This window comes from Lutra lutra, chromosome 11, assembly GCF_902655055.1.
Source record: "Lutra lutra chromosome 11, mLutLut1.2, whole genome shotgun sequence".
Classification (NCBI taxonomy): domain Eukaryota; kingdom Metazoa; phylum Chordata; class Mammalia; order Carnivora; family Mustelidae; genus Lutra; species Lutra lutra.
The window spans coordinates 86,657,261-86,729,349 of record NC_062288.1 but is presented as its reverse complement, the minus strand read 5'-3'; the positions used below and the strand labels follow the sequence as shown (position 1 = coordinate 86,729,349).

At 41.0% G+C, this 72,089-nt stretch overlaps 1 protein-coding gene across 2 annotated transcripts; it reads left to right on the top strand.

Moving 5' to 3' along the window:
• The first annotated feature begins 15,177 nt into the window (after window positions 1-15,177).
• CEP41 (centrosomal protein 41) lies at window positions 15,178-69,107 on the top strand. Of its 2 annotated transcripts, XM_047695712.1 has the most exons (11): window positions 15,178-15,462; window positions 29,993-30,056; window positions 50,738-50,785; window positions 55,461-55,522; window positions 56,430-56,499; window positions 61,869-62,019; window positions 64,118-64,269; window positions 64,677-64,744; window positions 66,059-66,173; window positions 66,637-66,852; window positions 67,544-69,107. In XM_047695712.1, the coding sequence occupies exons 1-11, from the start codon at window positions 15,430-15,432 to the stop codon at window positions 67,690-67,692; spliced, it is 1,128 nt and encodes a 375-aa protein (XP_047551668.1). In that variant the 5' UTR covers window positions 15,178-15,429; the 3' UTR covers window positions 67,693-69,107. The 2 variants fall into 2 exon arrangements, with proteins under 2 accessions (XP_047551668.1, XP_047551669.1); XM_047695713.1 differs by lacking the exons at window positions 15,178-15,462; window positions 29,993-30,056 and adding an exon at window positions 46,345-46,746.
• Window positions 69,108-72,089: the final 2,982 nt, after the last annotated feature.

Sequence of the window (72,089 nt, the reverse complement as noted above, 5' to 3'; positions counted from 1 at the left end):
AATTTTTTAACTATTTCTATTTGTGGATGACATAACTCCTAATAGCAAATCCTAAAGAATACATACACACACACACACACGCAAATAAACACATACACAAAATTAGCACTAATAAATGACTTTAGGAAGAATACAGGATACAAGATTTTAAAACCAATTGTATTTTTATACGCTGGCAAAAAAATACAACTAAGAAAATATTTCCATTTATAATAGTATCAAAAAAATATTCAGGAATGAATCTAACAAAGAAGTGTAAGACTTAAACAGTGAAAACCACAAAAATATTGTTGAAACAAAGACCCAAATTAAAGGAAAGACATCCTGTGTTCATGGGTTAGAAGATTTATTAGGGTTAAGATGGCAATAATTCCCACATTGATCTACAGACTCAGGGCAATCCCTATCAAAATCCCAAATGCCTTTTTTGCACAGATTGACAAGGTGATCCTAAAATTCAAATGGAAATTCAAGGGGCCCAGAAGATCCAAACAATCTTGAAAAAGAACAAAATTGGAAGACTTACATTCCTCCATTTCAAAATTTACCCAAATAGCTATAATATTCAAGATTCTGCATGGTTCTGCCATAGAGACATACAGATGAATTAAATGGAATTGAGAGTTCAGAAATAAACTCATATATTTACAGTAAATTGATTTTTTAAAAAAGATTTTATTTATTTATTTGACAGAGAGAGACACAGCGAGAGAGGAAACCAAGCAGTTGGAGAGGGAGAAGCAGGCTTCTCACTGAGCAGGGAGCCCAATGCGGGGCTTGATCCCAGGACTCTGGGATCATGACCTGAGCTGAAGGCAGATGCTTAATGACTGAGCCACCCAGGCACCCCAGTCAATTGATTTTTGATAAGGGTGCCAAGATGATTCAGTGGGGGAAAAAATCGTCCTTTCAACCAATGTTTCTGGGGAAACTGGATACCCACGTGTAAGAGTGAAGTTGGGCACCTATCTCATACTGTATACCAAAACTCTCAACATGAGTCAAAGACCTAAGTGTAACAGCTAAAACTCTAAGACTCTTGGGAGAAAACATAGGGATAAATCTTCATGAATTTATATTAGACACGGTTTTTAAGATATGACACCAAAGGCATAAGGAGCAAAAGAAAAAATAGTTAAGTTGGACTTTATCAAAATTTTGTGCTTCAAAACACACCCATTAAGAAAGTGAAAAAACAACCCAGAGAACGTAAGAAAATACTTGCAAATCATACATATGATAAGAGTCTAGTATCCAGAATCAGCTCAACAATAAAGAGACAACCTAATTTTTAAATTGGCAACCAACTTAGACACTTCTACAAAGATATACAAATTGCAAATAAGCCCATGAAAAGGTGCTCAACACCATTAGCTAGCAGGGAAATAAATGGCAAAACCATAATGAGATAGCCCCTCATGCAGAGTACGGCAGCTGTAATAGAAAAGTTGCACAGTGACTCATGTTGTAGAGGATGTGGGGAAATTGGATTCCTCATACACTAGTGGTGGGAATGTAAAATGGCGCAGCCCTTTGAGAAACAGTTTGGCATTTCCTCCAAATGTAAGCCGTGTGACCAACAAGTCTACTCTCAGGTTTATATTCAAAGAATTGAAAACGTATGTTCACACAAAAACTTGTATACGAATGTTCATAGCAGCATTATTCCTAATAGCCAAAATGTTAACACAACCCAAAGGTCCATCCAACGACGAACAGATAAATAAAATGGGGTATATCCATATAATGTAATATTACTCAGCCATAAAAAGGAATAAAGTACTACTCATATATGCTACAATGTGAATGAACTTTGAAAACATTACAAGTGAATGAAGCCAGACACAAAAGACCACATATTGTATGATTCCATGTATTCGCAATATTCATAATAAGCAAATCCATAGAGACAGAAAGTAGACTGTTGCTTGCTAGAGGCAGGGAAAAGGGGTTAAGGGGCTGATTACTCATAGGTATGGGGCTTTTCTGGGAGGTGATAGAGCTGTTTTGGAACAATACAGTGATGATAGTAGCAAGACCCTATGAATACAGCAAAATCCTCTGAATTGTATACCCTGAAAGGACAAGTTTTATGGTATATGAATTATACCTCAATAAAAAATATCTCAGAAAAACAATTGTATTTCAATACCAACATTACCATCTTTGTGGATCTTTCTCTATGCTTAGATGTAGTATGTAAGATTTTAGCCAAAATGGCATATCGCTAACTATACCCTTGGAAACCTTCTTTTCAGTCACCTTATGATTTCTGAAAGTTTCATTTCATCTAACACTGAATCCATATTAAAATGTCCCCATTTGTTTAAAAAATGTTCTTTCCAGCCAGTTTGCCCAAATCTGTATCAAGCCCAAGGCCATATAACACATCTTGTGATATCCCTTAAGTCCCTTTTCCAGGACACTCTGTTGAAGATGCCAGGTCAGGTGTCTTACAGAATACCCTACCCCCCCCCCAGATTTGTCTGACTGCTTCCTTATAATATTGTTCAGCTTGTTCTTCCATCTTCTGCTTTTCATATAAAATAAAAGTTATATCTAAACTATATATTCCAGTTAATTGTATTTGTCTAGAACAGATCATAGGTTATATTGTATGCTCCATATTGAGTCACAGCAGAGGACACATAATATCTGGTTGAGTGTCTATTAGTAACACTAAGTCTGATCCCAGGATATGAGAGTGATGACAGCCTGACTCCTTCATTGCACGTTTTTTTTTTTTTTTTCCACCTTGCCACTGGAAAGCTTTCTGTGATATATTGCTTCCACACTACACATGTCTCAGCTCCCCAAATAACCATTCACCAAACGCTTTTTTTTTAACACCAATTGAAGCTCCTTGCCTGAATCTGTATTTTCATTAGAGTTTCCAAAATATTGTTTTCCATATTGTGTAATTCCTTCTTACCTTCTATGCAGAATGCTTCTGGTGGGGCTTTTCCTTATCAGCTAGGGTTAACTGGTACCTTGAAATATAGCTCCTACTAGAAAGGAAGGCTTAATTCCTTCCATCTAATTACAAATTTTCAGGGTTTCTTTTTTTCTTACAGTAGCGCCCACCCATCCCATCTTCCTTCCTTTTACTTTCCGTGGCTCCTCTTTCAGCCTGAAAATGTATTCAAGGCCTCTCTCCAGGCCAGCCTTGATCTATTAGGCACTTCCTACAAGGGTTCCATTCACTCAGCCCCTAACTTTTCCCAAAACTCAAATCAGCCCATTGAGACAAAGCCCCCCAAGAACACCCACAGAACTACCAAAATCATGAGTTGAGGACTTAGGGTTTCCAGAAATTGTCCAGGCATGCATTTCAACAAGACTAACCAAACCAGGTAGAGGCTGGTCTCCTTATTCCTCTTCCATTTTTATTGTACCTGAGCCCTTGTCAGGGCAAGCACTTGCCAGACTCAGCTCAACTCTGTGTTCTCTGAAAGTATTCCTCCTAATCCTCAGCCTTTGGAAATGATTACTAAGGTAAATAAACACATGGGCTAGGAATTGTGGTATGGGGAGATAAGAACTGTATCCTCAGCAGAGGCCGTATTTCTGAAGAAGAGAATCCTGAGGAAAGATCCTGCACATCAGCACAGATTGTGGGTCCGAAGCCCTTTTCTTTTTTTCCTATGAGGAAGACTAAGTCTGAAGCAAGATGGGCTCGAATCTGGAGGAGATAAGGCCGATTTGAGATACTTTGTCCTCAGCCTGGGCTGAGTGAAGGTGCAAACAAAGGGGAACAGGACCTCACTGGCAGCCTCAGTGAGAGCTGGGAGAATGAGCACCTCTCTAGCCCCTGGGGTATATGAACTGACTGATGTATAAACCAGAACACCAATGCATTCATATACAAAAAGGACAGTCCTTGCCAAATGGACCAGATGTCCATGTTGACTGGTCAGCGCATTCTCTCCTGTTGGAAACTCTACATGGGAAGCCAAATTATAATCCAGAGGTTGTTTGTGAGCATGAAATCAGAACAAAGCGGGGGGAATTGGATGAGTTCTGTGGCATCCATAGGGATAGAGGGTGGATTGCATATTTGTGTCTAACGGTCAAAAAACAACTCTTTCCCTTGACAGGGCTGGAGACATAATGACAAATGTTTGTTCCTTGGCTCTGCTTTTCAGCACTCCCTACAGACCACCCCCCTTCTGCTCACATATTCTTTCTTCAGCTGTTAAGCCCATTGATTATGTTACAGCTTTCCTCCACATTCCGTCATGCCTTGATTAAATTTCCAGGCGCTGCTACATCCTGTTTCTTAGGATGACATTTGCAGACATGTATTCACATCCATTGTGTGTGGATTTCACTAGTTTAACAATCACAGAATAATATTTATTATCAGTTTGGGGAACGCTTCACGATTATTCCCTACATATTGATGCACTAGACAGCAGAAAAAAAGGAAAAAATGACCAGTGTGATGAAGGAGAAGACGTCCTGTGTTTTGGTCTCCCATATATCTCCACGACCACTGTCAGAGAATTTGATTCATTTGACAAATGCTTATTGTGTGCCCACCATATGCTAGTCACCATAGCCGGCGCTAGGAATTTAAAAAGTAGGATATGGTATCCCTGCCTTCAAGGAGCTGACAAGGTAGTAAAGGAGGCAGGCAAGGAAATCACCCATCATAGCACAGTGTGATAGATACTGTGTGCCATTTAGAAAGAGCACCTCTCGAAGTCTGGGATGGGGTAGGGGTTAAGAGAAGGCTCTCAGCAAGGGACAGTTTCGGGGAACCTTGGTGGCTCAGTTGGTTAAGTAACTGCCTTCGGCTGAAGTCATGATCCTGGAGTTCCAGGATTGAGCCTCACGTCGGGCTCCCTGCTCAGCGGGGAGTCTGTTTCTCCCTCTGACCTCTCCCCTCTTATTCTCTCTCTCTCAAATAAATAAAAAAAATCCAAAGAAAGAAAGAAAGAAAAAGAAAGGAAGGAAGGAAGGAAGGAAAAAAAAGGGATGCTTTCCATCTTGATCCCAAAGGAAGAGTGAAGGGTGAGAAAAAGACTTTCCAAACAGGCACAAAGACTCAGAGGCAAGAGACAATGAGGCATATTTGAAGCTATTCTGTACTTCAGAATGGCTAAAGCACTTACTATGGTAAGAGACTGGGATGAAATGGTAGGCAGAGGACAGAATTTCTAAGGTCTTGCATGTCATCTAAAGGATATGGACTTTGACCATAAACTGTGGAGACTCACTGAAAGGTTTTAAAGTCTACTTTGTCTAAAATTAATGTAGCCAGTCCAGCTTTTGCTTTGTGTTGTTTTTACTGTGAAAAAATATACATAACGGGAAGTATATAATTTTAAACATTTTTAAGTATGTATATAGCATATTTTGTTTATCTACTCATTAGCTGATGGACACTTGGGTTGTTTCCACCTTTTGGCTAGTGTGAATTACACTAGACAGATTACACGGATAATCTGTCTGAGTCCCTGTTTTCAATCCTTCGGGTATATATCTAGGAATGGAATTGATGAGTCATATGTAACTCTATGTTTACATTTTTGAAGAACCATCACACTGTTTTCCCACAGCCAACTGCACCAGTTTACACTCCCACCAGCACAAGACTTCCAATTTCTCCATGTCCTCACCAAGATGTTTTCTTTCCTTCCTTCCTTTTTTCTTCTTTCTTTCTTTCTTCTTTCTTTCTTTCTTTCTTTCTTTCTTTTTCTCTAATAGCCCTTGTACTGGGTATGAAGTGGTAACTCACTGTAGTTTTGATTTGTATTTCTCTAATGACTAATGATGTTGAGCATCTTTTCAGATGTTTATTGGCCATTTGTAGATCTTCTTTGGAGAAATGTCTATTCAAGTCTTTGCCCTTAAAATTGAGTTGTTTGTTTTGTTGTTGTTGAGTTAGAGGAATTCTTTATGTATTCTGGATATTACTTCCTTATTGGATATAGGATTTGCAAATATTTCCTCCCATTCTGGAGGTTATCTTTTCACTCTCTTGACAGTGATCTTCAAAGCACATTTTTAATTTTGAAGTCCAACTTACTATTTTTTATTTCATTGTCTGAGCTTCTGGTGGCATATTTAAGAAATCACTGCCAACTCCAATGTCATGAAGATATCCCCCCATGTTTTCTTCTAAGAGTTTTATAGTTTCAGCTCTTCCATTTACGTCTTGATTTTTAGTTCATTTTTGTATATGGTGTAAGGTTCAACTTCATTCTTTTGTATATAGACACCACATTTCCATAGCACCATTTGTTCAAATTTGTTGAATTTCCCTAGACCAGCTTTGTTTTTTTTAATTTTTTTTATTTTTTATTTTTTAAAGATTTTATTTATCTGACAGAGAGAGATCACAAGTGGGCAGACAGGCAAGCAGAGAGAGAGAGAGGAGGAAGCAGGCTCCCTGCAGAGCAGAGAGCCCGATGTGGGACTCGATCCCAGGACCCTGAGATCATGACCTGAGCTGAAGGCAGAGGCTTAACCACTGAGCCACCCAGGTGCCCCTAGACCAGCTTTGTTTTGATTAGTGTTCGCATGATACCATTTTTTCTATCCATTTACTTTTAACCAAAGGTTATTTTTATATTTAAAGTATATTTCTTGTAGATAAAAAAATAGTTGGTTTTCTTTAGCTAATCTGACAATCTTTCCTTTTAACTGGGGTATGCATACTAAGGGCTGGCAAACTTTTCCAGTTAGTAAATATTTCAGGCCTCTAAGCCATCCAGTCTCTTGACTCTGCCATAGTAGAAGGAAAGAAGCCAGAACAATACCTAGATTAGTGAATGAGACTGTGATTCTATAAAACTTATTTTACAGGGGCGCCTGGGTGGCTCAGTGGGTTAAAGCCTCTGCCTTCGGCTCAGGTCATGATCTCAGGGTCCTGGGATCGAGTCCCACATCAGGCTCTCTGCTCAGCAGGGAGCCTGCCTCCCCCCTCTCTCTGCCTGTCTCTCTGCCTACTTGTGATCTCTCTCTGTCAAATAAATAAATAAAATCTTAAAGAAAAAAAAACTTATTTTACAAAAAAAAGCAACAGGAGATTTGAGTTTGTTGATACCACCCCCCCCCCCCGGTTTAGACCATTTATATTTATTTTAACTATTGATATGGTTGGATTTAAACCGAACATCTTGCTATGCATTTCCTATTTTTTCCATATCATCTGTATTCTTCTTTTTTCTGCTTTCTTTGGGATAATTGTGTATTATTATTATCTATTTTATCTTCACCATTGGTTATTTAGCTACAATTCTTTTTTAAGTGGTTACTCTAGAGTTTACAATATATGCCTTAAACTTATTACAGTCTACCTTGAAATAATGAACCATTTCATGAATAGTTTAAGAACCTTACAACAGTAGACCTCAATTTCCTTTCCCAAGGAAAATAGCTTTGAGCTATTATTGTCATACATTTTAATTTTACATGTTATAAATCTCATAATACATTGCTACTATGTGAACTTAGTAAATTTTCTTTTAAAGAAAACAAAAAGGGAAATATCTCTTATATTTATCCTCATTTTATAATTTCTACTGCTGTTCATTTGTGTATGTCCAAATTTTCACTAGTACTGTACTCTTTCTGCCAGAGAACTTCCTTTAACCTTTTGTGTAATACAGGTTTATTGGCAACGAATTCCTTCAATTTTTGTTTGTGTGAGAACGTCTATATCATCTTCATTTAAAAATATATTTACACTGAGCATAGAATTCCAGAAAAACATTTCTATTTCCCTTTCTGCACTTGATGTCTCTTTATTGTCTTCTACTTTGTATAGTTATTGACAAGAAGTTTGCCATAAACTTATCTTTCTTCTTCTGTATGTAATGTTTTTCTCTGGCTGTCTTTGAGATTTTCTCTCAAAAGAAGAAAAATCTTTGGTTTTCACCAACTTGACTATGATGTATCTGTAAGTGGATTTTATATTGATTTTGGTTTGGTGTATTTATGTTACTTGAGATTCTCTGAGCTTCTTCAAGCTGTAGCGTTGTCCTTCATTAATTAAAAAAAAATACTGGCCATTTTATCTTAAAATATTTCTTTTGCCCTATTGTCTATCATCTTGATATTGTCCACAGTTCTAAACTCTATCTTTGGGGCTCCTGGGTGGCTCAGTGGGTTAAAGCCTCTGCCTTCGGCTCAGGTCATGATCCCGGGGTCCTGGGATCAAGTACTGCATCGGGCTTTCTGCTCAGTGGGGAGCCTGCTTCCCCTTCTCTCTCTGCCTACTTATGATCTCTGTCTGTCAAATAAATAAATTAAAATATTTTTAAAAAATAAATTTTTAAAAAAGCCTCTATCTTCTGTACCCTCCTTCCCATCTTTTTCTCTGTGTTTCATTTTCGATGATTTCTAATGTACTATCTTTAAGTTCATGCTTTTGTCAACAGTATCTAGTCTGCTGGTGAACAGACTACAAGAATTCTTCATCTTTGACATTATATATTTTTATCTCTATTTCTTTTTTATAGTTTCCATTTTTGTGCCCCAGTTCCCCATATGTTCATACATGTTTTCTACTTTTTCCACTAGACCTTTCATATATTAGCCATACTTATGTAGAAGTTCCTTTCTGATGGATCTTTATTGTTGAGCTCTGGTTCTGTTGATTGTTTTCACTTGATAAGTTCTCTCCCCATTTTTCTTATCTTTTTATATCGTTATAACTTGTCACTGAATGTGGAACATTACATGTGAAGCCAGTAGAGACTGAAATCAATAGTGTTTATGCCTGGAAGTGGGCTTGCCTCTTCTGTCAGGCTATTATTGGACCGTGGGGAGGGGGGGTTAGGGTATAAGGGGTTGAGTTAATCTAGCCAGTAGTTGAGCTGATTTGAGTTTAGCTGTTGAGGTCCTTACCCATGGTGCACCTCGTGCTTAGTGTGGTGGGGAATGGGTTGCTAGAGGGGTTTTCTCAATACTCTACCATTGGCTTTCAGCAGTACCTGCATATTTGCACCACTCCGTGGGGTTTCTCTCCACAGTCTTGCCTTCTCCTTGGCAACAGACTGCTTGCTGCTTGTTGCTAGGCTGTGTTGGAAGGCAGGTTGTGGTCCTTGATTCTCCTGCAACAGCCTCAGTCTCAGGCAAGTCCTGTGCCTCTGGGCCTGAGAATAGGACATTTTCAGCGTTACTCCCCTCCTCCCCTCACCTCCCCAATGGTAACCAAACTCTGTCTTGTGTCTTTGGTGGGCCTTGGGCAGGAGAGAGGTACCTGTTTCTCTCCCAGTGGTAGTCTACCTCTGCTTCAGTTGGTGCAGGTTCTTGGACCCAAGAGGTTTTCATGATCACTCTGCCCCACCCCAACCACAGAGCGAGCATACAGCTTTTGCTTCTATCCTTCCCCCCAAAGTAATAGGTATCTTCTGGGTTCCTGAGAGTGAGAAGAGTGAGAAGGTTCCTGCCCTCCCCCAGATGCAGACAGATTTGTTCCTACCCCTCCCCTGGGGACAGGAGGGTCTGCTTTCCCTCCCCCAGTGGCTTAAGACTTTTTGGCTTTAATAAAAGAAAGGTCACAAGATATGGGTGATTTGTGCCTGTCCCCTATATCAGGCAGTCACCTTCTGTAAACCTAGACCACCAAGGGGAGGGGGCTCTCTCTGGTCTCCTGTCTCCCCCACCCCCCACTTTATTTTGAGCACCCAGTGACACTATGTAGAAGACCTTGGAAATGAACATAAACTTCCCTTGTGTCCTTCACTCTGAATCAACATAAATACATAGAGATACAGACATAAATCTATCTACCTACCTACCTATCTGGGAGAGAGGAAAAGATACTTATTTTAAGGAATTGGTTCATGCAATTATGGAAGCTGACAAGTCCAAAATCTGCAGAGTAGAGCAGCAGGCTGGAGACCCAGGGAAGATTGAAGCTACAGTCTAAAGGCAATCTGCTGGCAGAATTCCCTCTCCCTCAGAGAATTTGAGTCTTTTTCCCTTCAAGTCTTCAACTGATTGATAAGACCCACCATATGATGAAGGGTAATATGCTTTATTCAAGTCTACTAATTTAAATGTTAATCTCATCTATTAGGCTCCTTGGTTGGCTCAGTCGCTTAAGAATCTAACTCTTGGGGCGCCTGGGGGGCTCAGTGGGTTAAGCCTCTGTCTTTGGCTCAGGTCATGATCTCAGGGTCCTGGGATCAAGCCCCGCATTGGGCTTTCTGCTCAGCAGGGAGCCTGCTTCCTCCTCTCTGCCTCTCTGCCTACTTGTGATATCTCTTTCTCTCTGTCAAATAAATAAATAAATAAATCTTAAAAAAAAAAAAAAAAAAGAATCTAACTCTTGCTTTTGGCTCAGGTCATGATTTCAAGGTCATGAAATTGAGTCCCACACTGCTCAACACAGAGTCTACTTGAGATTCTCTCTTCCTCAGCCCCCAATCCCAAGCTCACGAGCACACACGTGCTCTCTCTAAATAAATAAATAAATAAAATCTTTTTTTTTTTTTAATGTTAATCGCATCTAAAAAGTACCCCATAGAAACATCTAGAAGAGTGCTTGACCAAATATCTGGGTACTGTGCCTAGCCAAGCTGACACATATAACTAACCATCACAGGCTCCCAGTTGTTCTAAACTGATCTACTAATCCAAATTCAGCCTTTAGGAAGTTGTGAAAATTTTAGCTTGATTTCTCATAGTCAAATCTATCACACTTACCTTTTTGCCGGTGCTCTGCCAAATGAGAAACAGCTTGTGTGTCCCTTTTTCTCCTTAGTCAGGCTTGCCCCTTTTTGGCATTTGGTTATGTGGCTGCCTTGGGATCTCAGTTCATACATTCAAGAAAATGTATGGATTTTGTAGATTATTCACTTTTATGGATAGGAAAGGAATAACGGCCCTACAGGTTTCTACACCTTAAATAAAAGCAAAACTCCCACTAATGTTTGCTTGTCTTTTACCATGGGTACGGTCTTGTTTATTTAAAACCATAACAGATAGGAATGATAGCTTGGTTTTATATGTCATATGTTGGTGGCCTATGGATTTCACATGAAAACCTAGGTTTCTATATTATTCTGAAATTCTATTTTATTCTGAAAAATGGACATCTGACACACTTGATCCACATTTACTGAACTTTCATGGGCAGGGGGTCTCCAGCTGACACAGGTATCTCGTGGCTGACTCCTCCTCCTTCCCCCGAGACAGAACATTCTGAGATTCAGGTTGGCTCCTCAGAGTCCTCTTGGAATGAGAGCTGTGGCTCTATATATATCCTAAGGCAGAAGCAGAATATGGCATGTGACAACTGAATGGCCTGGGTTGGATCACAGTGGGTGAAGGAAGTCTTAGGTCTGCTAGGAAGGGACATTGTACATCCTTGCTACAAACAGCTGGGCATCCTAGGTGGCTCTCAGAGGTGGCTGTAGAACTCCACATGTGGGAACGCCAACCCCCTTATGTAAGCAAAACCAGGATGCCAATATTTTGTATCACCAGAAAGCACTGTCCCCAGTGGTGATCCCTGAGAAATCCTGGGAGGTGGGTATTACTTTCCTGGGAGGGGCCGTAGGGATGGCTGGTGCCTCTGGGCCCAGGCCAAGCACTTCAATTCTGGCCTAAGCTGGACACAGGCAAAGGTCAGCCCTCCACTCAGAGGCCGGTGTGCTACTCCCTTGGGGCACATTCTACCACCAGACAGAGTGACACTAAATTGTTCCCAGGACTTCGGGGACTTTCTCCCAAGGTAGGGTCTGTCTGGGGATTTGTGGGTTCACTGCAGCAAGTACAGTTCCATTTCTTGGGGAAAGGGACAGAACCCCAGAACTGGACTGGATTGGGCAGAATTCCTTCCTTACGCACCTAGAAGTCCTTTATTTAGGGAACAAAAGTAAATGAAGCCAAGGAAGGGATCTGAGGCCCATTTCTGAGAAGCAATGTCATGAGACAGATCTGAGGTGAAGGTGCTGGGCTCCGGTCAGCAAAGGCTGAGAGCTGAGGGTGAGGGGGGATGGAGAGAGAGTTGGATGGCATGAGACCAGATTCAGGCGGAAGATGGGTGCAGAGGGTTTTAGGCTCAGGAGAGAATCGGACTTTAACACCTACATGCCCACATGGTTTCCCAGGAAGGGAGGCTGGGGGGAAGGGATGGACCAAGTACAGCAGACCTAAAACATGAACTACTCTCAAGCCAGCCACACTTAACCTATATGGGGCTCCCACAAACTCTGCAGAGACTGAAAGCTTTTTGGAACACCTACAGGGTTAAAAAAGAAGACATCAAACAAATGGAAGTTCACAAGAGCACTTCCAACTTCATGAAAAATAAGATTAATCAGTGGAAGCAGGAACTTTTAAAGAAAAGAATCAGAACTTCTTCTCTTACAAACAAAGCTTGAACCTCTTAGCAATCACGACTCTGATTGCAAGGATCTCACTCAAGTGCCTGGAGGGTCTTTTACTGCCAAGAACGGGAGAGCTGGAGCACTTCACAGAGCAGAATTACGCAGAATTCGGCTCAGGTCTAAAACCACCCAGACAAAGACCACAGACCATTTTCAGGCTGAAATCAGAATCAGGCTTTTTTGTGTCTTAGAAGGAGAAGGCTTTTTACTAAAGTACAAAATTAATTCACAGTCACTGAAGGATATCTGCAAAATACACAGAAGTGTAAAGAATTTTAAAAATCCACATCCCATCACCCAGAGGCGGCTTACATTTAAATTTCTCTTTTCAGTGTTTTCTGTGGATACCTTTATGTTTCTCCACGCAAATCAGGATTATATTAAGTAAAATATTATTTCCAGCACTTCTCTTTTATATCATTCTCCATTGCCTTAATTATTCCTTGAAACTTACTTTTTAATGGTTCCATAATTTTACTTTTTGTGGATATGCCCTCACTTATTTTAATCATTTTTAACTGATGATCATTTAAGTTGTTACAACTTTTCATCATTTTAAAAAGATCACGGTAAACATCTGTGGGTGTAATCATTGCATCTCTCTCTGATTATTTCCTTAGAAGACATTTTGAGAATATTAAGATTTGAGGGCTTCTTGACACCTACTCTGAAATTACTTTTCAAAATGGTTATACTTCTTTACAGTCACACTAACAATGTATGAGCATGCTTGTTTCATGCACTAACCAATACTGAGCATTATCATTTAAAAAAGAGAGAAGAACACAAACTTTGGCCCATTTGTTAGCTGAAAAATGAGATCTAGCTGCACGGTATTATATTTCTTTCATTATTAGTTGGAAGTTTCTTCATATGTTTATTAAATGCTTTTCTTCTATGAATTATCTTTTTATGGCATTTATCTATTTTTCATATTAGCAGTAAGCACCTTGCTTTAATTACGAGGCAGTTTTCCTACATACCCAAAAGGAATCTTGAAGGGAAATTCATCATGTTAAAAGCCTTTTGATTTATAGCTTTAAGCTTTCTAAGGATTCCACTGAGGCAAAATAAGAAGTTCTTCTACAGCAGAGCCTCTCAAGGTGTGGCCCTTGGACTCCATGCATCAGAATCAAAGAGTAGGAGTGGGAAAACATGTATTTAAAACCCTAAACCCTCACCCTAGACACACAGAATCAGCATCTCTGATGACTGGACCCCAAAACCCACATTTCGATAATCTCTCTGCGTGCTTACAGGCAGCCCAAAATTGACAACCAAAATGAGTATTGAGACGAACCTGATATTCCCATACCCTCTGGGGAAAAAAGGGAAACAACCATATAGAGAAGTGAAGAATGGAAGTTGAGCTTCTTACGCCAAAAGGATTTGGGGTCTTACACTTTCTATTCTTTTGACTTATTGACCTCCATTGTTCTTTAACTTGATTCATGCATTATCACTCATCTACTTGGTCCCAACGTTGGAAAAATTATAGCCATCCTTGATGCCTTCCAATTCTTTGCACTCCTTACTTCCTTGCACGCATATAACTGTTCCTTTAACCTACACGTTTTGAAGAATATTTTTCTCTTTTTACTACCTTTTGGTTTAGTATCTTATTCTCTCTCCTCTCTCTTCTACTTATTCTACCCATAATCTCCATCATCACCCCACCTCCACACCACACCAGTAAGTATTTGTTTTAAGTAGCAAAGTGTCCAGAAGCCTCTGAATAGTAAGATATCCTCCCCACCGCCCCCCTTCCCATTTTTTGCAGCCTCTAAACTCCTCCGCATTCTAGTGGAGGGATGAAAAACTAGTAATTTTAGAGGGATTAAAGGATTGGAGGACATTAGGGAAATTCGGACAATGAACGTGCAAGAGACAGCTGTGGCCAGTTTAGACTCCTAGAGGTTAAGCAACACCATTTAAGATGTGGCCCTCTGGGTGGGAGGCTGAAGTGTCTGAAAGGACAAGGGCATGTGAGGCTACGTTGTTGAATGGGTCACCGGCACAGACCCTGCTATTACAAGCAGAGAGCTAGTGAATATGAACAGTTCAGAGTAACCTTTCTCCATTCCTGGAAAAACAACTTAGAGCAAAGGACAAAGGGTTATTGTGTTGTTCTCCCATGTCAAAATAAATAATTTTGTTGGATTTGGTGGGACATTTTGGAGCCAAAGTCAAACTGTGTGTGTGATAGTCTTGTAAAGGTGCTAGGACTTAATTTTCAGATCTGGAATAAGAACAGGTGGCAGCTGATGGCAGGAGTCACAATGGTTTCCATGACAACGGGACTGGTTCTTAGTCATCCTCCCATCCTCCACAAAACCAACTGCAGCTTTTCTCATAAGGCGCTTATTAAATATTTGTTAAATGAGTGATGAATCACAGAATGGTGTGTGCGCTTTGCAATTAAGGCTGCCGTTCCCTGGCTAGCTAAAAAGCTTTTAAAGCTACAATAATTACTGTATTTACCCATGATATTTTGCATAATTTGCATATTAACTTAACCCGAAAATAATAAACTAGAGATTCCCATTCTTGCTGAACCACTCTGTCTCAGATCTTTTCCCTATTGTAGAAGTAGCCCAGATGTTTGCTTAAGATGGCCTCAGGAGGGGAGGGTGCCCTGTGTCACATATGTGCCTGCACATTACCTAGAAATACTTGTTTCCCCCTTGAAGTCCCCCTCCACCGCCTTCTGCTCTCCCGCCCTTCCCCCTCCCTGGGCTCTGCGCATCCGCTCACGCGCAGGCGCTAGCCTACCCCTCCCCCGCGCCCCTCTTCCCGCGCTCAGACAGCAGCCGGCGGGGACGCGCCGAAAGCACAAAAGGCTTCCGCAGCTGGCGTCCCCCGTTGCCTGTGGCAACCATTGAGCGGTGCTTCGCTCTCCCTTGACCCCTCAATGACAGAGTAAACAGGGCCTCCATTGGCTGGCCGGAGAAAGGAGCCCAATCGGAGTAGAGGTTGTAAGGAGGCGGCCGAGAGAGGTTGTTGGGGGGTGGGTAGGAAGCTAGGGTTAGAGGCTACCGGTGAGGCTAGAATCCCAGCGTGGTCGTTTGGAGCAGATATGTCTGTCCGGAGGCACATTGGGAATCCTGAGGTGAGGGCCAGGTCCGGATCGGAGAGCCGGAGGGGGCGGGCGCACCGGAAAAGGCTCCACGTGGCCAGGGAAGAGCAGCTAGCGACTTCCGCTGGCCGGAAGGCGGGAAGCGGCCGGCGTGAGGAGGGGTCTGGAGAGCGCAGGGAGGCGGGGCGGGCCTGGGGGACTCCGAGCTGAGGCCGGGATGCCGTGGGGGAGAGGCCACTCTCCCGCACATGCTCACAGCGCTGGCGGTTGTCGCCCAGAGCCGCGAAGTGCGCGAGGACACAGCCCCTTCCCTCAAAGGGCTTCCAGTCTAGGCGCGGCAGTTACACAAAATAATGAACACGTGAATGAACGCCCGGAACACTGAAGGAGCAAAATCAGGAGCAGCCATCATTTCTGATTATGGGGATGCAGAAGAGTAGAAATAAGCAGATCAAGCCATTTGGAAAGGACGCAGAATTTGACCTTAGTTTACCCTCTTCCCGATAGGACCTTTAACTTTGTTCCGCCTCTAGTGCCCTGCGGTATTTGTGGTCACTTAGTTTCAACAAATGTTGACTGGACTCTTACGTGGCAGCAGGTGCTAGAAGCACAGAGTAAGACCAGGCATTCGCCCTTTAGTAAGTTCAGTCTGGGTGGGGGGAGACTTGGAAACAATTTGAATACAGCGTGGTTGGGGAACAGGTTGCCAGAGCACAGAGACTGGACTCGAGGGAGTGAGGGAAGCTTCGGTCCTGGACATGGTCTGAAATGGCGAGGTGACTGGGAGTGGACAGTTAGTTCCCTGTAGAGAAGCTGGAGTAAAGTCTGGCAGGGTCTTCTGGGCCTTTATACCGAACAGGAGTTGCAAATTATTTCATTTCATGGTGGTTGGCTATGAGCTATGCAGAGAAAGTTGTGAGGCTCTGCAGGAGAATACCAGGATCAAATATAATCTCTATTATGAAGATGGGGGAGATATTTGGGGAGAGTGGCCGTTTAGCCCATATTTATCTTGCCTGCTGAATTTGAGAAGCTTTTGAGGACTTTTCAGTAACTGAGTGATGTGGTCAGATTTGCATTTTAGGCAGAGGGCTGTTAGCCACATGGTGAAGTTGAGGAGGCCAGGACTGAGGTAGGCAGATGGGTTAGGTGGTATTTACCATATAGACCTAAAGGAAGGTCATGGAACATGGGACAGAAATGAGAAATATTTAGGTAATTAAATCATTAAGACTTCATGATTAGCTTTGAGAAATGAGAGTGGAATGGATGACTTAGTTTCCCAGCTTGGGCTACTTAGCAGTGCCCATGCCATCGATGAGATCAGGAATGTGGGAGAGAGAGGAGTGTAGGGGACCAGAGCTGGGATGCTCTGTGTGGTCATAAATTTGTGTCCTAGAGGAAGACATCCAACTTCCTTGTTTTAGTGGAGCACGTTTTCCAGTAATTTCTTGAAAAAAAGTGCATGAGAAATAACCATTTTTTATTTCTGTCTAAAATGCTAAGCATGTCTGAAAATGTTGTTATTCTGCCTTCACATTTATTTGCTTGCAAGTTTGGTGAAGTATAGAATTCTTGGTTGGAAACCATCAGCATTTTGAAAACATTGCATTATGGTTTTCTAGCATCCACTGTTGCCGTGGAGTCCAGAGCCATGCTATACCTTTGTATTTCACTTGATTTTTACTGTTTAGAAGCTTGTAGAATTTTCTCTATGTTACCAGTGTTGTGTTTCACAAAGATACTCCTTGCTGTGGGTCTCTTCACATGTTTTGGTAGGCACCGGAATTCATGTCTTTCTGTGCTGTGAAATTCTGCTGAATTATTTTGTTGTTGACTTCTCCTTCCTATTTTCTCCATTCTCTCCCTCTCTCTGTTTTTTTTAATTAATTAATTAATTAATTAATTTATTTATTTATTTATTTGACAGAGAGAAAGAGATCACAAGTAGGCAGAGAGGCAGGCAGAGAGAAAGGGGGAAGCAGGCTCCCCGCTGAGCAGAGAGCCCCATGTGGGGCTCGATCCCAGAACCCTGAGATCACCACCCAAGCCGAAGGCAGAGGCCTAACCCATTGAGCCACCCAGGCCTTCCTCCATCCTCTCTTTCTTAAATTCATTATTTTTGGGCGCCTGGGTGGCTCAGTGGGTTAAGCTGCTGCCTTCGGCTCAGGTCATGATCTCAGGGTCCTGGGATCGAGTCCCGCATCGGGCTCTCTGCTCAGCAAGGAGCCTGCTTCCCTCTTTCTCTCTCTCTGCCTGCCTCTCCGTCTACTTGTGATCTCTCTCTGTCAAATAAATAAATAAAATCTTTAAAAAAAAATCATTATTTTCATGTCGCTTCTATAAGATTGGTTCTCTGATTTTCTTAAATTTTATTTCCTGTTTTCCACATCTTTGTCTTTGTCTTTTTGCTCTCTTTGGGAGATTTGTTTATTTAACTTTATCTTCTAATCCTGTTTAGTTTCTGCTGTTGTGTTCTTAATTCTTAAGACCTGTTTTGGGCTCTGATGTCCTTTTACAAAAATTTTATTTTGAAATAACTGTAGATTCATAGGAAGTTGCAAAAATAGTATAGTCCCATGTACCTTCACCCAGTTTCCCCATTGATTATATTTTATGTAAGTATAATACAATATCAAAGCCATAAATTTGTACAATTTGACATTTGTACAATGTGTGTATTATTCTAGGCTATTTTTTCACATGTGTAGGCTTAATATAATCCAGGTTTCACGTGTTTAGATTTATAATCAAAATACAGAACTATTCCGTCACCACAAATAGCTCCCTCATACTGTCCTTTCCTAGTCATTTCCATTTTCTCTACCTCACCATCCTAGCCCCTGGCAACCACTAATGTGTTCTCCATTTCTGTAATTTTGTCATTTGGAATGTTACATAAATGGAATCACATGATATGTGACCTTTTGAGATTGGCTTTTTTTACTCAGAATAATGTCCTTGAGACACACCCAAATTGTGGCCTATAGCAATAGTTCATTCCTTTTGTTGCTGATTAGTATTCTGTGGTATGTATTTATAACAGTTTGTTTAACCATTCAACTATTACAGGATATTTTGGTTGTTTTGAGTTTGGGGCTATTATGAATAAAGATATGAACTTTTGGGTACAGCTGTTTATATGGATGTTAATTTTCATTTCTCTGGGATAGATGCCTAGGAGTATAGTTGCTAGGTTGTATGTGAGCTTACATTTAGTTTTTTAGAAATTACTATTTTCCAGAGTGAACTGTAACATTTTACATTCTCATCACCAGTGAATGAGAGATGAGTTTTTGTACATTCTTGACAACATCTGGTATTGTCAGTATTTTTTATTTTAGTTTAGTTTTTTGTGGGGTTTCTTTTTTGGTTTTTGTTGTTTTTTTTTTGTTTATTTGTTTGTTTGTTTTTAGAGAGGGAGCGAGGAGGAGGGAAGGAGGGACAGAGGTTGAGGGAGAGAGAATCTCAAGCGGGCTCCACACCAAGCACAGAACCCAGTGTGGGACTTGATCTGATAACCCTGAGATCATGATCTAAGCCAGAATCAAGAGTTGGACTGAGCCACCCAGATGCCCCTATTTTAGTTGTTTTTTTTTTTTAAGATTTATTTATTTATTTATTTATTTATTTGACAGAGAGAAAGAGAGAGAGAGAGCATAAGCAAGGGAGCAGCTGGCAGAGGGAGAGAGGAGAAGCAGGCTCCCCAAGGAGCAGGGAGCCTGACACGGGGCTCAGTCCCAGGACCCCGGGATCATGACCTGAGCTGAAGGCAGTTTTTATAAATTTTTTATAAATTTATAAAAAATTTATAAATAAATTTTATATCATTTTTTATCTTATAACAAAATTTATAAATAAATTTTTATAAATAATGTAGGAAAATTTTCCTACATTACTACTTATCATTTGTTTCCAGTTATCTTTTCCAAAATGTTCTGTGTGCATTTGTGTGTGTGTGTATGTGTGTGTATGTAGAGAGTTTTATTTTGCAGTTTTCTTTCTTTTTTTTTTTTTTAAAGATTTATTTACTTGACAGAGACAGAGAGATCACAAGAAGTCAGAGAGGCAGGCAGAGAGAGAGGAGGAAAGCAGGCTCCCTGCTGAGCAGAGAGCCTGATGCGGGGCTCGATCCCGGGACCCCAAGATCATGACCTGAGCTGAAGGCAGAGGCTTTAACCCACTGAGCCACCCAGGTGCCCCTGCAGTTTTCTTTTACCTAAATGTTACAACATCATATATATGGCTTTTTGACGTACTCTTTGCCCTTAACAAAAAGTCTTGGAAATCTTTCCACGTCAGACAAATATAGGTCAACTTAATTTTTTTTAAACAATTTTATTTGTTTGACAGAGAGAGACACCAAGAGAGGGAACACAAGCAGGGGGAGTGAGAGAGGGAGAAGCAGGCTCCCCATTGGGCAAGGAGCCTGACATGGGGCTCATTCCCAGAACCCTGGAATCATGACCTGAGGCAAAGGCAGATACTTCAGGACTGAGCCACCCAGGGGGCCCTCCCCGCAACTTAATTCTTTTCTTGTAACTCTTGCATAAGTACTTGGTCTTGTTGTAGAGCAAAAGTTTTTTTTTTTAATTTGTGTAACTTGTTAAATTTTAATGTTTTTACTAACAGCATTATGAGATATAATGCACCCATTTAAAATATACAATTCAGTAGTTTTAATATATTCACAGAGTTGTGCAATCATCACTGATCAGAATTTTCATTACACCAAACAAATTCTATAGCCTTTAGCTATCCTCAATTTTCCCATTGTCTCCCCCATCCAGTCTTGACTATCACTAATCTAATTTGTCTGTCTATTTGCCTTTTGTCTACATTTCATATAAATGGAGTCATGCAAAATGTAGTCTTGTGTGACTGGTTTCTTTAACTTAGCACAATGTTTTAAGGTTCATCCAGGTTATATCATTGTATTCGTACTTCATTCCTTTCTACTACTGAATGATATTCCTTAACATAGACATACCTATTTTATTTGCCTGTTCTTTCGGGTGGACATTTGGATCGTTTCTGCTTTGGAGCTATTATGAATGATTCTACTATGAATATTCGTGGACAAGTTTTGTGTGTATATGTGTTTTCATTTCTCTGGTTATAGTTTTTGGAAATATTTTTCCCCCTGCATAGTTTATTTCTTTCCTCTTGCTATTTTTCTTTTCATTTTGTTAGAGATTAATATTAGTTAACTCGGGCTGCCATAACAAAACGCCACAGACTAGGTTGCTTAAACAACAGAAATTTATTTCTGGCAGTTTTGGACTACTGGGAAGTTGAAGATCCAGGTGCTGGCCAGTTTAGTTTCTAGTGAGAGGTCTCTCTTGCCTTGCGGATGGCTGCCTTCTCATTGTGTGTTCCTAGATTTCTTTCTGTGTGTACTTGTACAGAGGGGGAAGCTCTTCGGTGTCTCTTCCTACTGCGCTTGTGTCCCACCCTTATGATCTTACTTAACCTTAATTACCTCCTAAAGGCCCTGTCTCCAAATACAGTTACACTGGAGATTAGGGCTTCAACATGACTCAGAAACATAAATTAATAATTTAGGATTAAAAGAAGCCTCAGAACATTGCTATGAAGGGAAGTGAATTGCTGTGAATTTTGAGGGGGCCACAATTCACTTCACTTCATGGAAACTTAAACAGGTGATTGGAATCTGTATATTTGAGAGGAGCTTTTTTTTTTTTTAATTTTATTTATTTACGTGACACACAGAGAGAGAAATCACAAGTAGGCAGAGAAAGAGGGGGAAGCAGGCTCTCCGCTGAGCAGAGAGCCTGATGTGGGGACTCGATCCCAGGACCCTGAGATCATGACCTGAGCCTGAGGCAGAGGCTTAACCCACTGAGCCCTCCAGGCGCCCTGAGAGGAACTTTCTGATGGTGAGCCTAATTACAGGAAGATCTCACTGGGCAACTATCCTCCCAAATCTGTACCTTCAGCTCTTTCCTCTTAGGCTGGTGATTTTCCTCAGAGAATTCCTTCAGTCTCCTGAGAGTAAAAGCCTACCTGAATTCCTGGAGGAATTAGGGCTAGGAGCTAAATCTCAACATTAGTATGCATCATTCACTTAATACCCCTATTTTCGGTAATGATATCTCTGCCTTTCCCTGTCTATAGACCTCCCAGTCCAGAAATCCTTCTCAGGGAATAAATCTATAGAGAGCTACCATGGTGGGGGAGGGGCAGTCACCCAGTAGCGCACAGGGAACAGGGATTTGGAGATCACGTTGCTTCTCAATCAGCCTTCAAACAATCTTCCTTTTTTGAGCCACTCCTTCTGCTCCCCACTTCCGGAGGTGCTTGAGGCTGTCAATTCCTAAGACTTTTAAGAATTGTTCTTGGCTTTCCCTTTGACTTTCTTGAATCAGTCAAGTCATTTTCACTGTTGATCCACTTTCTAGAATTCAAAAATCTATTGCTGTCACTTCTCCCACTCTCTGGTTTTTTGAGCTTTATGTCCTTAAAATAGAAGACAAAATTGAGGTTTTGGAAGGAAGTGAAATTCAATGCATGTGTTCAATATGCTGTCTTCACCCAGTAGTTCATGATCTGTAATTATTTTATTTGTAATCTATAATTACTTATTTGTTTATTTCTGGCATACTTACAAGAACATAAACTAGGGTCCTTGTATGCATTGTCCCACTGCGTGGCATGCAGTAAACATCTGTTGAATGAGTAAATGAATATATGCCTGAGCTGGGAGAAAAAGTCAGGCCATGGTTCCCTATTTGGATATCAAGCATATAAATGGAATTAAACCTAAGTGTTTGGCTCTCAGAGAACCTATAGATTGAGAAGATGGAATCCTGGGGATCACAGTGTTTAAGCAGCTGACAGAAATGATCCATGTGTCATTGGAGAATCAGGGGAGAGCGATATCCCTGAAGCCAAGGGAGTGGAAACTGAAGAAGGTGGGGCTATATACCAGTATATACACTATATACCAGTGTCAAATGGTACTGAAAGGTACCGAAAGGTTGAGTGAGTTAAATAATGGAAAGTTAGCATTATATTCAGCAATTAGGGGCTCTCTGATGCTGGCTAGCTACCAGAGGAACCATAGTAGAATGCCACCAGTAGCCATGTCACAATGGATTGAGGAATAAAGTGCAGATACCCAGAAGACATTCCAGTTATATATTAGAATATGTATCCCGCTTATATATTGACTTATCATGAATCACCCCATGTTTAGTGACTTAAAATAATAGTCATTTTATTATGATCTCTGTGGTTCTGAAGGTTGACCAGGCTCAGCTAGGTGCTTCTTATTTGGGATCTCACGTGGTTTTGCAGGCAGACAGAAGCTAGGGCTAGAGTTTTCTTGAAGGCTTCTTCATGGCTGTTGTTACAGTCTGTTGGCAAGGACCTCAGTTGGGGCTATCAACCGTACCACCTACAAATGGCCTTTTCTATGTGGCATGGCCTTCCTGACAACATTGTAGCTGAGTTCCAAGAACAAGTATCCCAGGAGAACCAGGTGGAAACGTATTGCCTTTTATGATCTCGCCTCAGAAGTCATAAGGCAGCACTTTAATAGTCACAAGCCCATCCAGATTCAGGCATGCGTGTGGGGGGTGCGGGGGAAAAAAGGGGACATTGGCCCACCCCACCATGGGAGGAGTTTCAACATCACAGTATAAGTGAGATGGGAAATTCTGTTGCAAATGTCTTGAAAAATACAATCAGCCATAGGTAGTAGTTGCTAACAAAGTAGGGTTGCTACATATGCATACAGGGGTAAGATTGGTGTTTGAGATCAGTAGAATTGGACCAGATTAAAACTGCCATTAAAAAAAAATGTTCTCTTTTCAAAGACCTGTATTAAATGTGAGATTGCCTTAAATGAGACTCTTTTCAAGACTGAATTCATTTCCTTCATTTTAGGGACCTCCTGTCTATTCAAAGGAGATAAGTAGAGAAATTCTGAACAATAATGGTATTTTTAAAAGTCCTTTAAGTGTAAATCTTATTATATATGTTGCAGTTGAAATACAACCAACCTTGTGAGTTTCATTTTGAGAGAGGTGGGAAGTCAGAAAAGCTCATTCATGTTTAAACAATTTGAGATTCAGACAATCTCACTCATTTTTTAGTGATTTGCTTTCAGAAAAATCCCATTGTTGACTTATTCTTCTCCCCTCTCCAACATCCATGCATTCATAAAGCCCAGTCTTTCTTTGTATGTATTAGTAATTGGCCAAAATACTCTTGCAATGATGTGGCTCACAGCTCAGTATTTTTGGTACCTTCCATTGTTCTCAGGACCTCCTCCAGACCCTCAGTCTACATTCGGGCTTTTCTGCTTAGAGTCTACATGTCCATGTCCCACCATACAGCACAGGATTTCATATACCCATGGTTCTTAACCCTTTTTGGGTTATAAACCTTTTTGAAAATTTAGTGAAAATCTCAGACCCATTCACCAGATGAATGCACATTCACAAAATTTTCGTAGTTTCATAGGACTCATGGGCCATCTAAAACCCACTGGTGGATCTGGTATTCAGAGCCCCTGGAACGAGTGGAAGTGGGCAAGCTCTAGAGGCAGACTACCCAGTTTCATTCCAGGTCCCACCTTTCTCACCAGCTGACTAACCTCGGGAAGTCACTCCCATCTCTGTGTCCCATTTCCCAATATGTAGAATGAAGATAATACTAATATCTACATCAGGAGTGGTTGTGAGGATTAAATGAGATAATGTAGGTAAAATGCTTAGTCAGGTTCCTGATGACATGGTTAAGTGCTCAGTAAATGTTAGCAGGGATTATCTTCATTGTTGTTGTACCTTCTCTAGCAAATTGAACAATATAGGGTTCTTTCAACATGCTTTTAAAGTGGCTTTACTGCTCTAATTTTCTCCACTTGGAATACTTTTTCCATCCTTCCCCCCTGCCTTTATTCATAGAAGTTCAACCCTTAAAACCCAGTTCCAGTGCCATTTCTTCCACAAAGTCTCGCACCCTCAACCCCCCCCCCCCACACCTCCGTATGTGGGTTCCTAGGGCATCCCGCTGTGCTGTTCAGGGCTCAGAGCCAATGCATCCATTAGGCAGTCCTTACTGCTCACACTGGTGGATGGCCCTGCAGCAAGTACAGAGATCCAAGAGGTCAAGCCATGTCCCAAGTGCAGGAAGTGAGGAGTGTGATTCGTACAAAGTGCTGTGACCATCCGGGCAGGGAAGACACTTCCATCTGGCCGGGACCTTCAAAGGAGTCTGCTTGGAAGATACGTCTATGCTGGGTCTTGAAAGACAAGTAGAAGTGATGGATGGCATGGGTAGACAGAAAAGACATTATCTTTGGACCCTTTCTAGGCATCTAAACCCTCAAAGGATCTTTGACATTTTTTATTGCTCACTGATAATACCACAGACATGAACTTTCTTAGCCTCCTCCATCCTCCCGATGAACTTCATCATGATTACCTATCTGATATCTTTACATTAAATACATATCCAAAGCAGAACCTTCCACCTGGGCTCTGGGCCTCATCCTCTCCCGCTCCCTCCTTGTCCATACCTTATTGCTTCATTTCCAACCCCTCCTATCTAGCCTCTAAACATCCTCAAATCTCTCCTTTCTTCCAAAACAAAGCAACAACAAAAACGAATTCCTTAGCAACTCTCAAGGGAAAAAAAAAAGGCCATCTGGCTACTATCTTCTTTCCTCCTTCCTGGTCTCATACAACCTGCTGTTTTTGCTTCTGCTTCTGTCTATTTGCTATAACCTCATCCACCAGGGTCGTCAACAATGTCCTGCTCTGTTCAATCCAAATTTGCTTTGTTATTCTCTTACTTGACCTGCATTCTTGCTCGCTTGTTCATGTTTGACCTCTTGTTCTCGGACTTGACAGCATTGATCACTGTTGATCACTCCCTTCTTCCTGAAACTCTTCTTTAGTTTTCATGACCCACTTTCTTCTGGCCTCCCATGAGTCTCATGCATGGTGCTTTTTTCTACCTGACCTTAAGTGCTGGGGTTTTTCTTCTCCGTCTTACACAATCTCTGATGGTGATTTTGTCTATTCGTATGGCTTCCTCTGCTTCCTATATGCCAACAACCCCCAAATCCTTTTTCTGCAACCCCAGATTTCCCCCCTGATCTCAGACCCAAACAGCCAGCCCACCACTTCCATTTTGAATGACCTACAGACATCGCACACTTAACATGCCTCAATAGGAAAAACATGATGTTTTTTTCAATATATGCTTCCCCCTTAAGTCCCTTTTTTGGGGAATGATAATCACTGTCATCCCCCGTTATACCAGTCGGTTTTCAATCATATGATTTTATGTCTTTAAAAGATTTATTGAAACTGTCTCTTTTTTGTCATCTCTACTGTCACTCCCTTAGCACCGCAGACGTTTCTTAGAACAACTACCCCTTAACTGATCTTCCTGCCTCCATCCTTGATGGTGGCGATCCCATTAGTTCTTCAAATTGCTGCCAGTGTGAGATTTCTAGAATGGAAGGATGATCCCATCACCTCTCCTTAAACTGTCTTCAATGACTCCCCAATCATCTGCACTGGGGTTTCTCAACTTCGGCACCAGTAGCATTTGGGGCCAGCTCCTTCTTTGCTGTAGGGGACTTCCCTGTCATTGTGAGATGTTTGGCAGCCTCCCCGCCCTCTACTCAGTGGATACCAGTAGCATCTCCACCACCACCCCCAGTTCTGACAACCTAGAATATCTGCAGACATTGACAATTGTCCCCAGGAGCAGGGGGAGCAAAATTGCCATTTAAGAACTAGTCAACTACAGGAAAAGAAAAAAAAATCTGGGTTTCTTAGCATGGATACAAGGCCCTTGAGGAACTGCCCTCCCTGCCTCTTCAGTCTCATCTGACCCCATGCTGCCCCCTGTGCCCTGGGTCCACCCAAAACCCCTGCTGCTTCCACCCACGACTCCTTTAGCTTGACTGATTTTCTTGGCCATCAGATTTTGGCCCAGAAGTCACCGCTCAGGACATGCTTCTTGACTCTTTTAGTCAGGATCAGGAACTGATTCTGCAAGCTCCTGTCCCCTGCTTCCCTCTCCTTTTCCTCATGCAAAGTGGGGTTTCTCTTTGTTGGTTTATCTTCCTTCCCAGCACCACTGAGAACTGGATGGCTGTGGTCCTCAGTGCAGGAGCTCACTCCTCCAGTAAATGTTGCCTGAATGGTTAGTGCTCAATAAGGCTTTGTTGAATGAATGAATAGTCCTTGAAACAGCTTCTTTCCTCAGCTCTTTCGCTTTCCACTATTCCATCATGTTTATGTAATTGAAAGAAGTCAGTTGGTCAGTAGGTCAAGAAATAGTCACCCCCCCAAAGCAAGAATTTTAAGGAAAAAAGTATGGCAGTTCCATAAAATCTATGGCAGTCTGCTTAGAGTGAAGCACAGTTGTACGTTGTAGTTGGCACTAGAAAGTCAGGAACAAGAAGTGGGTCCAAAATGGGAAAATGGAAAAGAGACACTACATTTTTCTACTGCAGCATATGGATTTCTCATTAGTCTCTGTAAGGGAAAACCGGGGGCGGGAAGGGCCCAGCGACTGCAGCTGTCCACACTCTCTCCCCCCATCATTCTGCTGCCACCACACCTGGTCCCAGGAGACACCCTCACTTCTTAGCTATGTTGGCTTAGGTATGAACAAATCCCCTTGGTTCAGCACAGATTAGCCTGGAGTTTTTCAAAAGACACTTTGCTAGGAAACTAGTGGAAAACAAAACTAAACAAAAGTAAAAACAGGAAATAGCATATAGAAATTATGAAAGTACAGAGTACCAAACAAAAATAAAATTTTAAAAAATCCCTTAGCCTAAGATAATGGAGCTCTACTATTAGCTTTTCTTGACTCAGTTTACCAGATGCGTGATTTCCCTGGCTTTTTAGTTTGCATTTTTGGGTTTTTTGGTTTGTTTTGCTATGATATTGTTTTCCTATGGGGGGATCTTATTCTAAAGTTCCCCTTTTCAGTCTTTAGATATTTCCCTTCTCTCACTTAAGAATCTTCTGTTTTCATCTAGGAAGGAGTTGGAATCGATGTCAGAGTCTGTTTCTCTTAAAGACAGCAGTTTGCTGGTCAGAGGGAGACTGAAGTTTTCCAGTCTTTTTCTAGAGATAAAATAGCCCAGGGGTTACACGCGTGCACACACACACACACACACACACACACACACACACATCTGAGGCCCAGGGCTAAGTGTTCATTTGCCTGGAGTGAAATGGAAAACACAGACAATGTCATGAGTTTTGTTTTTTTTTTTTTATAATTTTTTTTAAAAGATTTTATTTATTTATTTGACAGAGAGAGATTACAAGTAGACAGAGAGGCAGGCAGAGAGAGGGAAGCAGGCTCCCTGCTGAGCAGAGAGCCCAATGCGGGACTCGATCCCAGGACCCTGAGATCATGACCTGAGCCGAAGGCAGCGGCTTAACCCACTGAGCCACCCAGGTGCCCCTGTCATGAGTTTTTTAATAACACTTAAAGACCAATCTTTTTATTCTGGGATTTTTTTTTTCTTTCTTACATTTTAGGTATTAAAACATCAGATGGTGGTTATGAGTTTTATGCTTTCTTTTTAATCTCCTTTCTTGGCAAAATTAAATGTTGATTTTTCTCTGTAGGTGCCCCCAGTTTTAAAAAAAAATTCTTCCTGGTCTCTGAAATCTAAAACTCTGGCCAGCAGGACATGCTGTAGCTAACTGTGTTTTCAAGGGCAGATGATACGGGTTTTAAAGTTTGGTGTTCTCCATCCGGTTTTTTCTTCTTTCTTTCAGCCGGTGGAGCAAGCAACTCTTAATCTCGGGGTCATGAGTTCAAGCCCCACATTAGGTATAGAGATTACTTAAAAAAATAAATAATAGGGGTACCTGGGTGGCTCAGTTGTTAAGCGTCTGCTTTCGGCTCAGGTCATGATCCCAAGGCTGGGATCGAACCCCACATCGGGCTCCCTGATCAGCAAGAAGCCTGCTTCTCCCTCTCCCACTCCCCCTTGTGCTCCCTCTCTCACTATCTCTCTAATTAATTAATTACAGTAATTAAAAATAATAATAATAAAGTTTGGTATTCTCTTCCAAGGAAGCAGGGGATTATTATAAGATACTATAAGATTTTATTTATTTATTTGCCAGAGAGAGAGAGAGTTCAGCAGGCAGAGGGAGAAGCAGGCTCCCCACTGAGCAGGGAGCCCAGGGTGGGGCTTGATCCCAGGACCCTGGGATCATAATCTGAGCCAAAGGCAGTTACTTAACCAACTGAGCCACCCAGGCGCCCCTATACCCTGCATTCTAGATACTCATTTGTTGACTGCATATCAGTAAATGTGTCCGCCGCGTACTAGGTCCTGGATGAATACAGATTTGAGGAAATCTAGAGAAGCAGCTCAGGTTGTAAACAGGGATACAGGGTACTCTGGAAGCCAGGGAGAAGAAATGCCTGATTCCACCTTGGACAGCTTACAGTGGAAGTAAGTTTCTGCCTAAGGGCAAGTCAAGGAAAGGCTTTCTAGGCAGACATTTGTTAAGCCTGGAGACTTAAGTGAGCGCCGCAAGTTCGGGGAGCACTCGGGCAACATCAATAAGGGAACACGTGCGAGAGGGGCGGAAGATGAAGCCAGAAGCGTATTGGCCAGTTTTAGTTTCCTGTTCCACAGCTGCCTGTGACTGAGCGAATGATGTTCATTCTTGTAGGCCAGAAAAAGGCCCAAGCAAGAAAGCTGTATCTGGAAATGTCAATTCACCAGCCTCCCCTCACTTTGATGGCTTTCGCCAATACCCCTGAAACTTAATATGCATAAATGTCTTGTGCTTGGACTTCGAGTTCACTCCCAGAGTACAGGACAATAGCCGTTTTTGGATGACCACAGACTTACCCTGGGCCGCGGAGAGCCTCAGCTGCCCCAAGAGTGGACACCATTGTAGTGACATCTGTGGAGCCTCAGAACCCCGGCAAGCAGCAGAGGAGGACTGCCAAACCGGGTCCTGGCCTGGCAGCATCTGGGCACAGTGCCCAGGTCTGGGTCCAAGTGCTACTTTTCAGGGAAGAGATGGATAAAATCTGGAGGGTATCCAGGGGCAATGCCCTAGAAATCATCGTACAAAGAGTAAAACTAAAAAGGGTGAGAGAGCTGCCTTTAGTTATTTTCACAGATTTCTTGAGGCAGGGGTGGAGGGGGGTGTCTTATTCTGGGTTGTGACAGTGGATTGGATGGAACTTAGAGGGAGACTAATTTGGCTCAATGTCAGAAATCATCTTTAAGAGTTTTTCTTCACCCCCACCCCCAAATTACTCGTGCTATGAGATTATTTTGACAAAAAAAAAAAAAAAAAAAGGAAATATTTTGACAGAAACAAGATAACCATCTTCACCGGGGGAAATGCTGTCATGAAGAGTTCTTGACTGAAGGGACAGGTGGACCTCTAAAGCTCCTTCCTTCTTTAAATTTGATGAAATTTTAGCATCCGTTCTATTTTTTAAATATCTGATTCTTTCCTTCCTTTGTCACCCTTTTATATTAACTCAGTTACTTGTGAATTTTCTTATTTTTTAGTATCTGACCAAAAGAATACCACAGAATCCACGGTATCAGCATATCAAGTCAAGACTGGATACTGGTGAGTAAATATTAGAAAATTAAAACTTAAAAAAAAAATCCAATTACAAATTACTGGCAAGAAGCAGGCTGTTATACCTGCTGTCAGTCCACGCTCAGGGTTTCTCACATTCCAGCCCCATGGCCTTCCAGGTTCAGGCTCTGTCTCTGAAAGCTTTTTTTTTTTTTTCCTTCAGATTATCAGTAAAAGTTTCTATTTACATAACTTAGCTCCTTATAAATTGAAAAACTGATAAAAGCCTTGTTCAATAAATTACGAGGCTGAGGCTAAATAAATACCCCTAAATAAATAAATAAACCTCTCTTTTGAAACACTTCAAGTATATTCCTTTAAACTTGGAATAATAGTATCTGTATACATTTGTTCAATTTAGTACTTGCCGAGTACCAGCTACATGCAAAGTTATGGACTACGGGACATAGAAAGATGAGTGTAAATTGTGAATTTTGTGGTCAAAGAGCTTAATCACTCCCCGGGTCCCTAGTGGATTTGCAGGCTTTTGAGATTTTGATTTATTTGTTTCGTTTTTCAACCATTCATAGTCCTTTGTGGCAAATCCATTCTATTGAGAAGGTTTTGCTAGTGGATTCGGGCACCACATGCCTTTGGCAATGCTGAATTTGCCACGGGTAACCTGAGGACAACCAAGGAGATGTAGACAAGATATTGACTTGGTTTGATTCTCATTCATTTTGTTTTTCCCTTCCTCCAGTCTCCTTCGAAATTACTGTCTTCCATTATGCAAGCTTGCTCATATAAAATGAACTTCAATTGAATGTTTTAAATGAACCACCTTTGCAGATACAATTTCTTGGGACCTTTCTTTCAAACATCTCCTCCAAGCTGTATAGATATTTATCCTTGCAAATATCCTGTTTGACAGTAGGTAGAAAATTTTATCTCTGTTTTTGAGGAGGAGGAAATTGTGACACAGAGATTGTGTCATTTACTTCAAGTTCAATGAAAGGAGACAGAACAAGGGTTTGAATACAGGGTGCAGAAGTCAGTGGTACATCAGGAGACCTGGTGTGAAGCCTGGCCACTGTCTCTTCGGCCAGCTGCCCCAGCTTTTCCCTGAGCCTCATTCCTTCTACCACAAATGCCTTCAATTCCTCCATCTCTACCTGCCCCCCTGCCCCCTTAACTGTATCTGTGACCCACTCCTTTGGAATAAGCTATTCTGTGAAGGAAGCACTTTGGTTAAAAATGCCATATATTTTTTCTGAGGGGTCCAGATAACATTTAAAAGGCAACTATAAAGGAATGCATTTCTTTTAGAACCTTCTTAAAATGAAAATTTTTTAAGAGCTGAGGTTTATTTCAGATATATAGGTTTGTCTGTATCTCCATAGATTTTTCTCCTGGAAATTGAATTGGGATTTGTGAATGAAAACCCATTTCTTTCCCTTCCATTCCTCAATTCATAACTAAAATTTGACTTAATAATAAATAGTACCTGAAATTAATTTCTTCTTTTTTTTTAATTAAAATACTGAAGTCTGCTTTTTGTAATTCATAGTAATTGCTAATAGCCTTTTATATCCCCAGATTTTTAAAGTAGTGTTTTGCTAATTAAACTTTTTATTTTGAAGTAATTATGGATTCACAATTTTAAGAAATCATGCAGAAAGTTCCCATGTACCCTTTACCCAGTTTCCCATAGTAACACCTTATGGAAACTATATAGTATAATAACCATGATACTGACATTGACACATACAAGTCTAAATACAGAACATTTCCAGCACTGCAGGGATCCCTCATGCTGTCCTTTTAAAGGCATATCCGCTTTCTACCCTCACCCCCTCCTTAACCCCTGACAACCACTAATCTGTTCTTCATTTCTATCATTTTGTCATTTCACAGATGCTGTATAAATGGAATCATACAATATGCAACTTTTTTTTTAATTGGCTTTGCACTCTGCATAATTCTGTGGGGATTCATTAAGGTTGTTGCATTTATTAGTTGATACTTTTAAATTTATTGAGTAGTATTCCCATGGTATGGAAGTGCCACAGTTTAATCATTTATCTGTTGAAGGATGTCTGGATTGTTTCCACTTTTTAACTCTTACAAATACAGGTGCTATAAACATTCATGTTTTGATTTTTGTTTGAATATAAGTCTTCATTTCTCCCAGATAAATTCCCAGAAGTCCAATTACTGGGTGAGATGATAGTTGCATTTGCAGTTTTTTAAGGAACTGCCAAACTGTTTTCCAGAGTAGCTAGACCATTTTACCTTCTTCCCAGCAATGAATGAATGCTCCAGTTTCCCCACATCCTCACCAGCATTTGGTGGTGTCCCCATTTTTAATTTTAGCCATTCCGCTAGATGAATAGTGGCATATCACTGCCGTTTTGATGTGTGTTTCCCTGATGGCTAATGATGTTGAACAGCTCTTCATGTACTTATTTGCCATCTGTATATCTGACTCAGTGAACTATCTCTTCATGTCTTTTGCCTGTGTTCTGATTGGATTGTTTGCTTTTTAACTTGAATGTGGAGTGTTCTTTATAGATTTGAGCTACTGGTCCTTTGTTGGATGCATGGTTTGCAAATATTTTCTCCAGTCTGTAGTTTGTCTTTTCATTTTCCTGGCAGGGTCTTTGAAGAGCCTAAGTTTTTAATTGTGGTGAAGTCCTGTGTATCAGGTTTCCTTTTCTGGATCATGCTTTTGCTGTCAAGTCTAAGAATTCTTTGCCAAGACTAGATCCCAGAAATTTTCTATCGAAGTTTTTTCCTAAAAGTTTTATAGCTTCAGGTTTTACACTTAAGTCAACAATACACTTTGATAAAATAAATTGAAAAAATAAGAAGCAAAAAAAAGAGAGAGCACCTGGGTCACTCATTTGGTTAAGCTTCTGCCTTTGGCTCAGGTCATGATCCCAGAGTCCTGGGATTGAGTCCCGCATAGGGCTTCCTGCTCAGTGGGGAGCCTGCTTCTTCCTCTCCCTCTGCTCCTCACCTCTGCTCCTGCTCTCGCTCGCTCACTCGCAAATAAATAAATAATAAAAATACAAAAAGAGAAAACAAAACATTTTGAGGTGATTACTGTACAAGATATGCGGCTTAGATCAGAGTTAACTTTTTGCTTATGGATGTCTAGTTGCTCTAGCTCCATTTGTTAAAAGCCTGCCTTTCCTCCATTGAATTTTGCACATTCACCTTTGTCAGAGAACAGTTTAGCATATTTATGTGGATCCATTTCTGGGTTCTCTCTTCTGTTCCATTGATCTATGTGTCTGTCCTACCACTATCTCACAGGCTTGATTAAAATTGGTTAGACTGATTACTCCCACTTTCTTTCTCTTTACAAATTATTTTAGCTATTCCAATTCCTTTGCTTTTCCATATAAAATTTAGAATAATCTCATTTACATTTACAAAAAAAGCATTGCTCTGATTTTTTTTTTTTTAAGATTTTATTTATTTGACAGACTGAGATCACAAGTAGGCAGAAAAGCAGGCAGAGAGAGAGGAAGGGAAGCAGGCTCTCCACTGGGCAGAGAACCTGATGCGGGACTCGATCCCAGGACCCTGAGATCATGGCCTGAGCCAAAGGCAGAGGCTTTAACCCACTGAGCCACCCAGGCGCCCCTGCTCTGATTTTGATAGGAGTTGCATTGAACCCATATACCAATTTAGGAAAAAACTGACATCTTTACTATGTCGAGTTTTCCAGTCCATTACTATAGTATACTAGTCCCCCCCCCCCCCCCCCGCTGCCTCCCACCTTCCAGTTTCAATTACCTGCGGTCATCTGCAGTCTGGAAGCAGACACTTCTTCTCCTGATGCATCTCAGAAGGTCAATAGTAGTTTCATGCTACGTTACAATGCCTATGTCATTCACTTAATTCTCATCAGGCATTTTATTATCTCACATCATCACAAGAGGAAGAGTATAAGATGTCTTGAGAAACAGACCGCTTTCCCATAACTTTTTTTTTTTTTTAAGATTTTATTTATTTATTTGAGAGAGACAGTGAGAGAGAGCATGAGCTAGGAGAAGGTCAGAGGGAGAAGCAGACTCCCCATGGAGCTGGGAGCTTGATGTGGGACTTGATCCCGGGATTCCGGGATCATGACCTGAGCCGAAGGCAGTCGTCCAACCAACTGAGCCACCCAGGCGTCCCCCCATAACTTTTATTGTAGTATGTATTATAATTTTTCTTTTTTATTATTAGTTATTGTTGTTAACCTCTTACTGTGCCTAATTTATAAATTAAACTTTCTCGTAGGTATATAAGTGTAGGGAAAACAGTACATACAGGGTCTGGTACTATCTGTGGTTACAGGTGTCCATGAGGGGGGACAAATTGCAGCGTAAGTATCCTGTCTCTTAGATTTACATGTCTGTTAGATTTACACCTAAGTATTTCATTTTTTGTTTAGCAATTGTAATTGATGTTATCTTTTTAATTTTGGTGTCATTGTGTTCATTGCTAATGTATAGAAATTACAGCTGATTTTTATATGTTTCTCCTGAATCCTAGGACTTTGCTAAATTCACTTATTAGGTACAAGAAGAGTTTGTTTGTTTATTGGGGTTTTTTATTTGTTTGTTTTGATTTTTGTTTGTTTGGGTTTTTTGGTAGATACCTTGGGCTTTTCTCTGTAGACAGTGGTGTCATTTACAAAAAAGTTTTATTTATTCCTTTCCAGTCTGTGTATGTGTTTTATTTCCTTTTATTGCCTTATATTGCACTGGCTAGGACTTCCAGAACTATGTCAAATAAGAGTGATGAGAGTAAACATCCTGTCTTTCCCCTGATCTTAGGGGAACGCATTCAGTCTTTCGTCATCAAGTATAACGTTAGCTGTATCTGACTGAAGAAGTTTCCTCCTATTCCTATTTTTCTGAGAAATTTCCATCATGAATGACTATTAAATTTTAACAAATGGTTTTACTGCATCAAGTGATATAATTACATGATTTTGTTTTTAGCTGGTTAATATGGTGGATTACCTTGATTTGCAAATATTGTACTATTGCTACATCCATGGACTAACCCTCACTTAGTCATGGTGTGTAATTCTTGTTATATATTGCTTAGTTCTGTTTATTATTTTGCTAAAGATTTTTGTGTCTATATTAATGACGTGCATTAGTTTGTAATTTTTGGGCAGTTGGGGTGCTGTCTTTGTCTAGTTTAGTAGCAGGGTAATACTGGCATCATAAAATAAGGTGGAAAGTATTTCCTCGTGTTCTGTTTTTGGGAAGAGATTGTATACCATGAATTGTACACTTAAAAACGGTGACTTATAGTGGCGCCTGGGTGGCTCAGTTGGTTAAGCATCTGACTCTTGATTTTGGCTTGGGTTATGATCTCAGGGTTGTGAGATCGAATCTGGTATTGGGCTCTGAGCTGGTCCTGGAGCCTGCTTGAGATTCCCCCTCTCCCTCTGCCCCTTCCTCCCCCACCCTACTCCCACTGATATTCTCTCTTCTCTTAAAAAAAAAAATTTTTTTTAATTAAAAGATGACTTTTATCATATGTAAATTATACCTCAATTTAAGAAAATAACACACCATTAGAAAAAATACTGAATAGAAAACAAAAAACCCTGGTGTTAATTGTTATTAATTGGTTAATTGGTGTTAATTCTTTCTTAACCATTTGGTAGAATTCTCTAGTAAAACCATCTGAACCTAGAGATTTCCTTCCTGAGAGTTTTTAAATTTTGAAATTAATTGTTTCATAGTTATGGGACTATTCAAATTATTTGTTTCCTATTGGGTGAGTTGTGGTAGTTTGTGTGTTTTGAGGAATTAGTACATTTCATCCAAGTTTTTAAATTTATGTGTGTAGGACTGTAATCTTCACTTATTATTCTTCTGTTGTCTGAAGTGCTAGGCCCTGTTTCATTCCTGATACTGCTCATTTGTGTCTCTTCCCTTTTTTCTTTGCTATGGATTTGTCCATTTTACTGATACTTGTGAAGAACAAGCGTGTGGTCTTTAAAATTTCATTGATTTTTGCTCTCATCTGTATTGTTCCTTCCTTCTGCTCTGGGTTTATTTGTTCTTCTGTTTCTAGGTTGTTGAGGGTGGGAACTTAGCTTATCATTTTAAGACTTTTCCTCTTTTTTAATGCATATAGTTAGTGCTGTAAAATTCTCAACACTGCTTTAGCTGTGTCCCACAAATTTTGATATGTTGTATTTTCATTTTCATTCAGTTCAGTGTACCTTTTTATTTCCTATGAGACTATCTTTCTGATCCATGAATTATTCAGAAGTGTGGTGTTTCATTTACAAGGGTTTGGAGATTTTCCTGTTATTTTGATTTCCCGTTTGATCCCATTGTGGTTGAAGAACACCCTGTTTCGATTTTTTAATAAATTGTACTGATGGGGGGACAGTTGGGTGGCTCAGTCAGTTAAGTGTCTGCCTTAGGCTCAGGTCATGATCCTGACTCCTGAGATCAGCCCCATGTCAGGCTCTTTGCTCAGCAGGGAATCTGCTTCTGCCTCTGCCCCTCCCCCTGTCCATGCTCTTTCTCTCTCAAATAAAAAAATAAAATCTTTTTTAAATACCTTTAAATTAGCTTTAACATTGATGTTCATTTTATTGCTCAGGATATGGTCTATCTTGGCATTTATTCCGTAGGCACTTGAAAAAAACGTACATATGCATATTTTTGCTTCTTCATATTTTTCTTCTTTCCTTAGATTTCAAGATTCCTTCTTCCCTTTTTCTTTCTGTTTTTTTAAATACATTTTAAAATAAGATTTTAGGGACGCCTGGGTGGCTCAGTTGGTTGGACGACTGCCTTTGGCTCAGGTCATGATCCCGGAGTCCCGGGATCGAGTCCCGCATCGGGCTCCCAGCTCCACGGGGAGTCTGCTTCTCCCTCTGACCTTCTCCTCGCTCATGCTCTCTCTCACTGTCTCTCTCTCAAATAAATAAATAAAATCTTTAAAAAAAAAATAAAATAAAATAAAATAAGATTTTATTTTATGTAATCTCTACACCCAATGTGGGGCTCAAACTCACAACCCCAAGATCACACACTCCACTGACTGAGCCAGCCAAGTGTCCCTACTTTTCCTTTTTTTTTTGTCTTTTTTTTAATGTTTTTTTATTTTATTTTATTTTTTTTTATAAACATATATTTTTATCCCCAGGGGTACAGGTCTGCGAATCGCCAGGTTTACACACTTCACAGCACTCACCATAGCACATACCCTCCCCAATATCCATAACCCCACCCCCCCTCTCCCAACCCCCCTCCCCCCATCAACCCTCAGTTTGTTTTGTGAGATTAAGAGTCACTTATGGTTTGTCTCCCTCCCAATCCCATCTTGTTACATTTATTCTTCTCCTACCCCCTTAACCCCCCATGTTGCATCTCCTCTCCCTCATATCAGGGAGATCATATGATAGTTGTCTTTCTCCGATTGACTTATTTCGCTAAGCATGATACCCTCTAATTCCATCCACGTCGTCGCAAATGGCAAGATTTCATTTCTTTTGATGGCTGCATAGTATTCCATTGTGTATATATACCACATCTTCTTTATCCATTCGTCTGTTGATGGACATCTAGGTTCTTTCCATAGTTTGGCTATTGTAGACATTGCTGCTATAAACATTCGGGTGCATGTGCCCCTTCGGATCACTACCTTTGTATCTTTAGGGTAAATACCCAGCAGTGCAATTGCTGGGTCATAGGGTAGTTCTATTTTCAACATTTTGAGGAACCTCCATGCTGTTTTCCAGAGTGGTTGCACCAGCTTGCATTCCCACCAACAGTGTAGGAGGGTTCCCCTTTCTCCGCATCCTCGCCAGCATCTGTCATTTCCTGACTTGTTAATTTTAGCCATTCTGACTGGTGTGAGGTGATATCTCATTGTGGTTCTGATTTGTATTTCCCTGATGCCGAGTGATATGGAGCACTTTTTCATGCGTCTGTTGGCCATCTGGATGTCTTCTTTGCAGAAATGTCTGTTCATATCTTCTGCCCATTTCTTGATTGGATTATTTGTTCTTTGGGTGTTGAGTTTGCTAAGTTCTTTATAGATTTTGGACACTAGCCCTTTATCTGATATGTCATTTGCAAATATCTTCTCCCATTCTGTCAGTTGTCTTTTGGTTTTGTTAACTGTTTCCTTTGCTGTGCAGAAGCTTTTGATCTTGATAAAATCCCAATAGTTCATTTTTGCCCTTGCTTCCCTTGCCTTTGGTGATGTTCCTAGGAAGATGTTGCTACGGCTGAGGTCGAAGAGGTTGCTGCCTGTGTTCTCCTCAAGGATTTTGATGGATTCCTTTCTCACATTGAGATCCTTCATCCATTTTGAGTCTATTTTCGTGTGTGGTGTAAGGAAATGATCCAATTTCATTTTTCTGCATGGGGCTGTCCAATTTTCCCAACACCATTTATTGAAGAGGTTGTCTTTTTTCCATTGGACATTCTTTCCTGCTTTGTCGAAGATGAGTTGACCATAGAGTTGAGGGTCTATTTCTGGGCTCTCTATTCTGTTCCATTGATCTATGTGTCTGTTTTTGTGCCAGTACCATGCTGTCTTGATGATGACAGCTTTGTAATAGAGCTTGAAGTCCAGAATTGTGATGCCACCAACTTTGGCTTTCTTTTTCAATATTCCTTTAGCTATTCGAGGTCTTTTCTGGTTCCATATAAATTTTAGGATTATTTGTTCCATTTCTTTGAAAAAAATGGATGGTACTTTGATAGGAATTGCATTAAATGTGTAGATTGCTTTAGGTAGCATAGACATTTTCACAATATTTATTCTTCCAATCCAGGAGCATGGAACATTTTTCCATTTCTTTGTGTCTTCCTCATTTTCTTTCATGAGTACTTTATAGTTTTCTGTGTATAGATTCTTAGTCTCTTTGGTTAGGTTTATTCCTAAGTACCTTATAGTTTTGGGTGCAATTGTAAATGGGATGGACTCCTTAATTTCTCTTTCTTCTGTCTTGTTGTTGGTGTAGAGAAGTGCAACTGATTTCTGTGCATTGATTTTATATCCTGACACTTTACTGAATTCCTGTACAAGTTCTAGCAGTTTTGGAGTGGAGTCTTTTGGGTTTTCCACATATAGTATCATATCATCTGCAAAGAGTGATAGTTTGACTTCTTCTTTGCTGATTTGGATGCCTTTAATTTCCTTTTGTTGTCTGATTGCTGAGGCTAGGACTTCTAGTACTATGTTGAATAGCAGTGGTGATAACGGACATCCCTGCTGTGTTCCTGACCTTAGCGGAAAAGCTTTCAGTTTTTCTCCATTGAGAATGATATTTGCGGTGGGTTTTTCATAGATGGCTTTGAAAATATTGAGGTATGTGCCGTCTATCCCTACACTTTGAAGAGTTTTGATCAGGAAAGGATGCTGTACTTTGTCAAATGCTTTTTCAGCATCTATGGAGAGTATCATATGATTCTTGTTCTTTCTTTTATTAATGTGTTGTATCACATTGATTGATTTGTGGATGTTGAACCAACCTTGCAGCCCTGGAATAAATCCCACTTGGTCGTGGTGAATAATCCTTTTAATGTACTGTTGAATCCTATTGGCTAGTATTTTGGCGAGAATTTTTGCATCTGTGTTCATCAAGGATATTGGTCTGTAGTTCTCTTTTTTGATGGGATCCTTGTCTGGTTTTGGGATCAAGGTGATGCTGGCCTCATAAAATGAGTTTGGAAGTTTTCCTTCTATTTCTATTTTTTGGAACAGTTTCAGGAGAATAGGAATTAGTTCTTCTTTAAATGTTTGGTAGAATTCCCCCGGGAAGCCATCTGGCCCTGGGCTTTTGTTTGTTTGGAGATTTTTGATGACTGTTTCAATCTCCTTACTGGTTATGGGTCTGTTCAGGCTTTCCATTTCTTCCTGGTTCAGTTGTGGTAGTTTATATGTCTCTAGGAATGCATCCATTTCTTCCAGATTGTCAAATTTGTTGGTGTAGAGTTGCTCATAGTATGTTCTTAAAATTGTCTGTATTTCTTTGGTGTTCGTTGTGATCTCTCCTCTTTCATTCATGATTTTATTTATTTGGGTCCTTTCTCTTTTCTTTTTGATAAGTCTGGCCAGGGGTGTATCAATCTTATTAATTCTTTCAAAGAACCAGCTCCTAGTTTCGTTGATTTGTTCTATTGTTTTTTTTGGTTTCTATTTCATTGATTTCTGCTCTGATCTTTATGATTTCTCTTCTCCTGCTGGGTTTAGGGTTTCTTTCTTGTTCTTTCTCCAGCTCCTTTAGGTGTAAGGTTAGGTTGTGTACCTGAGACCTTTCTTGTTTCTTGAGAAAGGCTTGTACCGCTATATATTTTCCTCTCAGGACTGCCTTTGTTGTGTCCCACAGATTCTGAACTGTTGTGTTTTTATTATCATTTGTTTCCATAAATTTTTTCAATTCTTCTTTAATTTCCTGGTTGACCCATTCATTCTTTAGAAGGATGCTGTTTAGTCTCCATGTATTTGGGTTCTTTCCAAATTTCCTCTTGTGATTGAGTTCTAGCTTTAGAGCATTGTGGTCTGAAAATATGCAGGGAATGATCCCAATCTTTTGATACCGGTTGAGACTTGATTTAGGACCAAGAATGTGATCTATTCTGGAGAATGTTCCATGTGCACTAGAGAAGAATGTGTATTCTGTTGCTTTGGGATGAAATGTTCTGAATATATCTGTGATGTCCATCTGGTCCAGTGTGTCATTTAAGGCCTTTATTTCCTTGTTGATCTTTTGCTTGGATGATCTGTCCATTTCAGTGAGGGGAGTGTTAAAATCCCCTACTATTATTGTATTCTTGTCGATGTGTTTCTTTGATTTTGTTATTAATTGGTTTATATAGTTGGCTGCTCCCACGTTAGGGGCATAGATATTTAAAATTGTTAGATCTTCTTGTTGGACAGTTCCTTTGAGTATGATATAGTGTCCTTCCTCATCTCTTATTATAGTCTTTGGCTTAAAATCTAATTGATCTGCTATAAGGATTGCCACTCCTGCTTTCTTCTGATGTCCATTAGCATGGTAAATTCTTTTCCACCCCCTCACTTTAAACCTGGATGTGTCTTCGGGTTTAAGATGAGTTTCTTGTAGGCAACATATAGATGGGTTTTGTTTTTTTATCCATTCTGATACCCTGTGTCTTTTGATTGGGGCATTTAGCCCATTAACATTCAGGGTAAGTATTGAGAGATATAAATTTAGTGCCATTGTATTGCCTGTAAGGTGACTGTTATTGTATATTGTCTCTGTTTCTTTCTGATCTACTACTTTGAGGGTCTCTCTTTGCTTAGAGGACCCCTTTCAATATTTCCTGTAGAGCTGGTTTGGTATTTGCAAATTCTTTCAGTTTTTGTTTGTCCTGGAAGCTTTTAATCTCTCCTTCTATTTTCAATGATAGCCTAGCTGGATATAGTATTCTTGGCTGCATGTTTTTCTCGTTTAGTACTCTGAATATATCATGCCAGCTCTTTCTGGCCTGCCAGGTCTCTGTGGATAAGTCTGCTGCCAATCTAATATTTTTACCATTGTACGTTACAGACTTCTTTTCCCGGGCTGCTTTCAGGATCTTTTCTTTGTCACTAAGACTTGTCAATTTTACTATTAGGTGACGGGGTGTGGACCTATTCTTATTGATTTTGAGGGGGGTTCTCTGAACCTCCTGGATTTTGATGCTTGTTCCCTTTGCCATATTGGGGAAATTCTCTCCAATAATTCTCTCCAGCATACCTTCTGCTCCCCTCTCTGTTTCCTCTTCTTCTGGAATCCCAATTATTCTAATGTTGTTTCGTCTTATGGTGTCACTTATCTCTCGAATTCTGCCCTCGTGGTCCAGTAGCTGTTTGTCCCTCTTTTGCTCAGCTTCTTTATTCTCTGTCATTTGGTCTTCTATATCGCTAATTCTTTCTTCTGCCTCATTTATCCTAGCAGTGAGAGCCTCCATTTTTGATTGCACCTCATTAATAGCTTTTTTTATTTCAACTTGGTTAGATTTTAGTTCTTTTATTTCTCCAGAAAGGGCTTTTATATCTCCCGAGAGGGTTGCTTTAATATCTCCCATGCCTTTTTCAAGCCCGGCTAGAACCTTGAGAATCATCATTCTGAACTCTATATCTGACATATTACCAATGTCTGTATTGATTAGGTCCCTAGCCTTTGGTACTGCTTCTTGTTCTTTTTTTTGTGGTGAATTTTTCTGCCTTGTCATTTTGTCCAGATAAGAGTATATGAAGGAGCAAGTAAAATACTAAAAGGGTGGCAACAACCCCAGGAAAATATGCTTTAGCCAAATCAGAAGAGATCCCAAATCGTGAGGGGGGAGAAAGGGGATAAAAAGGGGTTCAGAAAGAAAAAAAAAAAAAAACTATTAAAAAAAGAAAGCCGATAAAAAATATAAAAAGGAAAAAATATATATATATATTAGATAAACTATTTAAAAAACGTTAAAGAAGAAAACGGTAAAAGTTAAAAAAAATTAGCAGAAGAAGAGGAAAAAAAATTGAAAAAGAAAAAAGAATTAAATTAACTGCAAGGCTAAAGAATCATGGGGAGAAAGCCATGAGTTCCGTGCTTTGCTTTCTTCTCCTCTGGAATTCTGCCGCTCTCCTTGGTATTGAAACTGCACTCCTTGGTAGGTGAACTTGGTCCTGGCTGGGTTTCCCGTTGATCTTCTGGGCGAGGGGCCTGTTGTAGTGATTCTCAAGCGTCTTTGCCCCAGGCGGAGTTGCACCACCCTTACCCAGGGCCGGGCTGAGTAATCCGCTCGGGTTTGCTGGGTTTGCTTTCCGGAGCTTTTGTTCCCTGAGCGCTTTCCGTAGAGTTCTGGAAGACGGGAATGAAGATGGCAGCCTCCCGATCTCTGGCCCGGAGGAGCCGAGAGCCCGGGGCCCCACTCCTCAGTGCGCCCTCAGAGAACAGCGCCCAATGACTCCCGTCATCCTGGCCTCCGGCCGCGCTCCGAGCTGACCGAGCCTGCGACCGGTTCAAGGTAACCCCGAGCTGAGAGTCACTCCTCGGCTCTGTCTCTGTAGCCGGCTTCCCTGTTCTAATACCGGTAAGCTCTGCGACACTCAGACACCCCCGATCCTTCTGTGACCCTGCGGGACCTGAGGCCGCGCTGACCCCGCCTGGGCTTCACCCCAGCCAAGCCTCTGGAGCGATGTCCCTCAGCGGAACAGACTTTTAAAAGTCCCGATTTTGTGCTCCGTTGCTCCGCCGCTCGCCGGGAGCTGGCCCCTCCCGCTGTGGTCTATCTTCCCGTCGCTTTGGATTCACTTCTCCGCCAGTCCTACCTTTCAGATAGTGGTTGATTTTCTGTTTCTAGAATTGCTGTTCTTCTTCTCTTCGATCTCCCGTTGGATTTGTAGGTGTTTGCAATCTTTAGATAAGCTATTTAGCTGATCTCCCGCTACCTGAAGTAGTCTCAGCCTGCTACTTCTCCGCCATCTTGACTCCTCCCCCCCTACTTTTCCTTTTTGATTAGAGAACTTTCTTTAGCTGTTCTTTAGGATAGGTCTGCTGGTAAACAGACTCTGAGTTTCCTTTCATCTGCAAAATGTCTTGATCTCCTTTCATTCCTGAGGGGAATTTTCTCTGAGTGTGGGAGCCTAGGTTGACAATTACTTTCTTTAAGCCCTTGAAAAATACTGTGCCACTTTCTTCTAGCCACCATGATTTCTGATAAGGAATCTGCTCTCATTTGAACATTTTTCCCATATAGGTAAGGTGTCGTGTTTTTTTTGTTGTTCTTGCTGCTTTCAAGGTTCTTCTTTTCTTTAGTTTTCAGAAGTTTAATTATGATGTATCTTGGTGTGAGTTTCTTTGGGTTTATCCTGTTTGGCATTCCCTGGGCTTGTATGTACATCTATAGATTCATGTTTCTTGTCAAATTTGGGAAGTCTTCAGCCATCGTATCTTCGAGTACTTTCCCATCCCCACCTCCTTGATCCTCTTTTTGGTGCTTTGATGGCACCTCATCATAGCCCAGCAAGGATAGAAATCAAGCCCCATTCCCCGACCCACCCCACCCCACCCCCACCACCCCAACATTTGCTGACAGGTGAGGGTGGTGTTTGGTTGGAGTAAGGCAGTTATTGTCTGATAGTTTTCTGGCTTGCTAGGCTGTCCCTTCCCTAGTCCTTTGGGTGGAGCCAGCATGCTTTTATGAGGGATTTATTTTTTCCTGTCTGTCCATTGGTGTTTCTGGGTTGCTGGCTTCTTTAGCTCCAAGTCTAAGATATATGAGGCAAACAAACAGGCAAGACAGATAAAACAAAAAGCCAAGTAACTCAACTATCATGCCATTTCTTGGGTCCTGAGGTCCCTACCCAGTCTGTCCTCCTGTCTCCAACCTATCAAGTCTTCTTTTATATTTTATATGTAATGTCCAGGGTTTTTTTTTTTAATCCATCTTTTTTTATAATTGATATATTATTGTCTTAAATTGAGATATTGTCTTAAATTGAGATACCATAAAACTCGTACTTTTAAGCAGTTCAGAAGTTTTTAGTACATTCACAAAGTTGTGACTCCATCATCATTCTAATTGCAGAACATTTTTGTTATCCCAAAAAAGAAAGCCCATATCCAAGAGCAATCACTTCCCATTCCTTACTTTTTCCAGTCTCTGAAAACCACCAGTCTACTTCCTGTATCCATAGTTTGCCTATTCTGAACATTTCACGTAAGTGGAATCATGTAATATGTAGCCTTTTGTGTCTGGCTTCTTTCAGTTAGTGTAATGGGTTCAAGGTCTGTCTGTGTTACAACATGTATCAATACTTCATTATTTTTTACTGCCAAATAATATTCTATTATACAAATATATTCCACATTTTGTTTATCCACTTGCCAATTAATGGACATTTGGGTTGTTTATACTTTTTAGCCACAATGCTACTATAAACATTAATGTACACATTTTTGTGTGAACATATGCTTTTAATTCTCTTGGTTATATACCTAGGAGTCATATAGGACCATATGTGGTAACTCTGTGTTTAATTTTTTGAGGAACTGCTAAATAGTTTTCCAAAGCAGCTGCACTACTTTGCATCCTCACCAGTAATGTACAAGGGCTCTTTTTCTCCACATCCTTGATGATGCTTGTTACTGTCCATCATTTTGATTATAGTCATCTTTGTGGATATGAAGTGGTATCGCATTGTGGTTTTGATTTGCATTTTCCTAATGACTAATGATGTTGAGCACCTTTTTATGTGCTTACTGGCATTTGTGTATCTCCTATAGAGAAATACCTATTCAGATCATTGGTCCAGTTTGTACTTGTTGTTGTTGTTTTTTTCCATTGCTGTGTAATAATAGTTCTTTTACATAGACTGGATCCTAGACCCTTATCAGAAATATAATTTGCAAATACCTTCTCCCATTTTGTGGGTTGTCCAGTGTTTTTGTTGTACTTAGCTGAAGGAGTAAAGTACATCTACCTCATCTTCCTAGAGTCATAAGTCTCCCAAACTAGTTTTAGAATAGCTTTTGGAAGGTCCAAAGTGTACTTCATGGCTTAAAACTCGGTATTTTAAAGTCAGTGTGGGACTATGCTAGTGTTCGATTTTTGTTGTTGTTGTTGTTGTTTCAAACTTAGACATGATTTTGAAGTCAATTTCAGGGGTGGGTTTTAATGGTTTTTCCTATGACTTACCTCCTTGAGTAGTCAGAGAAAGTTTCCGCTTGGTGTGCCATGGCCTATTGGTTATGTGCCATGATACATGTCCCGTTAGCTCTCTGGGTAGCCATCAGGGCCCGGGGCACCCAGCATGTACACCAGCGTGTTGTTCAAATATTATCATTTATATGTGTACTGACAGGTGCAAAGGGTGAGGAGTCCTGGTTAAGAGAGCACAAGAATAACCTTATGGCCCGGTGAGAGTAAGGAGCCCCTGTCTATGGTACGTTTTTAAGCTCTGCAGTCAGAGCAGTGGAAATAGGGCCAGGTGTGAGTGAGCATTCCTCATTTCTAGGCAAAACAGACGGGTCTTCAATCTTTTCTTACCAAACAGTGAGCAATTCAGAGTTAATCACAAGGAATCAAGAATTGCATGGTATCTCCGGTCTTCGCCCAGATCACCTCCTGAGTTCTTCAAAGACTGCTGTCTTCTTCCTGGGTAAAGATTATTTTTGACTTCTATGCTTCTGACTCTACTTCTCCTATAAACTCAAACACTGCTGTATAGCCACGCTAGAAACAGCAGAATCATTTTGAACTTCAAATATTTCTTTTGTTCCATAGGTGCCTGGGTGTCTCTTACCGGCTCCCCAGCCTTGCCAGCCAGTGCCATGAATGGATTATGCTTCTGACGAAATCCCTGACGGCGTTTTGTTCGGTCTCCACCGCAGGGTTCTGGTGTATTCTCAAGCACCGTTTCTGGGTTTCCGTTCCGCAGCACCACAGGCTGATGAAGGGACACTTTCCAAACCACAGGGCTCTCCCTTTGTCAGTGTCCTGCACTCTTTCATCGCCTGCACTAGCCTCTCATTTCAGTCTCTAGCCAATCTAATTTCAAATGTCTTCAGTTTTCTAAAATTCTGTAGATTTTTCTCCACTGTGCCTCTTCTAGCCTTATTTTCAATTTTTTAAAAATACATATTACTCTTGTTATCGCCATACAAACTAGTCATTTTCTTTTTTAGCCTCTACTCTGCCTGAATATTTGCTAATAGCCTTGATCTTAAGCACTCAAACTCATTACAGACAAGGTACTCTTCACTTTTATTTAGTATTTAATTCTGTTTCTTATGTCAAAGGAAGAAATGTATGTGAAAGCCTTTTATTAACCAGAAAGCACTATACACTCCTATAACTTACTGAGATTAACAAAGGGCCACTGTGCTTCTTTTCACGCTTTCTGCTCCTTCTGAGCCAAAGAACTTCTCAGTAGAGGAGGGAAATATTGAAGAAAAATAAAGCAATGGAGTTGTCTCTTAGCAACTGAGTTCGTGCCTTATAAATCTTGCCCACTTTAGATTGCTGCTGCTCAAAATCACTTGCTTTCTTTACTGGCTCAGTGCGAATAATGTTATTAAATTATAGGAGAACGAAGGGAAAAAATCTAACGAATGAGTCACTCCGTTTATTGACTGTGCTCTCTCTTGCGTAGCACTGTTGATGGAGTTGGGTTGTCTCTTGATTCTAATCACGAAACTTTTTTATGTACATAAATACATGTGTGTGTGTGTGTGTGTGTGTGTATAAGAGAGAGAGAGATGTGTGTGTATGTGTGTGTGTGTAGGTATCTTTTTTGTAATTTAAAATATAAACTTGGTAGAAGCTGAATGCCACCTTATACATTTTGAGGTTACCCAAGTCTTGAAATAATATGGATGTCACATAGATGGTACAAAACATAAACTGTGATAATGATCAAGGTGTGTTTACCTTAAAAAAAAAATCAAGTGTCCAAAAACTCAAGCCAAATTGGGGGTGTGATAATTTGTGTTATAAAATAATTCATTATAAGGATTCTTCAGATAGTAGATCTTCGTAGTATATTTCACTTAGCAAATAATTCCAAGTACCTTTTGTACTAGACAATGGAAGAGATAAAGATTCCCTGTGTGTGTGTGTGTATAAATAGTCTTTGGCTTTCACTATCAGAAGGTAGATAAGACTTGCACACAAATGAGGCCGTAGGATGATGAATTCCTTGTGGGTGGTGAGCTGAGTCTGTAGAAGTTCAGAGGAGGGAAAGGTCACTTCCAGCTGGGTGAGCTATTATGATTACATGGACAAGATGACATGTTAGAGAACAGAAGACTAACGGAGAGTTTGTCAAGTTTAGTAATTAAGGCAAGATTGAAGAGGCAGGTAAGACGTTGGCGCTTTCAGCTCTAGAACAAGGAGTTTAAACTTTAGTCAGGAAGCAATGGGGAGCCACTGACATTTTTTTTTTTTTAATCAAAGTCTTGTCTCAGAAAATTTATCTAGCAGTAATGTGTAATTTCAGTTAAAAGAAAAGAACTGGTTTGCTGATAGTCTTTTATGCTCCTTTTGTATGAAACAAAGCTGCATTTATAAATAAGCCAATTACAGAGTTGATTCATTTCTAGTCTTTTTAGAAGGTAGTCAAAAGCCTGTTTTTGATGCAATTAGATCCAGTAAGATAAACTGCGTAGTTAAGAGAGAAGTGTTCTATGAAATGGGGTGAAATACTACGTTTCATACTTTCTAAAATCATTTTTAAGGATCTTTCATGGCAGGCACCCTAGTGTCTTTCTCCACCTGAAGCAGTGCAGAAATTCCCCATTTCCTCTTTTCCCCCACTGCTTGGATAGAATGAATGTCTATAATGAAAAGATCTTCTTATCGGTCACCCTCTCAGATTTGTTCTTAATTTTACCAAATATTTTTATACCTCTGCAAAAGACTGCGTTTGCCTGCCTTCTCCTTTAGTGGGAGAAACAGAAGGAGCGCCGGCCTACCTCACAGGGTTGTTGTGAGACCCCACTGGTACAAAGATGAAGTGCTGGGTAAATACTCAGAAAATGCTGATAATTGATTGATTGAGAAATGGGCTTGGTGTTGTTTCGCTTTTGGTGGAAACCTCTCTAGACTGGAAATGCAATGTTTTAATAATAAAGACCATATAATAAGCCTGGCTATTGTCTTCCATGTGTGGTGTGCCTTGGGGAGTTCAGAGCGTAAAATGGGTCCCACCTGCTACTATTAGGGAAATCACACTTCCTACATATTTACCTCACAGTGAAATCGTGTTTTTTAAAAGCAGCAACACCCGAGAGAAGCAGTATGTTCTCGTGAGCCGTATTACAAATCAGGAGGTTGGGAACATTCAGCCCGGCTTAGTTACTCATTTGCCGTGTCACTGGACAAATCGGTGATCCTTTTTGTACCTCAGCCTCTTTTTTTTTTTTTTTAAGATCTTATTTATTTATAACAGAGACAGTGAGAGAGGGAACACAAGCAAGCGGGGAACTGGAGAGGGAGAAGCAGGCTCCCCGCTGAGCAGGGAGCCCCAATATGGGGTTCGATCCCAGGACCCTGGGATCATGACTGGAGCCGAAGGCAAACACTCAACCATCCGAGCCATCCAGATGCCCCTGTACCTCAGCCTTCTGACGAGACCGCCTGAAGCTGCCAGGCCAAAAGAAGCTAACTGCTGGGTCAGCAACACACAAATATAGAGGACTCAGGAACACCCGTGACCAAAAGCTGTTATGTAAAATAGTTTAGGAATGAGACATTTGCCATGTCTTCCCCATTGTATTGACCAGTGGGTTCCCACCTGAGGTCAAAGTTGCAAAGGGAGAAGGGTGTGTGTTAAGGAAGAATTTGTGGCTCCCACTCCAGAAATCTGGTCACATCTCGGGTCACTTCCAGCTGAAGAACCTAGAAAAGATCATATTTGATGCTATGTTGGTCTGGGGTGCTGTTTGAATCTCTTAGCCATTTTCAGGGTCTCTCCTGAGAAGTCTCAGGCATTTCAGCAGCCCTGACTGCTGTCATGTCTCTCTGAGCTTTTGGAAGGCCACAATCTGGCTCTAGGGCTACGCTGTGTCCTGCTGTCTCATCCTGATCCGGACAGTGTGTGTCTTCAGGTGGAAAAAAAAAAAGAACAAGTGTTTTTAACTCAGTGGAATTTTATTCTCTGATGAATTTATAAGTAAAGATAAAATAACATGATGTAAGTTTTTTGTTTTGTTTTGAAGATGTATTTTGAGTTTCAGAGCAAGAATTTTCTCTACTTCTGACCTAAAACATGAAGAAAGGCTCAGGCTAGTCCTTAAAAAACATCAGTTCGTGCCATTAATTGAAAGCATTTCTTTTATCTGAAGTTGGACTGAATCGGACTAGCTCCTCCCAAAGCTTAAAAGTTAGCACAATTTTCAAAATGAGAAAACTTTGAAACAGTTTTCCCCTTTTTTGCTGTATCTTTCGAATGCCAGGCAGAGCTTGCTGTGTTGAATCAAATTGAAGCATGCCCAGTAAAAAATAATAGCCCCTGGCTTGGGAACTAGACCTTTAGTTCGTTCGGAAACCAAAAGGATCCTGGCCCAGTTTTAGTGTATGGAAACCCTCCAAACCACCTTGGCTAGCCCCAGTATTGTAGAACCAGGCTATAGAACACGAGGGCTCAGTGCTCTCCGCAATGGTGGGAATTTGCTGTTATTTCTTAGCAGATCAAATCCATGGTGAATACTAGGGCACAGACTGTGTGGTCTACTTCAGGCTGCAACATCAGCAAGAAAAGTTGAAGACCCAAGTTCAGGAAAGCAAGGGAAACCACAAAGACTAAGCAGAGAGCAAGGGCTTGCTTGGGTAGCCACAGCAGCACATTTTAGACATTCAGAGAGATCCTTGCTTCTTTCTTTCTTATTGGCACATTTTCCCCACAGAAAGATTATGGGAGAATAAAGGGAGGAGGAAAGTCTTGACTCAAAAAGAAAAAAAAAAAAAAAAAGGTTATATAAAGTGATTATTTGTATGGCCTGGGACTTCCTAGTGTTTACTGAGTGTGTACCCTTTCAAGACCTGTGACCAATACTTTCCCCTTGATTCCTCATCGTTTAACGAGGCTATATAATCCAAAAGACTATTAATGTGGTCCAATTTACCTACTATGATTCCATAAGAAAAAAGATAGGAAGGCTAAGGGAATACTTGTACTCCATTCTGTTTTTGCAGTGTTCGTTCATTTTCTTCTACCAAAAGCCTGTTTTATTCTCTTTCTAGGTAACAGTATGACTAAATACACAGAGAAGCTAGAAGAGATCAAAAAAAGTGAGTAACACTATGTTCTGGGATAATGGAGCCCTGAAGTTCTAGAAGTAGGTTATTAACAACCTTAGCCCCATCCTACAGCCGACAGGCATAGAGAGCTATGGGAGGCGGGCGAGCCTGGCAGGTGCCAAGGAGGATGTGGGAAACCCTTGTACCATCCCAGCCAGCTGCTAAGGTTGTCGCCTGAGGGCTGAGTTCTGCCCAGCTAACATCCCACAGGAGATGTTAGTGTTAGAATGCAGAATGAGCTTTCTAGTTAGGCAGTGAGAGTCCGAGCTTCTTGTTTCACTGGACTGCAATCTCCACGACCTTTTTCAAGGTCATGATCTTTCTTGTCTTCTTCGTTTTTTCTATGCCTGAGATAGTAAGCATACTACCTCTCCTTTCATAGCCTCCTTTGGCGTATAAATTAGTCGGTTATTCATGAAAGACCTGGGGGGGCGAGAGGGAACAAGCTTAGTCTTAAGTGGTGCTGCCATGCCTTCTAAATTCATTGCAGTCTGCTTTCCTTTAATTAAAAATCATATTTCATGCACGTCCTTTTTACAAACTAATCTGCTTTCAAGATAAGCTACTAGTCACCGAGTACATCGCCCTTGCACAAAATCTTAATTTTTCAACTTGTGTCCAAAATGGATGGAAAGTGTATACACCAAGCCAGAATGAAAGAAGTAGAAACATCTGTTTCCTAAGATGGATTTGTCCATCTCCTCAGTAGAGGAACCTGGTGCCAGGGGAGTAGTTAGCTAATGGGAGGCAAGAGGCCCTCTAATGGTTCCCAGTTCAGGACTTCACTCTGGTAATACACATCCTTTGGGAAGAGAATATTACAAACCCAGAATTCACCAGAACTTCCCTTTTTATAACAGGCCTTCTAATTTAAATGATAATGTTTCTGCTTCTTTTGAATTGCTGCGGCATTAAGAAACCCTAGCCAATAGCGTGGGGACTCAGGGGTGGCTTTATGCTGTGACCCTGCTGGTTGCCGTGTTTGGCTGTAAGGGCTGTTACAGACATTTGTTTTTTCCTGTGTAATTGTCACACCATCCTTTTCTTCTTCAATCATTTATATCAGATTTTGTACTTTTATTATACTTTACATTACGTAAGTATATATATATAGAGAGAGAGAGGGAGAGAGAGAGAGAGAGCATATTTTACTATTTTAAACTTATTTGGAAAAAAATCTCATTACTCACCCATGCCTCATTGTTGTCATCCTCAGTTCATCCACAGCAGGTAAAATTCAGCTGGCTTGCTTCTGGTTGGGCTTGCGATCCCTTTTGCCTCCTATCCATTCGTAGCTTAGTGTAAGCACTCATGTCCACACCAAGATTTGTCCTCTGAAAATGTCCCATTCCACCCAGATTGCGGAACCCTGTTTAAAACATTTCTTAAAAGCACAATGTGGGGGCGCCTGGGTGGCTCAGTGGGTTGGGCCTCTGCCTTCGGCTCTGGTCATGGTCTCAGGGTCCTGGGATCGAGCCTCACATCGGGCTCTCTGCTCAGCGGGGAGCCTGCTTCCCCCATATCTCTGCCTGCCTCTGTCCCGACTTGTGATCTTTCTCTCTGTCAAATGAATAAACAAAATCTTAAAAAAAAAAAAAAAAAAAAAAAGCACAATGTGGTTTCCCTAATATCTAAACTTTAAATGGAGCTTGTCTCCCCCCCCTACCCCCCCACACCCAAATACCTCTAGATAAAGTCCTTGAAAATGTTTGCTTCCCTCTTTAGAAGTTTTGGGCTTCCTTTTAGTAAGACAGGAGGCTCCTCTCACTTTGTTTCACACACTTTGTGCTGATTCCCTGACTAGAATTACTTCAGATTCTGGTTTGAGATCTACATTTTAGAAGCTCTTTCCTTCTCTTTCCCCATTTTCTGCTGTAGATGTTCTTTTGGGTCACAAGGGAGGAGAATATTGCCTTGTTTTGTGACACCCTAGACCCCTCACTTTTCTCGGGTTACCTTAGATGCCATGTCTTTCTGTGAAATCACAAACCTTGTTCTCTTACTTCCTTTGATTTGTCTTCCACTGTGAACCCAACTTCCCTTTGCTACTAATGTGTTTTAATAGAACCCTGAAAACGCAGAATTCCTTTGTAATCTGAATATTCTTTCTGCTCTGTCTCAGGAAAATAGACACTCTGTGTCTATTGACTGCTCACAATGCCTATTCTTGGCTTCTGGTGGTTGGATGACACTAGCTGAACCCAGTGTGAAGCATCCTAGATAGTCAGGTCTCTGTCCTTCCAGTAACTCGAGAGAGCCAGCCTGAGACTCCGCACTTACCGGAGAAGCAAAACTTGATAACATATCTGAAACTAGGATTTTTTTGTCTTCATCCTGGAGTTTGGGAGAAGTGAGGGTAGCAGAAGCTCCATTCTTAAAGCTCTGTTCGCCCTTGCAAGGCCAGACTGACAGAGCTTTCCAAGTCAGCCTTTTTAATAAACTTTAAAACTTACTAGTAAAACGTCCAGGTCGATCTTTTATCTCTGAGTAAGAATGTCAGAGAGTCCTAACGATGGCTGTCCTTCTAAACAAGAACCAGGTATGTAGAGTTCAGGTTCAAATGTACAGCGGGGTTCTGAGTGCCTATGAGAGGATCCTCGATATGCCAGTCAGCAGAATAGACGAGAGCCTATTTTTCGTTTGAGATCATTTCTACTTTGTCAAAGGGGATTTGGATGGGTACATTTTGTACTGGGAATGTGAAGAAATAGAGAAGTATTTCAAACTATGTAACTACTTGTCAGTGGAGAAATGCCACAGAGCAAGCTACTTAAAAATTGTTGACTCTCTTGATTGGCTTATTTTATTGCCACTGTGATGGACATAAATGACTTTTGGTGGGCAGGTTGGTGGTAGTCTTGGGTCTGCATCCTCCTGGGTCTTAGAGGCTCCTTTGCATCTAGGTTTGTTACCTTGTTGTATTCAGAAGAAGCTATTATGAAATTTATCTAGAAGTAATGGTTAGTTATTAGCCACCTGTCTCTCTTTGAGACATCGCAGAGCAGAGAAGCTTGACTTCATTGTAACAAAGAGTCTTGATATAGTGACAGAAGTCTAGTTTTTAAAGTACTATTATTTCCTGACTCTTGAGTCATAAGGTGTTTTGGTCAACCAAACCAACATCCTCCAAAGGACTCATTCTGTGTTGGTTTTTGGATAATTCACGGAAATGATTAGTAACACCAGGTAAATAGTTTTAAATACCTTTAATCCTTTCCTTTGTTGCTAGGAGTCTCAGTTTATGCGACTTCTACCCTGTGAAGGCCATAGTGATTATCCACCTAACCTTGAGTAATTCGGAATTAATGAGGAAGTACTTAAAGAATCATGGCGCCAATATAAAAATGTAGAGATGAAGGGAAGCGTGAGGGGGGGTGGGAGTTCCATGCTGAAAACTCTTCAGAATTGGCAGTTATCTTCAGGAAATTTTAAGGAAGCTAACTTTTAACATGCCTCTGTGGGACAGATACTAGATCGTGTGAGACTGGCTAAATTTTAAGACCTTTCAATGTGATATGAAGAACTGTTAACAAACAAGCCTAAAAGTTGCCCCCATTTGAGTCATGTCTCAGGACTGTCAAGATAGAGCTGAATAAATACTGATGTTTCAGGAGGATGATTTTTTTTTAACTGTGGTTAAAAAGAAAACAACAACAACAACAACAAAAAACACCTAACATAAAATGTACCATCTTCACCATTTTTTTAAATTTATTTATATATATATTTTTAAAGATTTTATTTATTCATTTGGCAGACAGAGATCACAAGTAGGCAGAGAGGCAGGCAGAGAGAGAGGAGGAAGCAGGCTCCCCATGGAGCAGAGAACCCAATGTGGGGCTAGATCCCAGGACTCTGGGATCATGACCTGAGCCAAAGGCAGAGGCTTTAACCCACTGAGCCACCCAGATGCCCCCCTTTTCACCATTTTTAAATGTGACACTGCTGCACGACAGAACTCGGGAACTTTTTCATCTTGGAACACTGAGTAGGTGGATTTTTACGGGAGTGGAGTTGTGGAGAAACTGATAGAAAAGATTATCAGCACCAGGCCTAACTTTGTGCCCAGCACAGTGGCAGTGGCGGTGGTGATTGGGGCGGAGGTGGGGGGAGGTTGTCCTGTGTCTCCAGCATAATTTGTAACCTCAGGAACAGAACCGTTCTCCCTTCAGGGCAGAGTTAGAATAATCGGGTGTGAATGTCTTACCAGCTGTTTGACCTGGGGCAACTGAGCTTTTCTGGGTCTCTGTCCTCATTTGCAAAATGCAGGCGTTTATTCCCCCCTACCCTCTTTGTTGGGAAGAGGATTTAAAGTGTCTTATAAAATGCATGTAATACAACAGTGGTCAAAAGAAAGAAAGACAGCAGAAGTAAAAGGGGGAAATGGTAAGCAGATAGAAAAAATGCAAGGGGTAAAGTCACCAGACACAAAAAGATGACTTATAAATTGACTTTAGGCTTCCTACCAGCCAAAGCAAAGGAGGGAATATGGAGGTGATAAAAATGTGTGGCACACTTCATTTTGACCATACCGTGAGGATCCTATATGAGATAGGATATGTAAAAACAAATCACTTGAAAATTACACTAACTTGATGGGTAGAAAGAATGAGTACCTCTAAGAAAAATATACCTAGAAAATTATTTGTCCTATCCTACTTTTCAGATTATAGATACAAAAAGGATGAGCTTTTCAAGAGACTAAAAGTTACAACTTTTGCCCAGCTGGTAAGTTTAACTAAAATCCTTTGGAGTAAAGACTCTAATTTGCGCTGGTTTATGTGAGTATTTCGAACGCCACGCTAGGTAATGTTTGCAGAAGAGTTCCTTCTGATTCTTTACACCTACGGGAGGATTGATGTGTGGTGTGTGTGCTCGCTCAAGGGTAGTATGAACAGTCTTCTTTGGTAAGAATTTTATAAAATGCACATCCTGCCTTTCAGACATAATGCTATGGCTTAGGTTTGTTTGTTTTCCTTGCACCCTTTAACTTAATATTTAGAATCTAGAATTGTGGTCTTTGGATTGTTTGGATGTTTTTCTCCGTGAAACCAGGTGATTGCTATGGGCTATTTGTTACTTTGGGAAAGTCACTTTCTTCTTTCATTTGAAAATTACGGACAAAGTGTCTCTTGGGCCCCCCAAACATGAGTTTCATTGGTGTACCTCAAGGTGGATCTTGGGTCATAGGAGCTGAGCTGTGAAAAGTGCTTTAAAAACTGTGTATAGGTATACAGTGTTGTGCTGAATATGTTTATAATTACATTTATTTCCTCATTGCATGTAGAGTTGTTGATTCAGTTCTGTCATTGTAAGTACTGCACGTTGAGACTGAAATATATATGATTATTTATTCACGTTTCTTGTCCCCAATTGCCCTTTTGGTCTTTTTAGTTTATTAAGTGATGTTTTAAATGAAGCTTTTTTTTCTGGAACCATAATTTGCGTGCGGTATGATTACCACTCCCAAAATAAGGAGGCCTGAGATTTAGTCTCCAGTGGAGGACACTGACGGTTCCTTAAACCCAGAGATCTTTGATGTTTGATGTTTCCTCATCTTTTATAAAAGACAAAATTGCTTCTGTTTAAAGACAAACATGCATGCATCTATACATTTCATTCTTTCTTCTATCAGGTCATCCAAGTTGCTTCCCTATCTGATCAGACACTGGAAGTGACAGCTGAAGAGATTCTAAGGCTAGAAGGTAATGGGAATCAAGGATGTGGGGTAGATAAGTGATTGACCCTTTGACCGAAGTGCTTGCCCCGTCTGCCTTCGCTGTTGTGTTCACAGAGAGCTGGGACTTTGATGGATCTATTTGCAATTAGATTGTTACTCTCTGAGAAAACGCTATCTGGTGCTTTAATTGTTAATTCTTATTTATTTTCAAAAGCTGTCTGGTTTTCTGGCTCTAACATTTGTAGTTTTAAATGTTTTTGATGTGTTTAATATACTAATTACTTTCCAACAAATATTTTTAGTGCCTTCTCTATATGCATAGGTCACAGTATTAGGTGCTAGCAGACCACAGAGATGAACAATGCCCGCTCTGCTTACATGGAGCTGGTAGCCACAAGTGTGTGTGCTGGATGAGGAGAGCAGGAACAGAAGCACAAAATCATGAACGTGACAGAAATTCATAATGGAGAACTGGAGAGAAGCCATCATTTGTTGAATATATATTGCTAAGTACTGCACTCAAGTTTTCTTATTTAATCTTATCGAAAACTCTAGAAGGTACACTTGAGAGATGAGAAGCCCAAGCCTCAGAGGTTACATTACTTGCTCAAGGTGACACAGCCAGTAAGGAATGGGTGCAGGATACACAGATTTGCAGGTGTCTCGTAACAATCAGTGTCTTTGCTATGGGAGTTCTGAGGAAGGAAAGGTACTTTCCAGTTAGGAAACTGAGATAGGCTTCCTTAAAAAGCTTTTGAACTGGGCCATAAAGGAGGGTAGCATCTCAACAGGGTGCAAGTTAAGGGTGAGGTTCTTACAACCTGAGCAAAGAAAGGCATGCGGAGAATGAGAAGCTCCAAGGGAGTTTGGGGGACAAGTCATCCAGCCTGGCAGCTGCGGGGTAACCAAAAGTTGGGGGTGGAATGGGTGCTGGGTTGGAGGTAGGGCCAGGAAGATAGGCTTCTAGAAGCTCCAGGTTTCCTTTCTGAAACACTGAGTGGAAAATAAAACCTCTTAGTTGTACTATAATGAAAAAGAATACACAGAGTTAAGGTCTTTATTTTATCCTGAGGTACTCAACCGTCAATGTGCGGCTGTTTACTGAAGGGAAATGTGTTCTGTGAAGGTTGATGGAGGCCAGGAATCTGACTTCTGATTTCAAGACAAGTTTCTCAGGAAGTCCGAGCCCTGGTTTTGTGCGACTTAACTGTCATCTCCCTAGGCTTGTTTTTGTTAGGGAGGATAAAGAGCATCTGACAAAGACAGGAATTTATCTCTGACAGATGCCTCTCACACGGCAGAAAAATAAGGGCTCTTTGTAACAGAGATAATTGAGTCTCCTCATAGAAGTACTCCCAATTTTAACCTGGTTATATAAGTACCTGGATTTGGTCCTTTAATTCATTGCAATTGCAGCACTGGAACATATGGGCACATGCAATTTTCTCTTCTGAGATGAATTTGCACAGCAAAATAGGCTCTTATAAAGTAGGACACCATAATGTGTGAGTAATATTAGTGTTTTTCTAGTGCTCTACAAAGAATAATAACTCACTCAGAAATGCCTGTAGAACAGATTGTATGCATATTGGCTATTTTTGAAGGAATAAAAAAAAAATCTCCTTTTGTAATATTTATTGTTTTTTTCCTGACTTAAAAGTGTATTTCTAGAAAATTAGAAAACAGCAAAAAAAAAAAAGAAACCAACTATATAAAAAAAATTAAATAATCCCTGCTAACATTTTGCTGTATTTTACCCCTATCTAACTGCCCAGCCAAATCCCTTGTCTTTGGGCATACTTGTGAATTGTGCTGTTTCAAATTAACATTTTGTCATGCATACTATCCTGTGTCATTAAATGGGTTCAAAACCTGAATTATGAAGGTTATGTTGTCATATAATGCCTGTCCTAGGAATATACCATAATTTATTTAATTATTCTCCTATTGGACATTACAGTTTTTCTGATTTCTCACTATTATAAAACAATGCTGTAATGTAAATACATAAGCGTCCGTGTGCTTCCGATTGTTCCCTGAAGATAAATGGCTGCAGTGGTCGAAGGATAGAACCGTTTGAAGATGCTGGATGCTGATTCCACATTATCTCCAGAATGGTTCTTCCTGTTCGCATTCCCAACAAATAAATGAGAAGACCTGTTTCTCTTCATCCTAGGCATTGCTGAATATTTATCATTTTTGCAAAAGTTTGCCAGTTTGGTAGATGAAAAGTGGTATCTAATAATTTTCCTTTGAATCTCTCTGATCATGACCTTTGTTGTACGTATGTATTTGTTGGTCATACCTGTTTCTTCTGAGAACATTACATGTCCTTCCCCATTTTTTTCCTCTTGTACGGTATGTCCATCTTTTACTGATTTGTAGAAGCTCTGTATATTAGGATATCTTTAAATATTGGAAACCAGTACAGCCTTGAAAATGAATGAGAAAAAGCTTTACTTAATGATTTGGAACAGTTTTCAAGCTATATCATTAAGTAAAAATAAAACAACAAAACAAAAAACCAAAGTGTAGAGCAGTATGAATGGCATTCTCCTGATATGTAAAAAGGGGAAGAAATAAAATAGATGCTAAAGTCCATGGTTATTTTATTTCTGGAAGGAGACATAAATCTCTGAATGTAGTTCCCTTGGGAGAGGAGCCTGAGGGTCTATGGGTCTGCAGTGGGAAGGGACTTCCCTTTCCCTATTAATAGTTTTATCTTGTTTGCATTTTTACCTTGTGCATGGGATCTTTTTTCAATTAAAGCACTAGGTAATTAAAAAACACTTTGTAAATTAAGTATATTAACCTTTTCTCATGCATCTAGGTCATAGATATTTTTCCTAATTTGTTACTCACCTTTTAATTTTCATGTTGGTTTTTGACATACACGAGGTTTGTTGCCTTTTTACAAGATTAAATCTATTAGCCTTTCATGTTGTGTTTTCTTTTATTGCCTTAGGCTCATAAAATCCAAAACAAGATAAATGATTCACCTGTACTTTCTTCTGTTAGCTTTGTTGTTTGTTTGTTTTCCTACATCAATCTATTTGTTAATATTTTGGTATATGATGTGAGGGGGCTTTCTAAATTTGATTTTTCTAGTTAGTAGGCACGATATCCCACCATCATCTACTCAGTCGTTCTCCCTTTACCCACTGATTTGTGATGTTACCTTTAACATATATATTAGCTTTTTATGTATATTCTAGGTTTTATTTCTGTGTTCTCATATTCCATTGTTCTGGTTTGTGGTTCAGCATTCTTTTGGTCATTTATCTTTGCAATATATGTTACTATTTGCTAAGGCATAGTCTCTAAATTACCCATATGTATGTATGCATGTCTGTGTGTGTATATGATATGTAATATAAAATATTTACATATATTTTATATTACATATATAATATTTTATATATATAAATTTTGTTTCTCTTTCATCTTTAAAGTCCCTTTAAGCTTTTCAGAAATCCCATTGGGATTGTTTTATGTCTAAAAATTAAGTTTGGAAAGAATATCATTTCACTTTTAGTCACCCAGTCAGGAATGTGAAGGTCCATCACTGTCTTCATTCAGATTGTCTTTAATGTCTCTTAAGTAAAATTTATAGAAGACCTATAAAGGTTGTAAGTTTTTACAGGTCCTTTACATGTCTTAATAGGCTTATCTTCGAGGAGAGGATATCTTATATTTGCAGTTGTTACTGTAAACGAGATGCTGATCATATTCCTTTCTAATTGGCATATTAAAAAAAGTAGTTTTTTAGTATTTCTTTTTTTTTTTAATTTAACCACATACTTATTTCCCTTATGTTCATAGGATTCTTCTGAAGTTTCTATGTATATATATATATATCATATGCAAAGTAAATGTTAATATTCTCTTCAATAACTAGGCCTCTTAGTTCTATTTCTTCTCTCACTGTACCAGTTAGAATAGCGAATTCTCAAACTTTTTGGTATAGTCTCCCTCCACACTCTGAAATTGAGGACCTCAAAGAATTTTAGTTTATGGACATTATATCTGCTAATATTTAGGATATTAAAAATTTTAACTGAGAACTTAAAAATATTTACTATTTCATTTACAAATAGTGATACTGAACCCATTGCAAACATAAATAACATTTTTATGCAAAATAGTTGTATTTCCAAAACGAAAAAAAAGTTTACTGAGCATAATATCGTTTTATATTTTTTTGTAAATCTCGATGTCTGATTGAATAGTAGACAGCTGATTCTCATGGCTTCTGCATTCAGTCCATTGCAATATGCTGTTTGGGTTGAAGTACATGGAGAAGATCTAGCCTCACATGGATCTGTAGTTGAAAAGGGGAGAATCTTTTAATAGCCCTTTCAGATAATTGTGGATACATATCTTCAATACTATACTAAAACCTAGTTGTAATGTGGAACCTGAAACCATATCAATGCGGGTTTCATACTCTGTTCCATTAAACCCATCGGTCTGTCGTGTACTTTGAATTAATCTTACCCATGCATGATTTTATAACATCATCCATTGGTCATTTGGAAAAGATTGATTCACCGAGTTATGAAGATCTTCCAGACATTGACAAATTTCATTCATTACAATATCCAAAAAAATCATATTTATTAAACCCACCACCTATCTTATCAGAAAAGTCTTTAAGTAAAGGGAGGCAGTCAAGCTCCTGATGGCACAAACAGGGTTTCCAAAATTCTGATTTTTTTTTCAGAATTGAATCATCACAACAGATACCATCAGTTGTTTTCCTTGTAATCCGCTGAGATCATTTTTGAGAAAATGTCTGCCACGTGCACGAGTCTAAGTAACTATAATTTTTCTGTCAGTTTTCCTTCCACGTAAAAATGGTGTTCAGGGCAAAAGCAGCACTAATCACACTAATACTTTCCCTCGAGACAACCATGGTGCATCTTGGTTTGGAGCCGACTTGCTATATGCGGACTCCCCATTTCATCCCACGGAATATTCAAAAGGTGTATACTTAAAGATGAGATTTAATAGAATCATGATTATGGCTCCACTGGGGACTTTTTCCCAACGTGACTGTCCTATTTATGAACCGAGCGCATCCATGATGGTGAACAAATATGACGGTCACTAATAAAACCCGGTGCCTCTGCCCTGATTGTGGCTCAGGTGCTCATGGTTGTAGCCCCCATCACTTTGGCACCATCCGTGCAAATATCAACACAGTAGGAGAGACCTCGCAGGTGCCCCTGAACAGGTCTCAGGGACTCCTGGGGTCCTAGATGTTAGAACTTCCCGGACAGTTTTAAAACCATGATGGAATTTCCCTGTCTTGACCTAATTTCAAGGGGACTGCCGCACACGTGAATACACTCGGAGGTCAACTTCACTTATTTATCCCTTTGCAAATCTTAGACCATGAGTCCTCAACGACTTCAGAGCCCGATGACAGGGAAATCGGTGCCAGGACCAACGGGAAGGGGAGCCCCGGGGAGCAGTCGCCAAGCCCCATGCAGGTCCTAAGCAGCACGGGAGCAGGGGACTCCAACCGCTCGACTCTGCAGAGGTACGCTTATCGCTCATCGGGTCCAGGGTTTTCCCTGCATTTGACTTCATACTCATCTGGGTAACAGTTTCAGTGATTTAGTCGCCGTGGAAACAGACTGGCAGTAGTCAAGTCCTGAATTTTCACCGCAGCCCTTCTAATTTTCTCTTGGTATAAATGCCACCGCCTGAATCTTTTCACAGCATCTTAGCGAGGATGAGAGTATATTGCTAGGAGAGCATTCATTTCCACTCCCTAATTCCATCCTTCTCAGCCTTCCTGGATGCAGGTTTGCTATTAGGACTTAGCTTTACAACTACTATCTTCTGATTCCCACTCCCGCCCCCTTTTCTGTCTGCCACAGCTTATAATTACCCTGTCTGGAATCAGAGGAAAAATAGAGTGCCATACGCCCTGCTCTGATATTACGCAGGTGCAAAGGAGCGTGAAAGCAGCCTCTGGCATCAGTTCTCCAACGACACGGGACTGGTCCACCTTGCTGCATAGACTACGATGCTACACTTTCTCACAGATATTAGGTGTTGATTATAGGTTGGTGCTGATTTTCAGCACACGACCATCCCTTCTACAAGCAAAACAGTTGTGCTAGAGAAACTAAGTCTGCTAGAGAATGAATTGCTATCAGCAGTACCACTATTATTTTTTTAAGATTTAATTTATTTGAGAGAGAGAGAGCACAAATGGAGGGGGAGGGGCAGAGGGGAGGGGGAAGAAGACTCCCCATTTAGCAGGGAGCCCCATGCGGGGCTCCATCCCAGGACCCTGCGATCTTAAACGCAGCCAAAGGCAGACGCTTAACCGACTGAGCCACCCAGGTGCCCCAGTACTACTACTATTTTTTTTATAACTATTTCACGCAAAAACTCTAAAATTGGAATTAGCCATGTGGACCAACAAGACTTCCACTGAGGGTGCAGCTTCATAGGGAATAGATTTTCTTCTTCTTCGGTGCGACAAAATGGGCCCTTGCTGGCATCTAGTTACAGCATGAACAGGTCTAAGTGCAGAATTTGATTTTCCCGTGCGGGGAGAGGAGCCATCAGGGGACACGTCGTCAGATTTGCCTGGGAAGGGCGTCCTCTTACTTCAGTACAGGCATTTCACTCCTTGCCCTTTTGTTCGTAACACCCACTCCTCTTAAGACTTTGATTCATATTTTTTACCACATTTTGTCTGTAATCTTAATATGGCAACCAGTTTTATGACCTTAGAAACATAACTGTCAATGGCGAGCTCATTCATTTAATCCTAGTGTTTCCTCTGTCTCATTATATGAATGTCACCAAATCTAAAAGCCTCTTCAGCCTCAACACTGTCACCTATAAACTGGGAGTAAGTACAGATAACTTTTGAAGACATTAAGGGTCAAAATATCTATCGGATAAGTCATTGTATAAATAGATAAGAAACATTAAAATGATGTTGGGTTGTTTTGTTGTTGTTGTTTTTAAAGATTTTATTTATTTATTTGACACAGTGAGAAAAGGAACACAAGCAGGGGGAGTAAAAGAGGGAGAAGCAGGCTTCCCGCTGAGCAGGGAGCCCAATGCGGAGCTCAATCCCAGGACTCTGGGATCATGACCTGAGCTGAAGGCAGATGCTTAATGTCTGAGCCACCCAAGCACCCCACGTTGTTGGTTTCTAGTGCATCTAATGTACATAGAAAGCCTTCCTTTTTCCTGTCCTACCAACCTTATTCTTTCCCATTTTGTTCTGATTTCTTATACTCCTCACAATTCCATTAGATTAACTGTTGGCCTCTTTCTTTCTCTGAATGCTGTCCTTGTTGCTGGAGGTGGCATGTGCCCAACGGTTTCTGCCCCCTCAGCCATGCTAATGACCTAACATGCATTCTCTGAAGGTGAGTATGGATGGATGCCTGGGTCCCTTCCTCGGGGCCCAGGGTGCTAGAATAGGAATCCATACGGCCCTGCATTCAGAGGCAGAACCGAGACACCATTTCCGTTTTCCTTTTTCTTTGAATGAAAGAAAAAGATGAAAAGACACTGAGCACTCTCTGACTCTTCTGAAGAAATGCATTTGACCTTGAAGGCACTCACCCCTGACTAGTTTCTGCCGACCTTCTTTTCACTTGCAGCGTCATCAGTGGTGTTGGGGAACTGGATCTAGACAAAGGGCTAGTGAAGAAAGCAGAGCCCACCACCAAAGACAAACCTTACCCCGACTGCCCCTTCCTGCTACTAGATGTGCGAGACAGAGACTCTTACCAGCAGTGCCACATTATTGGAGGTAAGAGAGAGAGGAGGCGTTCTACGTCTCACTCCAAGAACAGAGCCTGTTCTAGAGTCCTGGCAGGCTGTAGCCACATCCCAGGGCAGCAGTTAAAGAGATTTTCTGTTAGCGGGATCCATCATGGGAATCTGGAATTGCGTTCTGCCATAATGCTCTTGAGAGAGGCTGGTGACGTCCCCAGATGGCTCTGGGGCCCAGTGCTAAATGTCCTCAAAGGTGACATGAAGCTTCCTAATGTGTTCATAGTGCCCTGTTTCTCTTCTCTCAAAAAAGTATTTAGGTTTATGGCTCGAGGATTTTGCAAGTATGTTTCCTTGAGCTTTTAAACTTTAAACCAGCTGGGAATTTGGGGCCAAGTTGTACAGAGAGCTACAAACTGCCTGAGCTTTTTCTTCTCTTTGCAGCTTACAGTTACCCAATTGCAACTCTGTCTAGAACAATGAACCCTTATTCAAATGACATTCTTGAATATGTATCCTTTGTTGCATTTTAAGGAGTTGGGTGGTTTGAGGACTGTAAGAGTCAAACTTATCATGAATCATGCTCCTAGGGAAAAAAAAAAAAAACTCTGTAAAGGACCTTTGATATTAATTAGCTTACTTAGCATATTTTAGAATTTGGATTCTTAGCTGTTGCTGAGTACCCTGACCAGCCTGGCAGATGCTTCCAAGCCATCCCGCAGTGGGCCAAAAAACATTAGGTTAAAGTCTGTGATCTGTTGAGAGTTAGTCCTAAGACCTTTTTTCCCCTCAAGAAAGCTTCCCCAACTAAAACTTCAGAGATAATTTTTTTTTTCTTTCTGTCTTAAAATTTTTTCTTTCTTAAAATTTTACTTAATTTCTTTGCTCATAAAAATGACACAAATAGAAAATAATTTAAGCACTGAAAAATATAAAAAAGATTGATAATCGTACAACTGAACAACTCTGATTATGTTTTTTGCATATTTTATTTCCAGTTGTCTTCTCTGTATTCTTTTTAACAAAGGAAAAATCATACTGGAGATATAATTTAGTATTTTGACTTTTCCTTAGTTCATAGTACAGTGTATTTCTCCAGGCTAATCCAAGCTCTTTATAAATTCCATTTTTGATGCAGCACATTATCTCGTCTTACTATATACTATACTATGATTTACTAAACTCTTCCTCTCTAATGGGCTTTTAGGTGGGTCTCCTTTTTTTTACTAGCATAAATAAGGCTGCAGTGGACCCATGGGACAGAGAGGTTTTCTATTTCCTCACCTGTGAATGGAGATTGTCATACCTTTCAGGGCCGTGAGGATAAAAGAGCTAAAGGGTGTGGGGTGTGGAGCTAGTGCTGTCTAGGACCACGGTGATACTCGTTTATTTAAAAAAAAAAAAGAGGGCGCCTGGGTGGCTCAGTGGGTTAAGCCGCTGCCTTCAGCTCAGGTCATGATCTCGGAGTCCTGGGATCGAGCCCCGCATCGGGCTCTCTGCTCTCTCGGGGAGCCTGCTTCCTCCTCTCTCTCTGCCTGCCTCTCTGCCTGCTTGTGATCTCTCTGTCAAAAAAAAAAAAAAAAAAAAAAAAAAGACAACATGAAGCACAAAATTAAAAAAAAAAAGAAAAGAAAAAGAATACCAGCTCATGTGGTTTCCATGACAAGAAAAAAAAAACAAAAAACAGAGAGTACTGATGTGCAGAATAAAGAGTGGGGTTGTTCAACGCTCTCTGAACTCAGGAAGGTGACCCTAGACCATTCCTTGTTCCTTGGGGGTTTCTGGGTAGTCTAGTGCGGGCGAACCTTAACTCCTGTGACTCTTAGAAAAATGCCCACGGCAAGGTCATCATTCTGTACGACGATGACGAGAGGCTAGCCAGCCAGGCAGCCACCACCATGTGTGAGCGGGGCTTCGAGAACCTCTTCATGCTTTCCGGAGGTGAGTGGACTGTACCCTGTTTGGGATTGAAAACACAGATATTTGGACTCACAACCCTTCAACCCCCTCCCCATCACCCTTTACCTGTGCACGCTCAGAATTGCGAATTCTAGAAGGAGAGAGAACCACGCTGGCTGCAAAGGGTCAGGAGTTCTGTGAAACTTCTCTTAGCTCCAACAGCACATGTTTTTAATTCCTGAAATACTGCTGTTGCTACAGGACTCTGGGAGAAAAACCTTAATGCTGAAGACTGGAGCAAAAGGATTTTTGGTGGAATTCTCAGAATCCCGCCTAACCATGGACATTTTCTGGTGGAATCTGCTTCATGGTGAAGCAGTTAAGATGTCCCGTCCTTGTGTTGGCTCGGACTGGAAGACCAAAGATAAGGAGACAGGCAGCTGCCTTCCCAGGCCCTCGCCTCACCGTGTTAACGCTGCTTTTTCTGATGCTCTTTCACACCCAGGTCTAAAAGTCTTAGCTCAGAAATTCCCAGAAGGACTGATTACGGGTTCCCTGCCAGCGTCTTGCCAGCAGGCCCTTCCTCCTGGTTCTGCCCGGAAACGATCGAGCCCCAAAGTGCCACCCCTACCAGCTGAGAATAAATGGAGATTTACCCCAGAAGACTTAAAAAAGATAGAATATTACCTGGAAGAGGAGCAGGGTCCTGCAGACAATCCTAGTAAGATATTTTGACCTTTAGAGATCATGTTTTCCGTAGACCTTTGAGATTTGCAGCTTTGAACATCACCTCCTCGTACGAAAAGTTTGATCTCTTATATTCAGTCTTAAAATATTTGTAGGGGATGGGGAATGTGCGGGTGCTGTGTGGGGAGGGGTGAGACAAGGGGTGGTTGTGGGAAGAATTAGACATTGCATATAGACAGAGAAAGAGAAAGGGTTTATCAGTCGGATAGCGTACGTATTCCAGGCAGAGCGGAGGGGCTAAGTTGAGGCACTAGGATTCCCTCTCCGATGGGCTTTGTTACCCTCTGTGGCTTCTGGGCACCTTGAAACCCCATCTAGCCTTCCCTTGAGCACACTACTTTCTCTTCTCTTTCGCCTAATCCCTCCTATACCCATTTCTACCAAGAATGAAGGCCAGGCTAGGCTGGTTGGGGATAACAGAGAGGAAGGGGGAAAAAAAAAAAAAAGCAAAATCTCTCCGGGCTTCCTTTCCTCCCTGCCCCTTCCCCACCTTCAGGCTGATCTCAAGGACGAAGAGTAGGTTTTAGCCTAAAGTAGACCCTGAATAGGACTTCATTAGCTTAAAAGTGGTTGTACCCTAAGACTTCATTAACTTGAAAGTGTACTTGGCAGATCATGCCCAGAGTCATTCTTGCAGCTCTGCCCCTGCCTTCTCGCTCCCTCAGGCCGCCTGAGCCAAGCTAACGCCTCCGGAAGAGACTCCAAGGTTCCAGGCACCCGCAGCGGTCAGAGCCTGCCTGCCGGGGTCCCCACCGGCCCCCCGAACCCCCGCTCGCTCAACAGCGGCCACCTGCAAGGCAAGCCCTGGAAGTAAAGACTTTGTCTGTCTTAGTCAAATAAATACTTTTTCTCCTTTTGGAACCCCTGGGCAGTTCCCAAGTTGGTCATTTTCAGAAACTGCTGCACAGGAAAGACCCCCACGTGTGACAGGCCCTCTTCCCTCTGCCCCGGGGCCAGCACTTGCCTGCATCCAGCTTGGAAGGAGTTTTACAAAAACCAGAGGCATGACAGGCTCTAGCGTCCTCCCTGTTGTTTACAGAATATTTAAGTTTCTGAAACTGAGCAGGTAAAAAAAAAAAAGTCTAATGTTTTAGGCCCTTTAAAAAAAAAAAAAAAAAGGCCCAGCTTGTATTGGGTCCTATCCTGCATTGTTTTGTAAATTTTGTATGTTCTTCCCAGGCAATTTTTTTCACTCAGTGATCTTGGTTTCATGAAGATTCTTCAGGTGGACTTTGGAGCAGCCATCTCGGGCGGGGGGCGGGGTGGGGTTGTGTGGAAGGTTGGGGGGTGGGTGCTTCTCACCTCTCAGCACCCCTAGCTGTGGGCCCACTGGTCTGTCATGAATTGGGAGGCGATGGGGGACACCTGGAGCATTGCTTGGTTTTCAGGTGTGTTAGAGCCACCCTCACACTCCGAGTGTCCCTCCCCGCTGGCTGTTTTCCGGGAACCAGCCCTGTAACGATGCCTTCACACAGGGCATGAGGGCTCCTCACCGGGACGCCCTGTGTGCCGGGCGGTCCTGTGTTGAGGGCCACTGACGCACTCCCACTGCCCACCCCGACCTGCCCCTCATTGGCAGTTGGTCTCCCCATTGTACGTTTCCACTCCCCAGCTCGAGTCCGTCCATCTTGGATGGATAGAAATTATGGCCCCTTGAAAACAGCAGCGTCAGTCGGGCGACCTCAGGCAAACAAGGTGCGGACAACTCCATGGTCCTTTGTCAGGGCTGACAGCCCCTTTAAGCCCTAGCTTTAAAATACAGTATTAGTCTAATTGAGTAATTAGTGCAATTTCCTGCTTACTTTTCATTCTCATGACTGAGCTGTGATTAGGAGGTTGTGATTGTAGATTCTGGTTTGGGCCAGAATTTTGAATCAGCATTAATTGAATTGCTAGGTGACTGACATTCATTCCATTTAATTGGAGGAACAAAAGACCTCAGGTAAGGATGAGGGACTCTGAAATCATCAGGCAAAGGGAAAGAGCCTTGTTAATTTTTATGGTCTGTGATTTGTAGCTGTGATAAGGGACCGAGGAATAAATTGTGCACTTTGTCATGGCAACCGGCTTCTGAAAAGCCAACTGAAAATTGCCTGTCCTTAGGTGGTTCCTGCTGCCGGTAAGATTTGCCTTAACGGGACCATTTTCTTGCCACCAAAAAAAAAAAAAAAAAGGAAGGAAAGAAAAAGAAAGAAAGAAAAGAAAGGAAAAGAAAACAAAGAAAGAAAGTACCACAGTATTTCTGTATTTCTAGCGTTGGGGGCTGTGTTTGTAAGAGAAATAAAGGTAATAAATATCTCAAAGAGACATATGGAAAAATAACTCTCAGATTCAGCCCAGTTCTGTTTTAGTGTGTTTATTCTTCTCTACTTGATTTCCAAAGTGCAACATATTCTGACGCTTTAGAAATCAAACAAACCAGGGACATTGTTCAGATGTCAAGCCGTGCCCAATTTTCCACAAGATTCAAGAATCCTGTATAAAATGCAGCCAACGTACACATAGCTTTAATGAGGAGCCTGTCATGTTGCCCCATAAATTTATTGCCTGAGAACTTAGTTCAGCCTTTTGCTAATGCCAGAATGCTCTGGCTTTTTATTTTCTCTACGGCATAGATTTTAAAAAATGCAAATTTTTCCACACTCAACTTTCCCCTAGCATGGACAAGATTTTCAGCCATTTATGACACATATACATTTTCAAGGGGGGAAAAAATCTCTCTCTGTAACAAAGTTCTGTTTATGCCATTTTAAAGTTGACTAGTCAGGAGTTTCGATTCCCCATTCAATTCTATTTTGACAGGAATGGTAGTCCTCCTTTGTTCCCACTCTGCATTCCGATCACCAAACAACCCTAGAGTATTAGAACCTACTTTGTGTGTGTGTGTGTGTGTGTATATATATATATATATATATATATATATATATACAGAAAGTCACCGTAGCCAGACCTCATAGAATTGCTGTGCATTCAGCTGCGACATCTAGCAGGTTGAATATATTTATGTGTGTTTCTCTGTAGCGCTTTGCCTGTTGATAAGGATTTTAAATCACTGCTCCTCAAAGACCTCTTCTGATTCTGCTCTTTGTGTGTTAAGTGTCCACTCGCAGTTTTTTACACGCTCGAGTTACTGCTTCAAATGTTCTACTCTGTTAGTTTCTTCATTGGATTAACTGACATGTATTATTGAAGTGATCGGTGGTACTTTGTGCAATTATGAATGTTGAAGATTAAAGTACATAGTTATTAATTTGTTGTTTGCTATTCATATGCTGAGATCTCCCAACTTCTCTTTTCCTCTCTGTGGAGATGATCTGAGGGGGCTGCAGGACCGAAGTGATTTAAAAACATGCCTCTTTTCACGGCATCTCCCCAGAAGGTACTTATTCTTTGTGTAATAATCAGGATATCATTCCAACCAGAGCGAGGGACCTTAGCTCTCCAGACAGAAGGCCTGGGTTTCTCCTCATGTTCAGGCAGGGGCTGGTGGTCCCTTAAGCACCTCACAGCAGGACTTTCTTGTCAGTGTTCAGGGGTTGTCGGGCAGCACTTGCCTGGGAACCTGTGACCCTCCCCACCCCCACAAAGGATGGCACTTGCATTAATGATGTATAAATGCAGTTCCACCTGAGCAGTGCTGATAACCAAAATCTAAATAATAACCCCCGTGCTTTAAAAGGGGTGTGTCTTTAAGGAAGAAAAGAGAAAAGCAAAGAAGCAAGAAAAGGAGTGAGGGGCTATGGCAGGGGTGGAGGGCTGTGGGGGGTAGGGTGGGGGAGCTACATTACTCACCCAAAAATGAAAAGCATATCTTGGGCTGTAATAATGCCAGGGTTAATCGACTGGAAGGTATAGAACGATGCAAATGGCCTCAAAGTAATTTTATTTTTTGCCTTTAGTAGAACACCAAAATCAGTGCAGTCATGTCGGACTTGTTATAAATCAGAATTACAAGAGAACAAATAGTAGTGTTCATTAGTTGCTGAGGGACTTTTTTTTTTTTTCCTGTGGAGCTATCGAGATTATACAAAAATTCTTAAGACTCCAGGCCACTCACCGAGAAAACAGGACAAAACAAAAACCTTCTTTTCCCCAATTCCCTGGTGGAATAACAGTGAAATCAGAGTCCTCAGCTAGGAAGAAAGATGTAGGTAATTTTTCTTGTGCTGGTTTCGGGTTCTGTCATGTCACATATTGGATATAAATTCAGTCTTTATGTTATCCGACATTTTGGCAGGGGTGGGGGTGTCATTAATTTCTGTCCAGCGGGATTTACATCCCTGACTGCCTTCTTCCCCCACCCTGATGATTACTGCCAAGAACCTTCCTTTCCCCAGTTGCAGCCCATGGTCATTGTCTTTCTTGGTCATTTAGATTCATCACAATTCTTTCAAAGGCATGATTCCTATAATTCTTTTCTTTTCTTTTTTACAAGAAGCATCAGAAACATACATTATAATTCATCAGTTTAATTATGTGGGCATAATGATATGCTTATATGCAGTTCAATTAATTTTTTGACTAACAAATATATTTTTTTCCTATAAAAACAGGAAATAAGACGCACTGTGCTCCCAGAGTGTTCAGAGTACATTTGGGGTAGCAATACTTTCCCAAAACGGTAGAAATTATTTGCACTGTTGTCGCCGTGTCCTTCCGCTGATCCGTAGGTCCGTTATGGTGTGGAAAATGTAAGGATGGAAATTTGTCAGCACTGAATTCTGACAAAACAGGATTCAGTGCATGATTTTATGCGTGTTTACAAAAGTCCATTTGTCACGCCGCGATCCGCGATCCCCTGGTGGTCTCACTCTCTGATGCCCATCCTCCTTTGTTCTGAGCGCAGAAGCAAATGCTCTTCACCTGTGTAACATCTCGAGGCATCTGGTAAGATGCGTAGCAAACAGAGGCCACTTATTAAATGCTCCTGACTGATGGACTGCCTTTTTTAAAGGATGCAAATACGTCTTCCAGTAGACATTATTTTGACTATAAGCTCCCAGAGGGCGAAAATCACCAGCGATGGGACAGTGACCTTTAGGAAGCGTGCATGAATAAACGCATTGAAGCTGTTAGGACTGCGGTCTGGGGTGGGGTGCCCATTATGAGGGCCACTGGGAGCCGGCCTGCCGTTCTGGAGACCCCGGCAAGCTCGTTATCTTTTGTCCCTGTGTACATCCTGCTTTTGTAGGAGAGGCATTCACAAGCCTG

What these genes read in the sequence shown, in the direction of transcription:
- CEP41 (XM_047695712.1), top strand. Translation starts at nt 15,430, where the DNA reads ATGTCTGTCCGGAGGCACATTGGGAATCCTGAG. An exon ending in AGAGATTCTAAGGCTAGAAG is followed by an intron (nt 56,500 to 61,868) that starts GTAATGGGAATC and finishes TGCAAATCTTAG; the next exon opens with ACCATGAGTCCTCAACGACT. An exon ending in GCAGTGCCACATTATTGGAG is followed by an intron (nt 64,270 to 64,676) that starts GTAAGAGAGAGA and finishes TTCTCTTTGCAG; the next exon opens with CTTACAGTTACCCAATTGCA.